General features: G+C 39.2%; 1 protein-coding gene and 2 long non-coding RNA genes across 3 annotated transcripts; 2 read left to right on the top strand and 1 right to left on the bottom strand.

Annotated features, from left to right (window-relative positions):
* The first annotated feature begins 19,440 nt into the window (after positions 1–19,440).
* On the top strand, positions 19,441–23,034 carry PHOX2 (Octicosapeptide/Phox/Bem1p (PB1) domain-containing protein / tetratricopeptide repeat (TPR)-containing protein). The gene has a single exon (XM_006849009.4). It carries the CDS (start codon positions 20,438–20,440, stop codon positions 22,760–22,762), a length of 2,325 nt encoding a protein of 774 aa, XP_006849072.2. The 5' UTR covers positions 19,441–20,437; the 3' UTR covers positions 22,763–23,034.
* Positions 23,035–25,199: 2,165 nt separating this feature from the next.
* LOC148780067 (uncharacterized) lies at positions 25,200–32,861 on the top strand. The gene is made up of 3 exons (XR_016042694.1): positions 25,200–26,958; positions 27,146–27,229; positions 31,868–32,861. It is a non-coding gene; the product is annotated as an uncharacterized LOC148780067 (long non-coding RNA).
* Positions 32,862–37,867: 5,006 nt separating this feature from the next.
* LOC110007672 (uncharacterized) lies at positions 37,868–40,115 on the bottom strand. Its single transcript, XR_002281729.2, has 2 exons — positions 39,132–40,115; positions 37,868–38,908 (listed from the first exon to the last, which is right to left on the bottom strand). It is a non-coding gene; the product is annotated as an uncharacterized LOC110007672 (long non-coding RNA).
* Between the last annotated feature and the right edge of the window lie 31,974 nt (positions 40,116–72,089).

Here is a 72,089-nt window from a genome sequence, read left to right as displayed (position 1 = left end):
CTTCTTGTCATCGCTAGACTTCGGGAGCTTTTTCGGATGCTTACGACAGTAATTCAGGCGATCAATCATCGTAGAATCAATGCTTGATCTATCACATACATTTTGACACCCTTTAATCATCTTGAAACGGATTTTTTCAATAAGAACCAAAAATCTGGCACGGTCCATAAACTTTGATCACCAATCCAGTACAATCCATGACGTTTCGAGTCTTCATTTCAATCACAAATTGAAGATGACATTATCATGATCATTTTGCAATAAATTTTGTCCAATTTGATTTTTGTTTAAGAATATTCCAAATTTGGGAAGTCATCGAAAAATGGGATTTCGACAATTGAAAAATATTACCTCTTTCAACTTCGAAATTTGTGTCATCCGACCTCCAATTGGGCACAAAAACTATACCAAACGGTTGCCCTTCGTGATACGTCGCAACAGACCTCTATTTGCAATAATCTGACACCATGATCTTGAGTTATGACTTCACAAAGTATGAGATATTCTCTTGTATAAAATCTGATTTTTCATGCTTTCGAGCTCATCTTCTCTCAAGAAATTCTCTCGGTTCGGGCCATATCATGATGCATGCTATATGTCAAAAGGACCAGGTCGTCGAGACCTAGCTTGTGTCAAAATTTGAGCTAATTGAACTCAAAACAAGTATTTGAAAATCATCCCAAAATGGGAAAAAACAGTTTCCATAAATCGAAACTGGTTCACCGAGGCTGTACTGCAATAATGTAAAACTTACCCTTTTATGGTAAGTTAGGCCCATAATGGTCCTGAAAGGTACAAGTGAGCCCAAATTTGGTCCCTAAGGGTATTTCAAAGTTCTGGATCTAATGACAGTGGTATGTTATTGTTTTGAGGCATAGAAAATAGGGTTGTAGTTATAGGGTACTTTTTTTGCATGATATGAACTGGATTTGAGAAATAAGTTTCGTTTTGAAAATATCAAAACTTATCAGAATTTAACAAAACTTTGTGAACATCCTTCGATTATCCCAAACAATCATTTTCATACATTTTGAATCCGTTTCAGTACTCCTTCAAAGGTTGACCAGTTTTACTTATTTTTGCAGTATTCTCATGGTCTGACAGTGCATTGGCTATCGGCAGGACCAGATTGCTACTGGCTCTCTTCTTATTCGTACCGGGGATACAATCACATAAAAAATGACATATAACAACTTGCCTCGCCGAATACTGCTCTTCAAGATAAGCGAGAAGTGCAGCATTTGGAACAAAATTTTTCGTCAAAGTTCATCTTTTAAATCCATACTAAGACGCCTTTATTGCCTCTCAACAGTTTCTTATCGATCACCGGCATCAACACAAACCTTGATTAGGAGACCATGCCAAGCCTCTTCCTGGAGGGGTAACCAAAGTGAATTCTAGCGATTAGGGGCCTTGCTTAAGGGCTTCCTTTTCAATGTCACTAAAATCCAGTTTCTTGGAGAGTAGGCTGACCGGGTGCCTTGTGGAAGCGCTTATCATTTCGTCTCAACAACACTTCCTAATGAACCAGCTAGTGGGTGCCCTTGGCTTTCTCCCAGTATTGTTAGTGGGAAAAAGGCTAGTTTGATTTTCACCCAGTACCTTCCTATTTTCTTGGCTCTAAGTGAGTTCCTTGCTTAAGGGCTTTCTCCCACATCAGCAGCTTTATTTGAACCAATTGAGAGTTCTTAGTGAACTTCATCATTGTGTCACTGGAATGTCTTGGCTCAGAGTAAGTGCCTTGCTTAAGGTCTTTCTCCCACATCAACAGCTTTATTTGTAACAATTGAGTGTCCTTGGTGGACTTTATCCCATTGTCACAGGAACTTCATCTTAGCTCTGAGTGAGTGCCTTGCTTAAGGGCTTTCTCCTGTATCAGTAGCTTTATTTGCAATAATTGAGGGTTCTTGGTGAGCTTTATCACAATTTCACTGGAAAATCTTGGCTCTGAGTGAGTGCCTTGTTTAAGGGCTTTCTCCCATATTAGCAGCTTTATTTGCAACAACTGAGGGTCCTTGATGGACTTTATCCCTGTCACAGGAACTTCGTCTTGGCTCTAAGTGAGTGCCTTATTTAAAGGTTTTCTCCCACATCCGCAGCTTTATTTGCAACAAATGAGTATCCTTGGTAGGCTTTTTCCCACTATCGCTGGAACTTCTTTTTGAGAAGGGCTGGTCTGATTTTCACCAAGTACCTTCCAATTTTATGATGTAACTGGTTGAAGTCATCTTCGATCAAAAGCTACATCAACTTGTTTTTTAGTCCAAGCTCCCTTTCGGGTTTTCACCTGAACTTGTTCGAAGTGGTGCCATAAAAAATGGTTTTCACCAACTTATTATTATTATTTTGAGGCTCTTTTACCTGTGACTTCAAGGTCACGTCCACCTTTGATTTCCAATTTTACTCATGGTGCCCTTTCAGGTTTTCATCATGCCCAGTTTTCTTTTTTTCAGGACACTCTTACTCATGGCTTCATGGTCATACTCACTTGTCATTTTTACTCATGGCACCCTTGCGAGTTTTCACCATGCCCAATTTTTTTATTTTTTGAAATTTTCCCCATAGCTTCGTGGCTATGTCCGCCTGAAGCTCTCACTTGTACTCATGACGATCCTTATCGAATGCTTATCATGCTCAGCTTCTTTTCTTTTTAAAGAGGTCATTCTTCCCTGACAGTGTATAGAATAGAGGGATCATATTTGCATAAGGCTCATTGGGGTAACAAACACCATGGGTGAGGCTTTTATTTTGGAAGTAAGCCATCTTGGGGATTTTTAGGTCTTTACAAGATAATGCATTGTTCACATTTGTCGGGGATGGGGCTTTAGATGGTCTAGTAGCTAGCTGACGCATGAAAAACTCCACGAGGATAAAAATGTGTTTGAAAGGTAAGGAAATGGTTACCTTCTTGGGTATAATGGTCTACAGGAAAATGGACCATTAGAATGATGATCTATTGACAATAGAGGTCCACTGGGGAATATGGATCATCAAGGCTGATGGACTGCTAGAAGTAATTGTTCATTGGGGATGTTGGTCTATGAGTGTTGATAGACCATTGGCAGTGGTGACTTCTTGGGATTGCTGGTCCATTGGGGTTGATGGACTAGTGGTGGGCATTAATCTGCTATGAATAATGAACCATTTGGGACTAATGATCCATTGAAAGTTGACAGTTCATTAAAAGTGAAGACCCATTGGGAAAGGTGAACTATCAAGATTTGGTGGTCCATTGGAAGTAGTAACCCATCGGGGGTGATCACTCATCACTGAAGATTTCAAACCTAGGGAGTGACAATACTTCTTGGATGATGAGTCACCAATATCGATGGCCATTTGGGGTGATGGACCATTACTCATGGGATATCATGAGGATTTAATGGGTAGAATATGTTGTTTAAGGTCATTTTACATCATTTGTATCCCCAGTACGAATAAGGAGAGAGCATTTCGTGACCTAGCTCCATAGGTACCAAAATGTATATAGACTACAGATGTCATAGGTCAATAAGCCCTGATCCAGAAGCGAAACTTTTGACGACCTTAGAATGGCCTAAGAAGATTCAAGATCATGTCTAAGGGTCTCCTAAGAACACCTGCCAAGTTTCGTCGCAATCCAACGAGTTTTAGGTAGTGTAGACGACAAAACAGTTTCAGGAAATTTTGCCTTTATCATGCTGAAAATAGATTGTAAACTACAACACCATTATCTGAGCATCAATTGGTCTCCAGACCATCTCCATCAGATTCATAATGTTTGAAAACCCTCGAGTACTAATTTTCGGCGTATTCGGACTCTTCTGGAGCAAGTTATGATCAAATTACCTAAAATAGGTAGGGCGTGCACTATTATTGTGCACCCTAGGTGAACCAATTTCCAATAATGGAAAGTATGGTTCTCAATTTCGGGGGCAGACCTCACATGACTGTATCTTCCTCATCCCGGTTCGGATCGAGCCTAAATTTTGGGAGCATGTTTGTCTCGTCGACCCGGTTGACTTAATATGCGGTACGCACGATGACACAACCCGAGCCTGGAGAAATCAAAGAGAGAAGTTTGCCGAAAAGTTCCAAAAGTAGCAGAAAATTTCCAGCAACATATCCTCTCTATCAAACGCCCACATCATGACGCTCGCGCGTCAGATCGACCTCAAACTAGACCCATTACGAGCATGAAGTTAGAGGCTTCATCCGAACCGAACCTTGCACATGATGGAAAGTCAAATTAGAAGCACGATGAGCATGGAGGTGCTGCAAATTCCTGCCACCGAAAAGCAAACTCTGGCCAAAGTTTCCCAATTTACAAAATGGTCGTCCGGGCACCAAATCTAGCTACTCTTTTTGCAAAATGATCGTGACAACATGCTCGTCACTCTATGATGAAGAAACTAGCAAAAAATAATGAGAAACAGGCTGAATCCTAAATCTAAGGTCGCACGTTTTCTTATGTTTTTGCCGCGTCATGATCATGGCCCAAGAATCCGATCCATGGTGAGAAAAGGGTATCAAAATGATCGTCTTCCATAGCCGATTAAGAAAAGAGTAATCTTTTAGTCGAATGAATACCAGAAGGACCCCGAACGGATCCCCGAAGATCGTGAAGATTGCATGGTCATTATAGGGACTGATTCGGAATTTCATGGATTGTTGGTGCAAGGGCAAAATCATCATGTTATCTTATTTTTCTTAATTTTTTTAATTCATTTAACTGTTAATTTTCTTCAATTAGGATAGAATTTGGGTATCCACCCATTTTTAGGCCTAAGTTCTATATAAGCATGTACTCTCTTCATGTAAAGGACCCTTCGTTCATGAATTAAAAAAATTCCCTTTTGCTTGAGTTTTACGTCACGGCTTGGAGAGAGAGAGAGGAGAGAGAAAATTTGAACAGGTACCCTTAACCCTCTAAGGTAACTTTCTCTCTCCTCTTTTCTTTCTCTCTTCTTTCTCTCTCTTCTTTCTTCTTTCTTTTTATCTCTTCTTCTTTATTTTCTCTCTTATTCTTTCCTTCCTCTCTCTTCTTCTTTCCCTTCTCTCTCTTCTTCTTTCTTTTCTCTCTCTTCTTTCTTTTCTCTCTCTTTTTCTTTCCCTTCTCTCTATTCTTCTTTCCCTTCTCTCTCTTCCTCTTTCCCTTCTCTCTCCTCTTCTTTTCTTTCTTTCCCTCTCTTCTTCTTTCCTCTTCTCTCTCCTCTTTCTTTCTTCTGTCGTGCATGACAGTGAACACTGTCGAGCATGACCTTCTCTCTCTTCTTTTCCTCTTTTGTCATGCATGACAGTGAACATTGTCATGTACGACCTTCTCTCTTCTGTCGTGCATGGCAGTGAACAATGTCGAGATCAACCTTCTCTCTCTTCATTCTCTCTTCTGTCGTGCACGGAAATGAACAATGTCGAGCGCGACCTTCTCTCCCTTTTTTTTTCTCCTGTCGTGTTCGGCAATGAACACTGACGAGCGCAACCCTCTCTCTTCTCTTTTCTCTCTATATCACATGACAATGAACACTGTCGAGCACGACCCTCTCTCTCTCTCTCTTCCCTCTATCTCGTACGGCAGTGAACACTGCCAAGCGTGACCTTTCTTCTCTCCCCTTTTCTGTTCTACACGGCAGAAGACACTTCCGAGCGTGGCACTTATTTCTCTCTCTTTCTTCTCTGTCTTGCACAGCAGTGTGTAATACCAAGCATGACCTCTTTCTCCTTTCTTTGCTCTCTCTCCTTTGCTTGCTTGACTAAAGGGCAGGCTGAGCCTTGTGCTGTCATGCTAGTCTTGTCACCGAGTTGCTTAGACGTCGTGCCGGTCTAGTTACCATACCCGTCTAATTGTAGTGTCAAACCAGCCGCCGCGTCAGACCAGCCACCGTGCCATTCTTGTCGTCGAGCAGTCTAGCCGTTGTGCCAGTCTAAGTAACTGTGCCCGTCAAGCTTTCACGTCAGACCAGCCGCCGTGCCAGTCTTGCCATTATGTCAGTTTAGCCGGCCGATCAAACTTCTTCTCTCTCTTTCACTTTTCTTCACTCTTTTCTTCTCTTCTCTTCTCTCTTTCTTCTCTTCTCCCTTTTGGAAGGTTTAGTGAGAGCCAAGCTAACCTTCACCTTCTCCCATCTCTTTTCTTCTTTCTCCTCTAAAGCAAACATTTTCTTGTCTTCGTCTCTGAAGGATCTAGGTGAAAAACAAACCAGTCTTCGTTCCTCTTTTCTCTCTTCTCAAAAAAAAAAAAAACCAACCTTCATCCCTCCTTTCTCTTTCTTCTAAAAATACTCATCTGTGAAGGATCTGGGTGAAAATCAAACCAGCCTTCGTTTCTCCTTTCTCTTTCTTTGAAGGATCTGGATTAAAGTCAAACCAGACTTCATCTCTCTCTTCTCTTTAAAATACACATTTTCTCTGAAGGACTAGTTGAAAGACATACTAGCCTTGATTCTTTTTCTACTAGCCTTCGTTCTTTTTCTTCCTCTTCTCTTTCTTTTCCAAAATACACATTACCTTTGAAGTACTTGGTGAAAAGCAGACTAGCCTTCAAAATTCTTCTTTTCTCTGAAGTACTGGGTGAAAAGCACACCGGCCTTATGCTTCTTTCTCTTTTCTTTGAAGTACTGGGTGAAAAGAAGACCAGCCTTCAAACTCTTCTTTCTTTCTTCTTTTCTTCTTTTCTCTTTCCCCTTCTCTATCTCACCGTTTTCTTTCTTTCTTTATTGTGAGATATGTACTAAGAGTCCCTCATCTAAGAAACGTCGTAAGGCTGTCGAATGACACGAACTCCATTATGTTAATTCTTCAATTTTTCTTTAAGTAGACATTCACGTGTGCACTCACCCTATGACAAGATGGGGTCCTCAGACCCACTTGTATGTCTTCTAATGTGTGTGTGTGGTCACAAGTAAGAAGAAATAAGCCAAGGGAGACGATTCCAAACCGACCACTGGGCAGGGGAAATTCTACGTGATCTAAAAGGGTGCCCATGCGAGTCAGCCCGAGCGTGTCATAGACCCACGTGAGGTAAGTCCCGCCTCACGACTCAATTCCTCTCTCACCGGTTGGTATTCCTGCCCATGTCTCCCTTTCACGGTTCTCGAGAGAGCAGTCTCAAGTCTCAGGGCCATCTCGAACCCAGAACCACGTCACCAAGTCATCTTAACTCGGAGGGTGAGATCAAGGCATTTAACCAGCTTGACATCTCCACTGGGGACACGCTAACCTATCATTGGATTGTTCTTGTTTGGTCTTTCCTTTCTTCCATTTCGTGCTCACTATACACACACTTGTCTTTGGGGTTGCTCAACCACTTTATTCGAGTCGAGGATTTCATAATCCCCGCACTCATGAGTCTTCATCGGGACAGGTTTCGTAAACCTCTTTCTCGACCTTTCTCCTGAGCATCGACCATGTGTCACGCTTCCAGGTCTTCCTCTGGATAGAGGTGAGGATGGATCTAAAAGTCCCTCACTCCCTACCTCCTTGCATAGGCGGAGGGCCCTCTGACAACGCATCTTGCATTAGTGGCACACACGCCACCACACATAGCATGCACCCTGCTACTAGCAATTCAATTGCTGGTTCCACTGCTCGGGGCAGCTCGAACGTCGGCCCTCCCTCTCCCACGATTGGCAGGTCATCTGTTGTTGCTCATGCGGGTTGCCGCGAGGCTACCCCCCATTCTCTATCACCTCAAGCCCTTGTAGCAAGAGGCTCGACACCATGAGGAGGCGGCTCTAAAACCACTACCTCACACACACCCACCAAAGCTAGTGGACCATCCATTCTAGTTACTCTTCAAGGCAACCCTCAGGTTAACTCGGGACACTGTCAGGGTTTAGGTCTTCTTGAACCTAGCCCTGCACACGTTTTGCATGCACATCGCACCACTCGAGGCAACCCTTAGGTTACCTTGAGACACTATCAGGGTTCGGGTCTTCTTGAACTTAGCCCTGCACATCTTTTGCATGCACACCGCACCACTCGGGGCAACCTTCAGGTTACCTTGGGATGCTCTCAAGGTTCGAGTCTTCTTGAGCTTGGCCCTACACATCCTATGCATTGCAACACTCAGGGCAACCCTCAAGTTACCTCAGAGCATTATCAGGGTTCAGCTCTTCTTGGACTTGGCCCTTCACACTCCTTGTATATGCATTGCATCGCTCGGGGAAGCCTTGTTGCTGCGCCTGCCCGAGCACATGAGGGGGGACCTCCTAGCCTCCCTACACATGCCTGCTCACTCTGTGAGGGATGGTCACACGACCATTCCATCACACACACATGCTCACTACACCGGGCCTCTTAAGGTTGGACATGCTACTCGAGCCCGAGTTGGCCCCCAAGTCGCTTGAAGTCCTTCAAGGGGCGCACAAGTGTCAATCCTACCACCCTCCCTGAGCACACCTTTGCACTGTGCACACATGCACAAATCCAAAACTTCCCTTAGTTCTGAGGGCAAAGAAAATAACACCATTGAAGTCTTCTCTTTCAAAGATGAGAGCCCTTTCTTCCCCCTAACTCCCCTTGATGCGAATGATGCTGGAAAAGCATGGCATAAGGTGAACACCAAAAAGGTTACTCAGTGCAGGATGAAGTCAGTTATCTATGAAGATCTAAGTCCCACTCGGGGAAAAGATGAGCCTACGAATGGGGCAAAGAGCCAATCTAACCCCAAGGACCCCATCAATCTTGAGCCAATTGCGCCATCACCAGATTAGACACTCGAACCCATTTCATGTCGGGGCATCGAGACCAATGGCTTCTTCAAGTAGACTGAGCTAAGCGCAACTCATGGGTCTGAATCAGTTTCCCCTAGACTTCTATTGAGCCGGAAGGCACCGCTGCGGGTCAGTCCCGATGCCTCAAGTGAGATGGAAGCCAAACCGAACGAGGGCTCTGTCCATGACCCCTTTGTGGTGGAGAGTTTGATCTATGAAAATATAAGTCCCCATCCCATAATGCAAGAGAATGATCCACTATCTCCCCCCAAAGTCTACCCCGACATCCCGGCTCCCCAAGATGAATCTGAAAAGAAGATTGGTACTGTTGAGTAGTTTCAAGGTTTTGAGATACTCGTTGTCGAGATTGGCCTTCCAAACAAAAAGGGGACTCTGCCACTATCCACTTTCCTTCCATCTTTGCATGGATTCATCACAGAATCTTCGAGACGTGATGGACAACCATCTGCTCTAATTGGTTATAATGATGCAGCTGCCCTCGCCGGTTTTCGCTCAGACATTCTTATCTCTGATGAGGATTCATCACTCTCATTTGAGGAAGCTTCTCCCCAGTACTTGATGAGATGAGCTGCGCCCTTATTGGCAGCCCTGCTCAAAAGGATCCTCCATGCTCTGAGAACAGCACAACTCCCTGCAAAGCCAACTGCTTGCTCTCCCCATGCCATGAATGCCCCATGTGTGCTTTTGAGGATGACGATGTAGGTTTGCCGTCCTATGAGAAGTTCATGTTCTCACTTAATGGTAAAGAGCCCAATTGTGATGATGCAAACTCTGTCATCCGCTCAATTGCCACTACCTCTGATGAGAACTTGTCACTCTTGTTCGAGGGAAACCATTCCTTGATAGAGGATGGGATGAGCAGCATTCTCGCTGCTGACATGGCAGTTCCAGCTCCCAAAGACACCACGATCCGTTGTGAAGCTGATAAGATTTCTCAGCTTAAAGCCACATTAAGGCAGTTACAGGCCGAGATGAAGCCGAAAGATGAAATGATAGAAACCTTGTGCCAAGTGGTATTAACATCTCGTGAGCTGGAGCGTACCCCCTTGGGGCACCAAGCCCTCTTTACCGTCCCTCAAGCACCGCGTTTGGTCATCGAAACATATGGCCATTAAGAGAAGAGTTACTCCCTCCCTCGCCTCCCTCATTGCCAGTCCCTTCTCCCTCCCTCATTGCCAGTCCCTTCTCTATCTTTTCTTCAGATCGGAAACGGAGGACTAGTAAAAGGCATGGTAGCCAAAGCCTCAAAAAAATGTGATATCTCAGTGACAGAGAAGTTGAATCGCTACCAGAAGCCTCATCCAGCTTATGATCAAACTCTATTGCCACAAAGAGACCAAAGACTTAACGTCCCCAAGTACAATGCCATGCACTCCTCAAGACAAAGCCAACAAAGGTTTATTCCTTTGACATATGCATAATCCCCAAGTTGCTTGAAACTCTCTTATCTAAGGGGATGATCAAGCTACCTAAGGTAAAAGTACCGGAGGAAGTCGGGAGGGATGACGAGCCCATTATTGCCAATATCATAGGATGCTAGGTCAAAACACTGAGGAGTGTCATACCATTGGAGACATCATCCAAAATCCCTTAGACTATGGGAAAATTGAATTAGCATGAGATCCGGTGCCGCACTACTGCCCAAGCTACAAGACCCTAAACTGCACATGTCCTGGTTGCTTGACATTAAACTGCACAATATACGGTCTCGGAGGCATGACCTTAAACATGCCCTCAAGTCCTGGTGTACGACCTTAAAGCACATTATCACTACGGTCTCAGAGGCATGGCCTTAAACATGCCCCGCAGGTCTCGGCGAATGACCTTAAATCACGTCAAATCGACAGTCACAGTGGCATGACCTTAAACACACCTCTGCAAAAAAACAAAACGTAGGGGAACGGACATGATGAAAACCCAAAAGGGCATCATGGGCAAAATGTCAAAAGACGGATATGGTGAAAACCCAAAAGGGTGCCATGGGTAAAAGCATTAAAAGAAAAAGAATAAAAAGTAACAAAACAAAAATGATGGGGCATGGTAGCATCACCAGCTATCGTGGGCAAAAGTCGTCAAATAAAAAGATCGACGCAATGAGAACTCAAACGGACATTGCGAGTAACAAGGAAAAAAATGGCAAACGTGGTGTAGAAACCACAGGCAAAAGTGCCACAAAATGTTTTTTTTAGGGCCTTGCGAAAACCAGAAATGGCACACGTCCCAAGGGCTTAAAGGAAAATCCGAAAGACTGTTTAAGTCAAAAAGACGTGTGAGGGAAAACATGTCTACAAGGAGAGTGCTTAATGGCTCACTGCCTGCTAAAGGGCATTGCTACCTCACCGCCGTATGCGCCTCGATGTTCACTGTCGAGCACGTCTCTCCATGTTCACTACCATGCATGCTCCCACAACTAACCACCGTGCACGAGCGCAGCTCTTCTGCCTCTGTGCCCACACCTTTTGCATGCACCTCCACTCATGCCTTACCTAGCCGGCCCGGTCACGTGCGCATCGCAAGGCTCAACCCTCATTGCCTTTCCATCCCCATTAGAGTTATATTCATGCCCTAATCTTTTATCCCCAAGGAGTCATACCCACTTCCTAATCCCCAGTGAGTCTGCTTCTGCCTACCATCCCTCACAGGACCACCTTTACTGTCTGAACCCACTGCCCATAATGGTCTCGGCTATTTCATCCCCAATGAGTCTAACCACCATTCATAAGCCCATTCCCCATGAAGCCTCATCCACTTCACATTGCTCAGTGAGTCCACCCTTCATTGGCGACTCACATACATGACGACTCATACATGGTCCAGTGGCATGACCCTAAACTGTAGCACATGTCCTGGCCGCATGACGTTAAACTGCTTTGCACCACGGTCCAGTTGCATGACTCTAAATTGTAGCCCATGTCCTGGTCGCATGACGTTAAACTTCTTTTCACAACGGTCCAGTTGCATGACCCAAAACTGCAGCACACGTCCTGGCCACATGACATTAAACTGCTTTGCCCAGGTCGGTGGCATGACCTTAAACATGCCTCCATACACGTGTGCCCCTCCACTGCACATATGCCCTTTGCAAGTCGTTCCACACATGCTTCCCCTAGCTGGGCCGTACGTGCGTGCATAGCACCTTCATTTCCACCCCAGCGAGTCCATCTTCATAACCTTCCAAGAGCTCACAACATTCCCCAGTGAGTCTGGGCCATGCTCTTGAATCTCCGGTAAGCCATTCCATCACCCATACTCACCATCAGCAAGCCACCCATTATCCATTTTCCACACAAAACAATATCCATCATCCATAGACGGTCTGGTGCCATCTCCCCAAAGTGAGTCAAACCACCACCGTACTCATTCCATGGCCTCCACAAATTGTCATCCATCTTCATTATTGTCCAAGTTATATGACTCTAAACTATAGCACACGTCCTGGCCGCATTATGTTAAATTGCTTTGCTTAGGTCCCAGAGGCATGACCTTAAACTCGCCCCCACAAAAAAAAACGGGCATGATGTAAACCCGAAAAGGGGAACGCCATGAGTAAAATTGACGGACGGGCATGGTCACGAAACCATGAGTAAGAGTGTTCCGTAAAATAAAAACCGGGCACGATGAAAACCCGCAAAGGGCATTGTGAGCAAAAATGGAAAAAGGGCAGACATGGCCGCCAGATCATGGGGAAAGAGCCTAATAAAAAGGAGGTTGGTGAAGACCGTCTCTACAGTACTGCTTATCCCTGTCCAAGTGAAAACCCGCCAGGGAACTCGGACCAAAAAGCAAGTTGATGCAACACTCACCTCCACAGGCGACTTCAGCCAGAATTTCAAAAAAATTCCTTAGTAACAGAATACCCTGTTATTAGGACCCAAAAACAAGATCATTCACATGCAAGAAACTGACAATCCATGCCAAGCAAACCTGGTGAGGCTGCAAACAACGTCGCTCGTATGTCCAATAGGATGTAGACTTTAAAATCATCCCACCATACGTCCAACGAAGTGTATACGTTAAAATCATCCCTCAAGATCCATCACAAGCAAGAAACTGTCAAATCAGGTCAATACCTACCCACAGTAACCAAGATAGAGACCTTTCAAGGCCGCCTCACCAAAGCCGGACCATACATTCGGGTCAGCCAACAAAAATCCCCCAACTGGACATGACATGATGGAGCCCTCAAAAGTACCCTGCTTGTCAAGGAAAACTTGTTGTAGCAGCAAACAACATCACAAAAAGTCCGATAAAGGTGAAGACTTTAAAAACATCTTATACGTTCAACAAGGGTGAAGACTCTAAAAGCATCTAATACGTCCAGTAAGGGTGAGGACTCTAAAAACATCCCCCAAAAGTCTCCACGTCTGGGTCCACAACAAGGCCCCCAACCATCATAGCACCTTGGTTATCCCTCTAGGAAGCAGCTTTACATGAGTGTCCCTTTGGCGTTAGTGTGATCTAATAGCCAGGAAGAAAACTAAAGTCAAAGGAACAATTTTGTTTCCTAATGTTGTACTTCTCGCTTCTCTCGAAGCACAACATTCGGTAGGACAAGCTATTTGAGGTCATTTTCTATCACTTCTATCCCCGGTATGAATAAGGAGAGAGAATTTCATGACCTAAGTCCATAGGAACCAAAATGTCTGTGGACTAAGGAAGCCATAGGTCAATAGGCCTTAGTCTAGAAGTGAAATTTTTGATGATCTCAAAATGGCCTAAGAAGGTTCAAGATCGTGCCTAAGGGTTTCTTAAAAACACTTGCCAAGTTTCGTTACAATCCGACGAATTTTAGGCAGGGCAGATGATAAAACAATTTCGAGAAATTTTGCCTCTATCATGCTGAAAAATGGACTCTGAACTACATCACCATTATTGGAGTGTCAAATGGTCTCCAAACCATCACCATCAGATTCAGAATGTTTGAAAACCCTCGGGTACCAATTTTCAGCACATTTGGACACTTCTTAAGCAAGTTATGACGAAATTACCTGAAATGGGTAGGTCGTACACTATTACGGTGAACCCTCGGTGAACCAGTATCAAATAATGGAAACTATAGATCTCAATTTTGGGCTCATCCCGGGTCAGATTGAGCCTAAATTTGGGATCATGGTCGTCTCGTTGACCTTGTCGATTTGATATATGGTACACACAATGGCAGGGCCCAAGCCGAGAGAAATCGAAGAGAAGTTCACCGTAAAACTCCAAAAGTAGCAGGGAATTTCCATAAGCATATCCTCTCGATCAAAAGCCCACATCATGATGCTTGCTTGTCGGATCGACCTCAAACTAGACCCATTACGAACATGAAGTCAGAGGCTTCATCCGAACCAAACCTCGCAAGTGATGGACGGTCATATTTGACGCACGATGAGTACAAAATTGCGGCAAATTCTGGCCATCTAAAACTAAAGTCCAGGCAAAGTTTCCCAATTTGGAAAACGATCGTCTGGGCACCAAATCGGGCCGTTCTTTTTGCAAAACAATCATGGCAACATGCTCGTCACGCTATGATGAAGAAACCAGTGAAAAACAATTAGAAACGCGCTGAATCCTAAATCTAAGGTCACATGTTTTCCCATATTTTTGTCGTGTCATGATCATGGCTCAAGAGTCCGATCCATGATGAGAAAAGGGTATCAAAACGATCAACTTCCCGAGCCGATCAAGAAAAGAATAATATTTTAGCTGGAAGAAGACCAGAAGGACCCCGAACAGATCTTGGAAGATCGTGAAGATTGCATGGCCATTATAGGGATTGATTCAAAATTTCACAGATTATTGGTGCAGCGGCAAAATCATCATTTTGCCCCTATTTTTCTTAATTTTTTTTAATTCATTGAATTGTTAATTTTCATCAATTAAGTTAGAATTTGGGTATCCACCCATGTTTAGACCTAAATTCTATATAAGCACGTACTCTCTTCATGTAAAGGACCCTTCTTTCATGAATTAAAAAATTCCCTTTTGCTTGAGTTTTGGGTCACGGCTTGGAGAGAGAGAGGAGAGAGAAAATCTAGACGGGTGCCTCTAAGCTTCAAAGGTAACTTTCTCTCTCCTCTCTTTTTCCTCTCTCCTTTCTCTCTCTTCTTTCATCTTTCCTTTCTTCTCTCTTCTTTTGTCCGTTCTCTCTCTTTTTCTTTCTTTTCTGTCTCTTCTTTCTTTTCTGTCTCTTCTTCTTTCTTTTTTCTCGCTTCTTCTTTCCTTTCTCTCTCTTCTCTTTTCCTTCTCTCTCTTCTTTTTTCCCTTCTCTCTCTTCATATTTCATATATATCTCTTCTTCTTCCCCTTCTCTCTTCTTCTTTTCTTTTCTATCATCTTCTTTCCTCTTCTTGCTCCTCTTTCTTTCTTCTGTCGTGCATGGTAGTGAACACTGTCGAGCATGATATTCTCTCTCTTCTTTCCCTCTTCTGTCATGCATGGCAGTGAACACTGTCCAGCGTGACCTTCCCTCTTCTTTCTCTCTTCTATCGTGCATGACAGTGAACATTGCCGAGCGCGACCTTCTCTCTCTTTTGCCGTGCACGGCAGTGAACACTACAGGGCACTAACTTCTCTCTCTTCTTTCTCTCTCCTATCGTGTGTGGCAATAAACATTGTCGAGTGTGACCCTCTCTCTCTTCTTTTTTCTCTCTGTCTCGTACGATAATGAATACTGTGGAGCGCGACCCTCTCTCTCTTCTCTCTTCCCTATGTCTTGCATGGCAGTGAGCACTGCCGAGCGTGAACTTTCTTCTCTCCCCCTTTTTCTCCTACACGGCAGCACACACTGTCGGGTGTGGCACTTCTTTCTCTCTCTTTTTTCTCTGTCTTGCGGAGCACAACCTCTTTCTCCTTTCTTCGCTCTCTCTCCTTTGCTTGCTTGGCCAAAGGACAGGCTGAGCCTTATCCTGTTGTGCTAGTCTTATCACCGAGCATCCTAGCCATCATACTGGTATAGTTACTGTGCCCATCTAACTGTCGTGTCAGACCAGCCGCTGCGCCAGACCAGCTCTGTACCAGTCTTATCGTTGAGCAGTCTAGCCATCGTGTCGGTTTAAGTCACCGTGCCCATCTAGTTGCCACGTCAGACTAGCCGCCGTGTCAATCTTGCCAATGTGCCAATCTAACCGCTCGGTCAAACTTCTTCTCTCTCTCTTTCACTTCTCTTCTCTCTTTCTTCTCTTCTCTTTTCTTCTCTCTTTCTTCTCTTCTCTTCTCTTCTCTCTTTCTTCTCTTCTCCCCTTGGGAAGGTTTAGCGAGAGGCAAGCTAACCTTCACCTTCTCCCATCTCTTTTCTTCTTCCTCTCTCTAAAGCAAACACTTTTCTTTCTTTGTCTCTGAAGTATCTAGGTGAAAAACAAACCCGTCTTCGTTTCTCTTTTCTCTCTTCTCAAAAAAAAATATATTTTATCTCTGTAGTGTTGAGTGAAAGTCAAACTAGCCTTCGTATCTCCTTTCTCTTTCTTCTAAAATACTCATCTCTGAAGGATATGAGTGAAAAACAAATCAGCATTCGTTTCTCATTTCTCTTTCTCTGAAGGATCCAGGTGAAAGCCAAACCAGCCTTCGTGTCTCTCTTCTCTTGAAAATATACATTTTCTCTAGAGGACTAGTTGAAAGACATACTAGCCTTTATTCTTTTTCTTTCTCTTCTCTTTGTTTTCCAAAATACACATGACCTTTGAAGTACTATGTGAAAACCAAACCAGCCTTCAAAATTCTCCTTTTCTCTGAAGTACTAGGTGAAAAGCAGACCAGCCTTCAAATTTTTCCTTTTCTCTGATGTACTGGGAAAAGCATATCAGCCTTCAAAATTCTACTTTCTCTAAAGTACAGAGTAAAAAGCAGACCGGTCTTCAATGTATTTCTCTTTTCTTTGAAGTATTGGGTGAAAAGCAGACCAGCCTTCAAACTCTTCTTTCTTTCTTCTTTTCTTCTTTTCTTCTTTTCTCTTTCACCTTCTCTATCTCACCCGTTTTCTTTCTTTCTTTATTGTAAGATATGTATTAAGAGTCCCTCGTCAAGGAAACATCGTAAGGCTGTCGAATTGACATGGACTCCATTATGTTAATTCTTCTATTTTCTTTGGGTACACACGCACGTGTGCGCTCACCCTATGACAAGGTGGGGTCTAGGACGCACTTGTCTGTGTTCTAATGTGTGTGTTATTGTAGGTATGAAGAAATAAGCCAAGGGAGACGTTTCTGAACCAGCCACCGGCCAGGGGGGTATTCTATGTGATCTAATAAGGCACCCATGCGAGTTAGCCTGAGCTTATCACAGACCCACGTGAGGTAAGTCCCGCCTCATGACTCAATTCCTCTCTCACTGGTTGGTATTCCTGTCCGCGTCTGCCTTACACAGTTCCCGAGACAGCGGTCTCAGGTCCCAAGTCTATCTCGAACCCAGAACCATGCCACCAAGTCATCTCGAGAAGGGTGAGATCGAGGCATCTAACCATATACTTCATGGGAATGATGGAGATTTGCAGTGAAGCCCAAGTGAACAAAGGCCTGTGATGGGGTGGTTGAGACTCCCATGGTTTTAGCGAGGCATTTGGAGTTAAGTGTAAGACTCTATTTCCTTAAAAGACAAGAATTGTCTTTAAGATTCCCCAAAGATGATTGGGCTGAACCCAGGGTTATAGTGGATTAGGAAGCTCATAGCTTGTTTAGAAAGGGGGCTAATGAGCTTAGGGTTCTAGGCTTCACTTTGGCCAAAGGTTACCTGCTGAGGGGCTAGTGTGTGTAGGTAGCGCAAAGAGCATAACTCATTTGACTACCATGTGTTATTGTGCACAACTGTGTGCTAAGCTCATAGCTAAGCCAAGGGCTTTGTGTGGGTCCATGAAGAGATTGCGAAGGGTAGCGAAAGAGGCACTCTTGGACATGGGCCCATAAGAGTAGAAACAATAATGGGCCCACACTTAGGTGCAAATTTGGTATACTCAAGAGGGATGGGTTCAGACTTAAGTGCACCTTTAACAAATGAGAGAAGCGAGATGAATTTGATAGGGCCGCGCCTAGGCACGTGCCCAAAAGCTTGTGGCAAAACAGGCGGTAAAGGAATAGTAGACTTTTGTTGGGCCACACTTGGGCACGTGCTCGAGAACTCGTAGCGAGTTGAGAGAGAGAGAGAGACAGAAGGCTTGACGAGGCCGCGTCTCGGCACATGCCCAGGTATTCATGACAAACCGAGATGTAAAGCTATAAAGGGGGTGTGATGGGGCTGCGCCTAGGCGCGTACCCAAGAGGCCACAGCGAAAGTGTGAGAGAAGAGGATAAAAAGAGAGGAATAAAGGGGCCGCACCGATGCACATGCCAAGGAATTCACTGTGTATAAGAGAGAGAGAGAAAGTTTACCCCCAAAGTGAGTTTAGGGTTTTTACTTTTCTTTACCGCTTGCATTTTTCTCTTTGAGAGAGTAATTTTCAATCAACAAGTGATTCTTGAAGCCAAGGCCAGCACTAGCTCCTCCCAACCTCAAGGCACGATCCTTGTTTCATTTCTTTGCTTTCCATGTCGTTTTCCATCATTCTTGGCTGCCCATCTTTCTTTTACTTTTCCATTGCACACCCGGTGTTTGATCGAATGCCCCAATGCTTATTTTTGGTGCAATTGTGGTGCCATTGAGTTTATTGAGCAACTTTTGACACATATTGCCATTTCATGCATCATTTCCACCCTCCCCTGATGCTCTTTTGCTTTCATCACTTCATATTGACCGTGACCATCATGCGCATACGCGTCATGAGCACTTAGTCAAGGCGTTATTCATGCGTGGTGGTAGCACCCCACACTCTAGTCGCCAAGTTGTGGTTTTCATTCCCACCATTAACACCACCCGATTAATACCTTCAAAAAGCTAACTCCTAATCTACTTGAAAGAATTCGGTAGGGGCCTATCTTCCTCCACTGAATTACCCAAAAAAACAAAAAAACAAATGATGCTCAGGAGTGGTCTACTAGGGGCTTTCCTGTCTCCTAAAGACTTTGCAAGGCTACTTGGTTGGTCGCCCATGCACCATTGAACCAAATACGTTTATGTTGGCACGACGTAACCCTTTGCATACAATTAATGAGCATATAAAGATACTGGAGGATTGTAATTGCATCGGTCTTATATAAATTGAAAAATCAAGGGTCAAATATTGTAGTGCCGATGATGACTGTTCACATAAATAATGTGGTCCCGCAAGAGGCTTAATAAATACACTCTTTGCATTCGAGTTATTTCGAGCGCCTTCATTAGCACAAGTGGTTGACATTTTGGTAAAGGAAATTGTTGATATAAGGTGTCAACTTTATACTTTAAGGTAAGATGCACCAAAAAAACTCATTAGAGAAGGTGGTTTTTATATTGGAAAACCCTCAAATCGGTCATCTTAACTTCGAGATTAAAAAAAAAATGGTTTTTAGTCTTAAAAATTGTTAATTTTCTGGCACATTATCTAGACCGTCCATTTTCAAGATTTTCAAGTGTGTATAGATATGCTTCATCATCACTATTTCTGAAATTTTAAATATCATAATTGGGAGCAACAATAGATCTCATATCATCATAAGGCTTTATGGCACCGAAATTGTATTTTTCACATAATATTGAGATGCATCTTAGATTGTATATGGATGACACCTTAAAGAAACCTTAAATGGGTGAGGTTCATATAAGGTGTCAACCTTTTACTATTGAAGTAAGGTGCCTCACAAAATTATGAATACAACTTCGGTACCGTAAAACCTTGCAATAATATGAACATCTATTATTGCCCCAATTATAAATTTTGAAGTTATCTGTAAACGGTTGAAAATTTAAAAATCGACTATCCAAATAATGCGTTTGAGGATGTAATGTTTTTAAGATAAAAAGTCCCCTTTTTTTTTTTTTCGTATCTACGAATCTCGACATCGACATGATCACTTTGAGGTCTTTCACCACATGAACAACCATCAATAGTGACGTCGAAATGATCACTTTGAGGTCTTTCACCGCATGAACAACCATCAATAGTGGGATTGTCAGGCGCACCGTACCCGTGGTTGAGATCTTATATGAACTTTTTCCTTGGTAAAGGGTAATTGCTTTACAATCACGGGATAAACTCCCGAAGGACCGAGGCGAGAAATAGAGTCCCCTCCCTTGCATCGGAGTTTCTAGGGTTTTACGAAATCTATCTGTTTCCTGTACACATGGAGGCATATCGATTTGACCCTCCTCCCCGCTTCGTTGAAAAATGAATGAATCATTCTGACCTCTTTCTTTCTCTCTCTCCTCTCGCTTTGAGGTAAGTCCCTCTTCATCCATCTAATCTCGGGCCGCCTGCACATTCACTCACAGAGTAGGCGAAACAAAGCTAATTGTTTTATATGAATTTGGAGCTTTTGATCTGTTTGTTTGTTTGACTGCTAGAGTTTTAGGTCATTTATTTGGTGGAAGAGATTTTTTTATAGAGAGAGAGAGAGTTCGGTCTGGTCATTTTTTAGGATTGAAACCAGTCTGGTCTTGATTTAGGATTGAAAATTTTTTTTATCTATTTGTTGAAGAGTTTTTCATTGTTAGAGGGAATAAATGCACAGAGAGGGGGTGGCATAGAGCTTTTCCCCTTTCTTTCAATATCGGAGCCCAGGTGGAAGAGAGCTTTGCTTTTTCTTTCAATAACAGAGCGGAGGGAGCTTTGCCTCTTAACTTGTAGATTGGCGCTTCATTGAGGTGATTGAATTGTGGAGGCCAACAAATTGGTAACAATGGGCAAGTCTGGTGGGAAAAAAAAGAAGGCAGCCGCAGCTACATTAGCATCAGCAGTGGGCACTGGCAGTGGCGGAAATGGGGGCGAGACCATTAACAACGGACTGGATACAGAGTCAACAATCTTCTTAAAACGTGCCCATGAGCTCAAGGAAGAGGGGAACCGCCGCTTCCAATCCAAGGACTATATGGGTGCCCTCGAGCAATACGAGCAGGCTCTCAAGCTCACGCCAAAGTCCCACCCCGACCGTGCTGTCTTCCACAGCAATCGTGCCGCATGCCTCATGCAGATGAAACCTGTGCGCTATGATGCTGTAGTGGCGGAGTGCTCCCTTGCTCTTGAGTCGCAGCCGGGCTTCCCAAGGGCACTCCTCCGCCGTGCCCGTGCCCACGAGGCCCTGGGGAGGCTCGATCTTGCCATGCGCGATGTACAGATGCTGCTGCAGGCGGACCCTCGCAATGGTGATGCCATTGAGCTCGCTCGCCGCCTGCGTGTTCCTCTTGTCCATGACCCTGCCCAGCAGGACCTCCAGCAGAGGCCTTTGGTGGCCTCATCTTCGTATGCAGGAACATCGCCAGCTGCCCTTGGTGCGTCTGCAGTTGGGGGTGCCCCGATCGCAGGGCTTGGCCCGTGCTTGCCAGCACGCCCCAAGAAGCTGAGTAAAGCTCCCCCGCCTTCCCCACTTGAAGAACCATTGTCCTCATTGAGGGGTCATCCTGTTTTGAAACAAACACCCAAAATGGTTTCCCCTTCTACTCCGTCCGAGACTGTTCTCACTCCCACAAAGCCTGCAAATTTGAAGCCAGCGGCATACAGGACTGTGAATATGGGCAAAGAAGAGAGGGACTTGAATTTGAAGTTATCTGTGCGTTGGAGGCCACTGAAGTTGGTATATGATCATGACATCAGGCTTGCGCAGATGCCGGCAAGTTGTGGGTACAAGGTTTTGAGGGAGATTGTGAGGAAGAAGTTCCCATGCTCAAAGTCGGTGTTGATGAAGTACAGGGATTCGGAGGGGGATCTTGTTACAATCACAGGAACAGAAGAGTTAAGGTTGGCAGAGCTATGCGCTGACTTGTTGAAGAAGAAGGATGTGGTTGATGGATCTATCGAGGGTGAGGTTTTAGAGGAATCTCTTGGAGTTTTGAGGCTTCATGTTGTGGAGGTTAGTCCCAAGCAGGAGCCTTTAGTGGAAGATGAAGAAGAGGAGGGGCCTCTGGCAATGGTTGGAGAGGAAACTGGTTCCGCAATTGACATTGACTCTGTTGTAAAAGAAAAGAAGCAAAAAGAGGAGGGTGAAGCTGAAAGAAAAGAGAAGGGTGAAGATGAGGTGATGGAGATGGATGATTGGCTCTTTGAGTTTGCTCAATTGTTTCGTTCTCATGTGGGTATCGATCCAGATGCTCATGTGGATCTGCATGAGTTGGGGATGGAGCTTTGTTCGGAGGCATTGGAGGAAACCGTGACTAGTGAAGAGGCACAAGGCTTGTTTGAAATGGCCGCTGCTAAGTTTCAGGAAGTGGCAGCTTTGGCCTTCTTCAATTGGGGCAATGTACACATGTGTGCAGCTAGGAAGCGCATTCCTTTGGATGCCGAGGACCCTTCATCAAAGCAAGAGGAAATCCTTCGAGTTGCCTATGACTGGGTCCAAGACAGGTATTCTCAGGCTGGACAGAAATACGAGGAGGCCCTTAGAATAAAACCTGATTTTTATGAGGGCTTACTTGCGCTGGGGCAACAACATTTTGAGACTGCGAAACTTGGGTGGTCTTATGCCTTAGCATGTAAAATGGATTTATCAAATTGGGATTCAGAAGAAACAATTAGACTTTTTGATAGTGCGGAAGAGAAGATGAGAGCTGCCACAGAGATGTGGGAGAAGTTAGAGGAGCAACAGAAGAATAATAATGATCCTAGGGTTAGTGCCAGCAAGAAAGAAGAAATGCTTAAAAGAAGAAAGAAGGTCATTGCTTCAGGGAATTCTTCCAACTCCACTGAGGGAAATGGAGAGCTCTCTGCAGAGTCAATGGCGGAGCAAGCTCTTGTTATGAGGTCTCAGATTCATCTTTTCTGGGGTAACATGCTCTTTGAGCGTTCGCAAATCGAGTGCAAATTAGGGATGGCTGATAAATGGAAGAACAACTTGGATGCAGCCCTTGAGAGGTTCAAGCTGGCGGGGGCTTCTGAGACAGACATTGCTGTGGTCTTAAAAAATCACTCCTCTAATGTGGGGGTATCATCTGATGAAAAGAAGATCACTGAGGAGGTGAGTGTAGAAGCAGGTTTCCCTGAAAGTAACGGCACAAGTGAAGATAAGCTTTGATGGTGGTCATTAATGGTACTTCTTTTGAAGTATGGTGGGTTGGTGGGTTGACATGATGAACCACCTGCGTTTTTAAGTGGGTTGAGTTTGGTTTGCAGTTTAAGCCTTTAATTGAAGCTATGGTACAAGTTTGGGCAGTTTTCAGCTTGTCCTGTAGACTCTAGCTGCTAAAGTTAAGATTTTGTAAGCTGGACATTCTTTGTTTTATCATTTCTAAGGGAGGTAGCTTGTAGCCACTGTCATTATAATATTATTGACTTGAAAGTGATCCATTCTGTTTTTTCTTGAATATTAAGACAGTCCTTTTTGCATAGTAACTTTAGAATGCTAAACATACTCTCTCTTGTGATCCTAGACTAATGGGACACCATATTTCCATAGAAATTAGAGAAGTTTATTCTGGGGTTCATTTCTATATTTCTGGGAAAAGTATTTGACATTTAACCTTAGGAAACGAGTAGGTGCCTGTAATTCTGTGTTTCCATAGATGGGTTTTGCATCTCAATTAACTCTATATAAAGTGTTCCTCTGCAGAGCAACACTAACTATACATACACTCAATAATTTGCCTACACAATTTGTTATATGATCATCTTTCGTACCAATTATGTTTACATTTGAGTAAAGCTGCTAAATATTTACGATCTTTCATTCTATCCACTAATTACCATGAACCTCATGGCTTGTTTATCTGCTCATTGGAGCTCCATTCTTCTAGAGATGGGCAGTTTCAAAGTGATCCATCCCTTCATTGGGAAGGTAGACACTAGTTCCCTTAATGGCCTTCTCATAAAGGTTACCCCTGGAAGCTGACAGTGCAACTGGAAAGTGTAATTTTGAGCCCCTGGGAGATGATATGACTGGATTTGATGCTCCATTAGTCCTCTTAAACAGATCCCCTATGTTCAAAGGAAACAATACGTGGACCTATTGGTTCACTTTCTTAAATGGGATCAGGAATATGTGTTTTTAGCTTCTCAAGGTTGCAAAACCATGCTATTCTTTCCTGTACTCCATTAGAAGTTCAATGATTGCCGATTGAACTCTCAATTATGCTTGTCAATGACACCTTTGAACTGAAGAAAATGAATGGTTGATTGCGTTTAGATGGTTCCTTGGCATGACTGGGTTTTATTGGGCTGAGAATGTATCTATATGTCATACCTAATAGGAAGAAGAAAAATATTTAAGTTCCATACTATCCTTTTTACACATTATTTGTTGTACATGCACAAAGGGTTTAAATTTTGCAATTGAGAAAAAGCTCCATTTGGGAACATCACTTTTTGATTCTTGAGGAAAAACATTGACTTCATTTATAAAATGAAGGGAAAAAAAAAGAGGAAAAGCATGACCTTTATCAACCTGCAGGCACTTTTTTTTTTTTTGGAGTAAACCTGCTGTTACCTTTACAATTCAAAATCCATATGTATAAGTCAAGAGGTTGTGTCTAAGCAATGCGTGTAGTAGCCAAGTGTAGTAGCTAAGTGAGTGCTTATATACAGATTGTATTGTTCTAGGCCCTTCAAGATGAAACTTCTCTTTGCAGCTTTCATATGCTAAACATTCATGAGATAACTCGACGCTGAGAACCTCTTTCTTTTGTTGTGACTCCTAAATATACGTGGGTAATGTCACTTGGTTCTTTTGGTTCCCTTTATCTCCATCCTCCTTGTTTGAGCTGCCGCTTGATTAGCAAACTATTGATTCAAAGGCTTCTGTTAGCCTGAGAAAACCACATTAGATATGAGGGGACTTTCATCTAGAAGTAGATGCTTCTACACTTCATGCTTCCACATTTAATTGAGGTGCAGCAGTTCAGGTTGCAGAGGTTTGGTTCAGGTCCTTTTATCGAAAAAACAATGCCTTGACTGGCATCCTAATCTCTTTGGTCCGAAGTTTCATTCTGCCAGTACTAAAAGCGTTACCTAAGTGGTACAAGCATAGTTTAGATGCTGATCATCCTCCCAAATGTGTCTGTGTTGCTTTGTGCTGCCTTGATCAGTTTTCAACAACTGGGCCAGAGTCCACATGGAATTGGCCAAGGGACTCAGCCTCGGCTAGCTGCCGAGCCAAGAACCCATGTACCCACTCAGGTACATGGGTTCTTTGTCTCTCACTCACTCACTCTAAAAGTGGGACAGATCCTACCTATTTTTCATCTTTCTCCTAGTTTCTAAAAGGGGCCAGATCCCAATCCCACTTTTCACCCCTCTCTCTCTCTCAAAGGGAGGCGGTTCTATCCCCTTTTTGTCTTTCTCTAAAAAGGGGACAGTTCTGCCCCCCCTTTCATCTCTCTCTCTCAAAGGGAGGCGGTTCTATCCCCCTTTTTGTCTCTCTAGAAAGGGGACAGTTCTGCCCCACTTTCATATCTCTCTCTCGAAAAGGGGGAAAATCCCCCCTTTCAAGTATCTCCCTCCCTCTCTTTGAGAGCGGTGACTATCTGGCCCTAAGAGCGGTGACTACCTGGCCCCCTTATTCGTCTCTCTTTCTCGCTCTCTAGATCCGCCCTCTTATTCATCTCTCTCCCTTGCTCTCTCTATATATGAAAGGGTGGAAGAAATCTGGCCCTGTTTTCCTCTCTCATGTAAGTGGTGCTTTTTATCCCCTTCCTCCTGGATCTAGTGACATAATGTTGGCACCTAACGTTGACAAACTGGTTTAGGAGGAGAGACTTCTGCTACAATTCCCTCGTTGTTGTAATCTGCAAGGCCCTAAGCTAAATTAAGTAGCTATTGACACTGTTACCGAGTTATTTCCTGAAGTCCCTTGCACATGTTCTAAATTAGGTTGTCTTCCTATGTCTGAATCTGGTGAACAATACAATCCAAGATTAAACGTAACTCATTTCTTTTCCTATTCAGTGGGCATCTATTTGCTTTGATGTTCAACATTGCTGATGGTTATAAAGCGGCGAGGGTCTTATGAAGGCAACCCTTGGTTTTGCAATATTCAATTGATTGCTGATGGTTACGAAGTGGTGAGGGTCTTATGAAAATCTTATCCAGTAGTGATTCTGATCACCTGGGCAACTTATAAAATTTTGAGTAGTGCTTCTGCAGTTATATATTACAAAATTGTTTGATATCCAGATCTGCCTATGTCTAGTATTCTCTGCAGCCAGCAATTCTTCCTTGTCTGTGATCAGTGATTCGATGATAAAAAACTTATGGACGAGCTAAACATACCCTATTAACATTTGAGGGCCGACCCAGAGTGTGTGACCTTCCTAAGTAGAACATGCTATGCATCTCCAACCAAAGTAATTGGACACCACGCAAGTGTATCAATTTTTATGGGCATCCATAGGGATGGAGCATTGAATTGGGGGTTAAGTTAGAATTGCTGTCTTAAGAATTATAATTGGAATCACAATTCTAGTTGGGGTTGGGTTTGGGGTTGGGGTTGGTTCTAGATTGAGGATGCCCCAACCAAGACCGTACCGGGTCGAGGTTATGTGCGCATAGATCTGACCCCCTTTCAAAGCACAGACTCAAGTTCCAAAGAACGAATATACATACACATATATAGGAAAAACCTATGGAACGCCAATCATTTGGTGGCCTCCATAGAGTTAGTGGGCTTCCTGCATTCTGTTCAAATTTTTGGAATGGATGGTGGAGATTCGACCATCTGCCTAAGTTTGCAGAGGCTCCTTTTCATTCACTTTCTTCTCTCCTCTCTATCTATCCGTACTCTCCATCCCTCTCAACGCCTCTCTCCTCTCTCTTTCCCCCTCACCTTCAACCCACTCCCACAAGTCTCTTCAAGTTGCAAATCTCCCCAAGAGAATACCACACCACTCTTAGGGCCTTTTCACCTATTATAGCAAGGTACTCTTTCTTTCTCTCTCTCAGCCCAATTTCTCAATTTTGCTCTAACTTTACCTCTCTTTCACATGGTTTCTCTCTCTATTTCCTCAAACTTTTGGGATCCCTCTCTTTCTACACGTAATCGCTCTCTCTCTTTCTCTGCTTCCACTCCTCTCTCGTTTCTTTTCATCAACCCTCTCGCTCTCTCGGCCCCCTAAAACCTCCATGAAACTCAACCTTCTCCTTCTCATGCTACTCTCTTCTCTCCGATTATAGATAACGCTCAGGTCCTAATCCCTAACCCTCTACAATTAAGAGAAAGCAAAGAAGGAAACCCTAATATAAAAGCTGCCCATTGCAGCTGGATCTCTCTCCTTGGCACAGGTAACTCTTTATGTATCTCTCAATATGCCGCTCTATATGATGTAACTCTCTTCCATGGCTATTTTTTTGCAATTTGTTTTTGTTTTTTTATTCCTTTTTTCCTGGTTCAGCCCTCTCCCTCATTCTCTCTCTCTGTCCCCCCAATCTCTCGATCTCCCTCTCACATGGTTTCTCTTTTTATTTTCAGGAGCATGACTTCCTTTGCAGATTAAGAATTGGTTGGCCCATACCTCTAAGCTTCTTCTCATATTTTTTGCATGAACATCAAAAGGCCAGCTCACACTATCCTTTTCTCATCACTCCACCTCTCTGTTTGGCATTTACTTTTTTTTTTTTTTGTTAGGTAACTGTTTGTGTCATTTTCCACTTCTCTGTTACTCCTGTTGTTTAATTTTCCTTTTCTTCTTATGTTTAATGAACTTTTGCTGGGTAATACTATTTCTTCTCTTTATTCAAGTCTCTGTTTTCTTCTATCGTTTCAGTTTCAGTTTCTTTTCTTCTTGTCGTTGAGCTTGAGGAGCCTGAACGTATTCTTGAAATACATTTGAGAGAGAACTTTATTATTGTTCTCATGTTTAATTGTTCAATTTGAACTTTAGCTTAAAGTTGATTATAGCATAGTAACGATGATTTTTTCCTGGAACCTCTTGGCATTGTTTCAGTATTTGTTGTCATGGATGTTGAGGTTATGTGGCTATTTAAAGTTCTTATGAGAGCATGTAAAACTATGACTGTAGTGTTGTGATAGCTCCAGTGGGAACATAGTCCAGATGGATTGTGTGCAATGGTCCAGGGTGGTGAAGCATCACTGATGCCATGATGATGTTGTGACTCACCTGAGTTTTGACGGGTTATGGTTCAAGTTGATGTCTGAAAACATGTAGCCTTGGGAATTTTTTCACAATCAATAAAGGTTTTTGGGTATCCTTTGATGCAGTCAAAGTTGTGCCCACGGTGGTTCGCCAAGGGACTGGGTGTGACCCCTGTGTGCGATAGTTGGCCGGAAAGGACAAAGGCCAAATCTTCATCATTACCATCGTACGGCATGTACACTAGATAGTCGTCTGGGATGCAGCTCTCTAGGTGAGGGTGTATTGTGTAATGTGCTGAATAAATGTCTCCCAGCAATACTAGACTGTGTTAGAAGGACTCATGAGGTATTGTGCTAGAATGGAGCTTGAACTCGTCATATGGAAGGAATATATAATCTATATGGTTAGGATCATGTCTTATTCATTTATAGGTTAACTTTGATAGTCCAAGCATAAATCCCCTGGAAAGGGTTGTAGGTCATGGGAATTGTTGGATCAGTTTGAGAAGATGACAGTGAGATGCGATTTCTAGAAGCGATGGAGTCCTCAATATATATGTGATATTCCTAACTTTTTGGATCCAATTTCCATCAAATCTTCTTAAATATGTTTATTTATGTAATTATGTTTTAATTATATTTTAGATTATTAAAATGATTTTTTAGATCTTTCTGGATATTATATTTTAATAAAAAATTTAACTAATGAAAAATTAATTTTCTGGATTTATTTAATTAAGAGAGTTACTAGTTTTTTAAAATTCTTTTTACTTATCTAAATTTTCTTTACGGTGCGGGGACCCATTAGGACTTTGGGCCCACCTCATTTGAGCCCATTAGGTGGGGGTGTGAGGCCCACATAGCTCACCATGTGTGGGACACCTCACATTCCATTCTTTCTTCTTAGTGTGTGGCTTGTGATGGAAGCCACCTACTTGTTCTGAAAATAAAATGAAGGTTTTATGGAATAAGGTTGATTGATTTAACATAGGAAGGTGTAGAAATTAATAGAAATTAGATTTATAAATACATAGTATTTTCTTTATACAAAATATTTGATGGGAATAGAGTTATGGAAATAGACAGATAATCAGTGTTTCAAAAAGCACTAGGCGGCCTAGTAAAAACATTTTGGGGGTTTTCTCTCTCTAAAATAGGTTCTAATGTGTTTTAAGTTTCAAATGAACCTAATTTTCACCTTTAGTATTAAAAACATGGCTCAAAAATACCCTCAACGAGGGGCATATCCGCCCTTGGGCAGGGCGCAAGCCCTAGGCGGGTTCAGGCGGTGCCTACGCGGGTTCCGAGGCGTCTAAGTGGGTGTTTAGGGATATCCCTTTTTTCGTGGCGCCTAAACCTGGGCAATGCGCCCAGGCCCCAGAACCGCCCAGGCGTTGGGCGGCCCACTTTTTGAAACACTGGGGATAATGGTTCTAGCTCATTTATTAATCATGATGACTGATTTAAGGAATGAAATTCTCAGATCTTTTCATCCCACAAGTCTCCAAGATTTACAGTTAATATTAAATCTCCTAATGATGACAAAACCCTAGACCTCAAAACCCTAGTCTCCTCTCTATAAATATTCTCTTTGAGGATGTATTCTCTACACTTTTGAAATCGGATTGGCCTCTTTCCCTCTCACATTGGAAGGTATGCCCCACTCACTCTCTCTCTCTCTCTCTCTTCTCGTTAGGGTTTTGAGTTACTTTTGAGCTTAGAGTAAACCCTAAGGGGCACGCCCAAGCCATTAGAGGGTGGTATGTCCTAGATTAGATGATACTTGTGTTATTTTCTTGTGCTATGAGATTTGTTCTATCTCATGTCATGCTCTTAAAAGGTTTTGCCTAGGCTTCCCGAATTATGAGACAAGATTAGGACTAAGATCGTGTGTGCCATTGGTGGAGGAGACCCAGTGTGGGGTGTACGAAGTCCCTAGGGATAACGTAAGGCAAGGTATTCGGTAAATCTAATGCCTTAATGTTTCTTGATTCTTCATGCATTGTATTTTGTATAATTATATAGAATATTAATGGTGTACAAGAAAAGATCCTAGAATGTATTAGAGTATACTTTATGAATAAATTTTTAATTTTGAACACCTGTAAGTGTTCTAGTTGTTATGAATAAAAGAAAGAAAAGAAAAAATTTAACTATACATACTTAGCTAAATCACATTGTCCTACTTTCATTGGTGTTAGAACAGATCTCTTGCAGCTATATTATTTTTGTTTTTGCTGTTTTTGTGAGTTTTGAATGATAACTTGGGAGCCAATGGCTTTGTGGGCAAGCAATGCACCTCTAGAAGATTTATTGGCGTTGAACACTGGGAGACACTCTGCAGATTAGGAATTTTTGTGTTTTTGGTGCACTGTTATGGATCAGAGGATGAGGTATTTTTCTTGGGGCCTAATATATTTGTATTTTTTGTTGCTGAGAATAATATCTCCCTTCAAAGTTTCATCAGAAGATCATGTGGGGATTGACAGTTATGGACTCATCATTATGGGGTACTAGTATTGATCCCACATAATCTAGGAACTGTGTATTATGTTCCGTGAATTTGTTTCAGCAACTAAATAGTTTTATTTTTTGGAGAGGAGTTGACCGTTATTCACTCATTTTTAGTATACTTTCAAACAAAATTGTGAAACCCCTTGTGGATTGAGAGATATGGTTATTTTATTGAAAGTTACTAAAATCTATTTTTTTTCTGCAATTAAGGCTGTTTTTGTGACATGAATGACAATTTTATATCCCTTCTTAACAGAATGTTGAGGCCCATACCAAGTTTTTCTATTGCTTTTTTAAGTCTACTTTCTAACAAACAAAAACATAAGAGAGAAACTCCATAGAAATTTGTTACCATTTTGAGTTTACTTTTGAACCAAAAATTTTTGAAAGGGAAAATCCATGTGGGTAGAGAGAAAAGGTATTTTTACTAGAGAGTGCTCATCTTGGAATTCTTTGGGATTCACACCATGATATAAAATTCTTTTGTGATGTGAATGTCACTTATTTATTTCCCTGTTAAAATATATTATTTGGGATTCACACCATGATATAAAATTGTGGTTTTGAGTCTAGTTTTCAACAAAAAAGTTTCAAGGGAAACTCTCTGTGGATTGAGAGAAGATTTTTTTTAGGGACATTCATCCTGACTTTTTGTTGTATGAATTATATTTGTGATGTGAATGTCACCAGTTTATAGACTCACTGAAGATTTTCAATTGTATGAACTGTATTGTGATGGAATATCACCAGTTTATAGACTCACTGAATGATGTGATTTGGGACTTGTACTGAGCATGATTTTGTATTTTTTAGCCTATTTTCATACTCAAAGAAATTTTGTGAGTTAAGAGATATCATATTTTCATCAAGGGATGCTCATCTTCTATTCTGCAGTAAATTGAAAGGTGTGACGTCTTTGTTACATTTTTTTTGTACTACCTTTGATCGGAAGCCTTTTCAGGCTCATTCTAAGTTTTATAGTGTGACATGAGTATAATTTATGACAATAAAACTTCAGAGAGTGGTCATGCAATATTAAGGAGATATGACGAGGGTGCTTAGTCTAAAATCTGCAAAAAGACGAATTAAACACAATATATGTAAAAGGCATCTTGTTTCTCTTCGTTTTGGGCATAGAGAGACCTCGTGGCAGCCTAGATATCCCAAGATCAGTGTCAAAATCAAAGGTGTTACCTTTTTCTCAGTTATGGCATGGAGAAGAATATTTGCACATTATATGAGTTAGGGAGAATCCAAAGGCCGAAGAATTGGAAGCTTCTTTAGATAATGTGCAAATGATGACCAAGTGATTCTCCATTAGTTGTGTGCTCTTTTAGGACCATAAAAGTACATCAGCAATCAAAAGCCATGATCAATAAAAGCCCAATACCACACTATACGGCTCGAAATATGAAATCTATCCCACATTATATGGTTAGGTCATCTATCTCTCTCTCTCAGGTTTTCAATTGGGTTTCCCCATCTCTCTCTTTGCCCCCAATGTTTAGTTGGGTTTTCTCTGCTTTATTTATTTGCAAAGTTTCTATTACCAATTGACAATATATATGTTGTGATTTTCCACAGAGCTATGATGAAGAACCCCTCCCCAATTACAGTCAAATACTATTTGAGGAGCGAAGGTTATCCCAGAATTGGGACACCACAGACGTCGAAGACGACAATGCAAGAGAATTAGAAGAAGAAATAGCTGATGAGACGGATTGATCAGAGATGCTTTATCATCCAGTATATTCATCAGAGAACAACACATTTATTCTCATCAGAGAACAACACATTTTTTCATCTGTGAAACCCTCTACAACTGGTAACAAGTGCAAGCCTGCAACTGTCATGAGTGAGAATGAGATTCCAGTACAATTGAACACAACCCAAGTGAAGAAGGTGAAGTCCATGAAGGTACGGGCCCAGCATCTTGACAGCTCCAAATGATTTTGTGATTGGGTTTATCAAGCAACACTTCAAATTGGGTTCTTTCTATTTCTTTGATGGGTTCAGGTTTGTTTATGGTCCATAGTCTAAATTGGTCCAAAATTATATGTGGCCCAATTGCAGAGTATGTAAAATGCTACCCTTTGATTTATGTATGGTTGGCGTCTGGGAGGTTGGGGTGTCTTGATAACTAGAAGGTTGAGCAAGTTGTTAGGCATTTATTTTAACTTTGGAGGTTAGATGTCAAGAGTGTTGGGATATCCATAAAAATTTTGCCAATGAAGACGTCAATTATGTGTCATTATGCAAAAGGCTTTTGAGGTTTGAGTTCCAATTGCAGAGTATGTAGAGTGGTGCCTCGTGGGTTTTGGGAACATGGGTTGCTAAAACTTCTTCACCAAGTTTGATACAAAATTGTTGGAAACCTTGGGCTATTCTTTAAGAGGAAATTGCTTATGGGAAGTTACATTCTCCAAAGAACTCAGTCTTATAAGGAATCAGCCTAAAGAATTATGAAATATGGATCAGTACAAGCAGTCTATTGCTGGTTTTTCTATGTTAATGAGAAATAGTCCTCTCCTATTTTTTATTGATTAATGATAACTCTAGTTTGTATTCTTCTTGATGATACTTTATTTTGTTAAACATGATAACCATATTGTTCAATGCAAGGTTTAGAAAAAAACGTATCGGTGACTCGAATCGGTCACACCCAAACCCGTGTTGGATCAAAGAGTTGGTGGATCGGATCGTAGAATCGATAATTTTTATCTCAAAAGTTTATCAAAAAATCTCTATAATTCTCTAAAAATAGTGTTATTTTAGTTTCTAAAAGAAAATAGGAGTCGCGCATTATGTATTTTGATTACTTTGTAAAAATAGATGGATACTGAGATGCTATTTTTTTGTCTGGATGTATAATTAATAAATAAAACACAATGTTTAGTTATCAATATATAATTATTAATTATAATAAACATGATTCAAGAATTTCGATATAGCAACTTAACACAATTTAAAATCATATCAATTTTTTATTGCTTTATAAAATAAGTTATTGTAATAATAACAAATTAACAATAAATTATTTGTTAATATTTGTAAAAGTTCAAAATTATTATTTAAAAATACAATCTAGATGAAATATGAAATAATATAATCTATATAACAATAATAATTTGTTAAATAACATAGCACTTTAATATATTAAATTATGTGATGTTTTAATGTATTTATAGTGATAAAAAATTCCAATATAGCAATAACAATTTTAACATACTTATATTAAATTAGTTAACAATTTTTGTATAATTATATTCATTCAACATAATAATATTAAATTAATTTTAAAGTGAGCATATTCATATAACTAAAATTTTATAGTAGATTACTAAAGAAAGACACGCTAAAGTATTTGGTTGGGGGTCTAAAATAAACAAAATTCAGAAATTGTACAAGATATGAAAGATAGGAAAGTAACAAAATAGGCAAGTGAATATCGCGTATAATTATCACTTCACCGATCCGCTTTTTTTAATAAGTTTTACATAATCATATCCATTCAACATAATAATATTAATGTTATTTTAATGTATCCATATTCACATAATTATAGTGACAAGTTTAACATAATTATATTGAGTTATTAGCCTAAATAAAAACAATTTCATATAATTATATTAGTTCTTGTAAATTTTTATGTGTAATTTTTTTTTTTTTTTTATTTATGTGTAAATTAAACTTAGTTATATGTACTTTATTTTAATAAATTATAAAAAATAAAATTAAATATAAACAAATATATTTTGTAAACCATTATTTTTATAGATGATAGTTTCGTTTATAAGAGAGATATTAATGAAATCGTCACCCTTAATTATGTAGCATCTTTTGTCAAAGCAAAAGAGATTTCCCGGAAGAAACAGGCATATAAAAGTTAGTAATGCATAATTCTCTCCTATGTAAGTGACACGCGGGAGGTGGCCATTGCAAAAGGTGGGCAACTAATCGTGGCCCCATGTGTTGGGTTTGTGCCTTCTAAAAAAAGTGGGCTGCCACCCATGTGATTTTTAATAAGTCTTGATGTTTCAAAAAAAAAAAAAATGTACCTCCTCTTATTTAAAGAAAAAAAATTATTAGGCAGTTTGGAAAAAAAAAAAAAAAAGCAAAGAGGTGACGTGTCCGCTTTATGATGTTATCGTATGTGTCATCTTTAAGCGATTTCGTGCAAAAAAAATAAAAACGGCCCGATCCCGTTTTATGGATGGATCTAGAACGATTTGATCGATACTTGATTCCGAATCGGGCCATCGATTCTTTAAACATTAATTCAATGTGATTTGTTATAGTTCATAGCAACGGTTTAAAAAACGGATCGGTGATACGGATCGGGTTTCCAAAAAACCGATCCGGATCGGCAAATCGACCATCCGGATCGAGAATCGGGTGAATCGGTCAGAATAAAGTTTAAAAAAAATCCGAAAAAATTATTAAAATTCATTATAAATATAATTTTTTAGGAATTCAATAAGAAATGAGGGTACTCCATTAAGAATTTTCATGTTTTTGAATGAATATGCGAATATTGATATGTTCTTTCCCTGCATGAACCACCATTCAGCATTTAATTTACATCACACGAAAGGATAGATATAGAATTATCATGGAATAAGTATATCAACATACATGGACTACAATAAAGCCTAAAATTAGTAACATATGATCTAAAAATAAAATGATAGACGACGTTATTGTTCTTCTTGGTCACGTTGGTGCCATTGATTGAATTTGTTTAACAATTCATTGATTCGATCTAAAAACGAATCATTGATATTAGCAGGAGTCTGACTATTCCCAAATCCCTGAGTGTTAGTGTTTTGTTGTGTTCCCAATCAAAAATCCCCGAAGATTGTCCATCCTTCATGCTCACCTGCATTGTTGCTGTTGAGACTCGATATGTGAATAATATGGCTGGGATAGGGTGGCTTCAGAATCATCATCTCTCTCATTTTCTCTTTGAATAATATGGATTAAAAAATAATGATAACAAATTTTCAAAAAAATCGATCATAGATTAAAAAAACAAAATCACAAATTTTCAAAAAATTCTATCAAGGATTACAAAAAAAAATTCGATCATGGATTAAAAAAAAAAAATCACAAAGTTTCAAAAAATTCTATCATGGATTACAAAAAAAAATTCGATCATGGATTAAAAAAAAAAAATCACAAATTTTCAAAAAATTCAATCATGGATTACAAAAAATTCGATTTGGATTACATAAAATTCAATCATGGATTACATAAAATTCGATCATGGATTACAAAAAAAAACAAACAAAAAAAAACAAAAAATTCAATCGTGGATTACAAAAAAAGAAAAAAACAATTCGATCATGGATTACAAAAAATTCAATCATGGATTACAAAAAACTCTATCATGGGTTACAAAAAAAGCAAAAAACAAAAAAATCGATCATGGATTACAAAAAAAAAACAAACATTTCGATCATGGATTACAAAAAAAAAACAAACATTTCGATCATGTATTACAAAACATTCGATCATGGATTACAAAAAATTCTATCATGGGTTATAAAAAAAAAAAAAAAACAAAACATTCGATCATGGATTACAAGAAAAAAAAACAAACATTTCGATCATGGATTACAAAAAATTCGATCATGGATTAACAAAAATTCTATCATGGGTTACAAAAAAAAAAAAAAAACAAAAAATTTGATCATGGATTACAAAAAAAAAAAAAAAACAATTCGATCATGGATTACAAAAAAATTGATCAAGTATTACAAAAAAATCTATCATGGATTAAAATAAAATAAAATAAAATTAAAAAAACCATACGGGACTCGCGGATTCCGTACAGTGAATCGGCGAGTTACTGTACAGAATCGTCCGGTTCTCTCTAGAACCGAACGAATCCCGTTTTTTTCGCCGACTCGATCCGTCCATGGCGATTCCTGAGTCGAACCGGGCGAGTCCGGTTTGACTCGGCGTTTTTTTAAACACTGGTTCATAGACATCCCCATTCAAAGTCAAATGGAGGAGTTTGATGAGATGGCATCCCCTAGCCAAACGGTGGCTTTGATATAGCATCTCCAATTGAGAAAAACAATGATTGTGTGAATCTAGGCCTTCATGAGGTAGTCTTAGCCAAACGGTGGCTTTGATATAGCATCTCCAATTGAGAAAAACGATGATTATGTGAATCTAGGCCTTCATGAGGTAGTCTTTTGTTGTTTGGATTTTCATATTTTATTTGATTTTTTCTTTTCATTAATGCCTTACGACTTGGTGAACAATAATACTCATATACATGACCAAAATTTATAGTCTCTTAGTTGTTTTCTCAACTTGAATAATTTACCAGTGCCATCAAATACAACCCTGTCCCGAATACAAACGATTGGTACCAGTAGAGTTCCTTATGCAAATCAAATATTTTCGAGTGATAAAATAGCTTGTGAGTTTTATTGTAACTTTGCGAGGGATTGTGGTTTTCTAGTTCGAAAAGATAGAAATTATGGAATGGATGGGCAAAGTAGAGGCATTCCAAGAAAGTATTATGTTTGCAATCGTGCTGGTTTTACTAAGCCTAGAAGTGGAATAAATGGTAAAAGGAAGAGAAAAACATTACGAAGTGGGTGTCCAGCACTGATATATATTTGTCAGGAGATGATCTCAGGTATTATGCAATGGAGAGTGGCTTTGTTTAACAATGAGCATAACCATGCATTACTATACCACAATGAACTGCGATACTTACCAGCACATCGTACCATACCAGAAAGCATCAAAGATCGAATTGTAATGGTTTCAAAAGCTGGGGTGTCAGTGAAGAGCATAATGAGATTCTTAGAGTTTGAGTTGTGTTGAACCGGGTCATTTGCCTTTGGACCTAAGAAATTTTCTTGCTTTTATTAGGAATATGGAATGCAAAAATGACGTTTCTGAAGTTCTTATGCTCTGTAAATAATTGAGAAAGAAGGATTTTGATTTTAAATATGAGGTGAAGGTAGACCAATTTGACCATCTTGAGCATATTGCTTGATCAAATGGAACATCGGTTCGATCATACGAACTATATGATGATGTTGTGGTATTTGACACAACCTACCATCTAAATAGCTACAAAATGCCATATGCAATATGCGGTTGGCTTACATAACAATGGAAATACATGTTTCTTTGGAAGTGTTTTATTACGAAATGAAAAGGCACAGTCATTTTCTTGGGCTCTAAAAGTAAGTACTCGAATGATGTTTCTCATAACCTATGCAAAACCATGTCTTATCTCTTGAATTGCTAATATATATGATGCTAACAAAATGTTGCACTTGCATACTTTTTAGTTTCATGAATGGAAAGGCTCCACATCCAATATTGACATATCAGGACATGTCATTAAAAGTCGCAATTGAAAGGGAGTTACCTTGCACCAAACATGCCTTTCGTATTTGCCACATTCATTCCGAGTTACCTAGTTGGTTTAATGGTCCTTTGGGAGATCGATACCAATCTTGGAGACAAGAATTTCATAGACTATGTAATCTCGAGACAATAGATGGTTTTGAAAAGGAATGGTTGCATATGGTCAAAGAATATAACTTGGAATTTGATAACAATATTCAAAATTTGTATTCACATTGCAAGCATTGAGCATTTCCATATTTGAAGAGCTCTTTCTTTGATAGGATGACTACTACTGCTTGTTCAGAGTCAATCAACGCCTTCATTCAAGAATTCGTGAGCGTCCATACACTACTGAAGGGTTTTGTAGAGTAGGTTTACAACATCAATCCATTTCAATTTGGTACTCAATTTCTTACGTCTTTCTATCTCATATTGCCTTAATTTATTTGACTAGAACTTCTTGATTTTCATAATTTTGCAGGTGCCGTTGCTGTTGATTTGAGAGATCAAGTTGGAGAAGAAAAAACAATGGAACACAAGTACTACAACGTGCAACTCCTCCATTACTAGGGTCTAACTCTAGAAGCCTTTTGAGCTACTCTTTGAGCAATCGCAAGGTTACCCTGAATCCTACAAGCATTAAGTAGGCTTCCCAAAACAAAAGCATCCGGTTTCATGGGCATGTTTCTTATCTATTCCTCAGCCTCAACCAAGTGGCCAGCCCTACCCAATATATCAACCATACAGCTGTAGTGCTCAACTTTAGGCTCGATATCATACAGTCATCATCATTGAATCAATATCAAAATATTGGCGACCCTCTTCAACCAAACATCCATGACTACAAGCCGTTAGAACCCCAACAAAAGTAATGGCATCAGCTTTTAGTCCAGTTTTTGCGTCTCTTCAAAGAGCTGTATAGCATTTTGGCCTTGACGACACATCGAGAAACCTCCAATCAAAGAAGTCCAAGTTAAGACATTCTTCTTAGCCATTCCCTTAAAGACCCTCCAAGCACTATCTATCAATCCACATTTTGCATAAAAGTCCACTAATGCTGCACCTAAAAATATATCTACTTCTATCTTTTCCTTTTCGATATGCAAATGAACCCATTTCCCCATCTGTAGAGCCTCCAAATGTGTACAAGCTATTAACAAGCTCATCATTGTCACTTCATATGTTTTCATTTTCAAAACTTGCACATCGCGAAAGAACAAGGCCTCCTTGTAGCCACTATCCCTGATATACCAATTGATCATGGAATTCCATCATTCATCTCATTAAAAATTTTGCAGGCAATAGCTAGAATAAAATTAAGGGAAAATTACTAAAAACACCCCAAATTGTACTTTCTAAACACTTTAACCCCACCTTAATTTTTCCTCACTAAAATTTCTCAAAATTTAGCCAATCTCAAAAAAATTGAAAAAAAAACAAGTTTGCCCTTCCTTTTTTAACCTACCAATTTTACCTCCGGCACGTATGGAATGCACTCTGGAGAATAGTTCACTATTAAATAGGCAGTCCGGCACATGTAAAACGTGCTCCAGCATCTTTAGAATTCCCTCCGACAATTGATGAACTCGCTCCAGCGAATAGTTGACTGTAAAATAGGCACTCCGGCACTTGTAAAACGCACTCCGGCACCATTAGAATGCACTCTGGCATTTAGTGAACTCACTCCAGTGGGTAGTTCACTGTCAAATTACAACTCCGGCACTTGTGAAGAGCGCTCCGGCATGTGAAGAACATTGAACCGGCAGTTTCCTCCCTGGAAATTTTGCGGTCCGGCGATTCACCGCATCACCCCGGCGATATGCTTCCTAGAAACACAAGCACTCCGACGAATACACTGAAGTAGTCCGGCATAGTTGAATATGGCTACGTCAAATAGTTCGGAGTTTTGGAGCTTCAATTCGGCAATTACGTTCCTAGCGGGTCAGTCCGGTCATGTCTCTGAGCGGTCCAGCAATTTGTTTAATGTGCAGACCGGTGATTTGTAGTATAACTCCGGTAATATTACTATTGGAGTTGGTTCAATCCGGTGTTTTAGATATTCGATCCAGCATATTGTTGTCTCATAAGCACTCCAGTAGTTTAGAAACTCAGTCCGGTGAAAGGTTTATTGGGGTCTGTCAGAAGGATTTGGTCGTACGTTCAAGGTATGGGAAGGGTTGTTTTTGTCAAACAAAATATACCTTTTTCAGTTGAGGGGTATTAGTTAGAAAATATGGTTTTTACCAAAAAGAAATGAGAAAAGATTGGGGTGGGGGTAAAGTGTTTAGAAAGTACAATTTGGGCTGTTTTTAGTAATTTTCCCTAAAATTAAGCTCAATACCATTGCTCTCTATGTATTCATGAACTTGTTTACCCAATTCTAAGTCTCCAGACTTTGTGCAAGCCATCAATACATTCACTAATGCAAATTCATTTGGGCTCGCATTGGTAGAACCCATTTGTCCAAAGAGATCCAAAGCCTCCTCACTCATGTCCATTTCCGCATACAAGGCAATCATGGTAGTCTTTATTGATCATTTTATCAAACACTTTGTGTGCGCTTTCCAAACCATCGCAGTTTGCATACATATTGATTGAGTATTTTGCACATATATATCCTCTTGATAACCCAGTTTGAAGACATGGCAATGGAACATTTTTCCCTCTTGATAAACCCAATCACAAAATCATTTGGAGTTGTCAAGATGTTGGGCCCGTACCTTCCTGGACTTCTTCACCTTTTTCAGTTGGGTCGTGTTCAATTGTTCTGGAATTTGATTCTCTCTCATGACAGTCGCAGGATTGCACTTGTTAAATGTTGCAGAAGTTTTGCAGATGAACAAATGTGTTATTCTCTGATGAATACGCCAGATGATAAAGCATTCTGGTCAACGGGCTATGTTTCTTTTTAAAGGTTAACTCTGTCTCATCAGTTGTTTCTTCTTCTAATTCTCTTGCATCTTTTGTGTTCAACGCAGTGGTGTCCCAATTTTGCGATAACATTCGGCCCTCAGATAGTAGTCGACTGTTATTGAGGAGGGGTTCTTCATCATAGCTCAGCGGAAAATCACAGCATATAGACTTATCAATTGGTAATAGAAACTTTGCAAATAAAGTTGAGAAAACCCAAATAAAACATTGGAGGGAGAGAGAGATGGGGAACCCAACTGAAAATCTGGGAGAGAGAGAGATGATGGGTAAGAGAAAACGTCGGAGAGAGAGAGAAAGATGGGTAAGAGAAAGACACAGAGGATAGAAAAACCAAATCAGGCAGGTTGTGTTTTCCGAGAGCTGACACTAAATCCGGCTGGTGCAAGAGTTTCAGGTGTGAAAAGGAGCTGAGGAAGTTTTTGGATACTCAAAATGAGTGGGAGAAGTAAACCCATGCCCCAAAAATAGACTTTTTTAATGCCCCCAAAAGTATTTTTTTAAGGGTGCAATTGACATACGGCCGCCCCCGTAGGTGTAGAGGTAGGGTGCCCTTCAAATTTTATCATGATATATAGTTTTGATGTAAAATGTTATTACGATTATGTCATAATATATTTTTATATCTAATTATAAAATTTTAAATTTAAAAAATGGTTAAAATCAAACAGATCTATAAGCATATGAAAATATTGAAAATTGACGGTGTAGATAATATGTTGTAAAATGCACTATTTCTAAGACTTAAAATCGTTTTATTTTTCATAGTTATACATCACGATGTCGAGATGATCAATCAAAGGGTTTTTTAACATTAAAACTACCTTTTCCAATGGATTTTTGAGTGGCATCCATAGTTCTACATTATAAGGTAGCATCCTTGTATAAACTTTTTCCTTTTTATAATAAACGAGAATGTCCACTACAATTTTCATTGCATCCATTTTGTTGGGAAAATTTATATAAGATTGTAACCTTAAAATGTAGAATTACATATCCACCTCAAAAATCTATCGGAAAGGTTGTTTTAATGATGAAAAACCCTCTATTTGATCATCTCGACATCGAGATGTATGAATATATAAAAATAATGTTCTTGAGTCTTAGAAATGGTGCATCTTGCAACACATTATCTAGACCGTTCATTTTGAAGATTTTCATATGTTTAAAGATCTCCTTGATTTTAACCATTTTTGGAGTTTAAAAATTTCTAATTAGATACGAAAATAGATTTTAAGATAATCATAAGAACTTTTTACAACAAAATTACATATTATGATAAAATTTGGAAGTGCGCCTTAATTGGATTGTTTAAGGTTGCACCCTTATAGAAACCGTACCTATTGCGGTGGTTTTTAAGTCATAATTTGTTGAGTAGCATTCTAAATTGCTCCATCGATATATATATATATATATATATATATATAGCAATGATCTAATGCAACAGTTGTATCATAGTATAATGAAAAGCCCTTCTAGAAAACCATGTTTGTGGTATTTGTATGACCTCAAATTTTGCATACACACTCTCTTCATCTCAATAATCAATCCCCCCCAAAAACAAATTTCAATTTGAACCCTCGATATAGTCAAAATGAGTCCCCTCCAAAAGCGAATCTAGACCATGCAATTTGTGAATTTAAAGATCTTAGCCTTTATAAACTCAAAATCAGTGTTTTCTTTACTAACATTGTTCATCTAATGATAATAAAGTCATCCAAAAGAATTGGAAATGAAAAGATCCTTCTAAGACCTAGATCTAAGCATCTCACCAAAATGAACGACCTATGTTAATTGGGCTAAAAAATACTTTCTAGGTTGTGTTTTTTTATTTATTTTGTGATTGTTCATCAGAATGAAAAGATTGTATATTTAAAATTTTGGATCAAACAAATGGTTATAAGATAGTTTTTTAAAGCTATTGCATCGTATTACTATACAATGGTTGCATGAAATCATTGCACATATATATATATATATATATATATATATATATATATATATATATATATATATATATGGAAAAGTTTATATAGAGCCGAGGTTCTAAACAATCAAATTTGAACCTACCTCATATATCTTCAAATTGATCATTTCGACATCAATATGTATAGACATGAGAAAAAAATGGATTTCAAGTTTTGGAAATAGTGTATTTTGTATTGTATTTTTGGACCGTTAATTTTCAAGATTTTTATGTTTTCATAGATCTATCGATCTACACTCTTTTTTAAGCTTTAAACTTTATAAATGAATATAAAATATAGTTTAAGGCTATCACAAAAATTTCCTATATTGAAACCAAATTTCTAGATACTATTTGAAGGTAAGCTCTAATTTGATTGTTTAGAGCCTAGGCTCTATACAAACCACAACCATATATATATATATATATATATATATATATATGTTTGTTAGGGTGCTCATGCTATAGAGTATTTTATCATACTGAACAAAATTAGACACTTATGTGTCTTTGCTTTATACATGGAGTTTTTTATAATAAGGGTATTTTTGGTCATTACAAGGCCCGTAACATCATCTACATGGAGTATGACATCACCCACATGAAGCATTAAATGCAACTAATTTGCTCCATGAGGGTGATGTGAGACCCCCATGTAGATGACTTCATGCCCTTCCTAATGATAAAAAATACCATTACTAAAAAAAACTTCACGTAAAAACCAAAGGTATATAGGTGTCCAAATTTTTGTTGAGTACAATGGTAAATTACTCCATAGTATGAGCACCCTATATATATATATATATATATATATATATATATGTGTGTGTGTGTGTGTGTATGTGAAAAAAGCTGGGATTAGCCCACTAGCTCCTATGAACATATGAGCCCAATGGCCCAGATTGAATTTAGGCGTCGATCTGATGATCACGGATGTCCGGTAGTTCTTGAATTTATTCTTTTTTTTTTTTACAAATTCAAATCACTTGAAATTTTAGGCGTGTGTTCATCAAAAATAAATGAATATTAGAAAAATATTAAAAAATATCTTACATGAAATAAATTGACCAAAATACCTTCGAAACGTTTTGTGGAGTATTTTGGTCTTTTTTTTCACAAATAAATTGACCGGACATCCGTGACAATCAGATCAGCCCAAATTCAATTTGGGCCGTTGGGCTCATATGTTCATATGAGCTAGTGGGCTAACCCCAGCTTTTTCCTATATATATATATATATATATATATATATGGAAAAATATCATATACGGCCATGTACGTACTGCTATAGTAAACGTCCAACGTCTTAGCTTGAATCTTCAATCTAGGCCAATCTGACGGTCACGACCTCATTTCGTGTTTGAAATTTTAGTTTTTATTTTTACAAATTCAAATCACTTAAAATTTTAGGCTTGTCTTCTTAAAATATAGGCGAATCTAATAAAATTATCAAAAAAAATATTTTACATGAAATAAATTGATCAAAATGCCCTTGAAATGTTTCTGGAGAATTCTGGTCAATTTACTTTTTATGAATTATTTTGTGATGTTTTTATTAAGTACGCATTAATGAGAAGAACACACCATTAAAATTTTAAGTAATTTGGATTTGTAGAAAAAACAATTACAAATCAAATACAAAATGAGATCGTGGTCGTCTCGTGATCGTCAGATCAGGCCATATTTAATCTAGGCTGTTGGGCGTATTCTTACAAGTACATCCGTCGACGTACCGTAGCATCGTCATATATATATGGGAAATAGATGTTGTGAGCCCAAGTGTGTACTGCTACAGTAAACACCTACGGCCCAGATTGAATCTGGGCCAATCTGACGATCACGGATGTTCGATAGTATGTAAATTTTTTTTTTTATCTAAAAATTCAAATCACTTGAAATTTAGGAATGTATTCTTCAAAAATAGGAGAATCTACAAAAAATATCAAAACAGAATTTTACTAGAAATAAATTGACTAAAATACCCCCAAAATGTTTCAGGGGGCATTTTAATCAATTGTTTTTTTGCATATTATTATTTTTATATATTTTTATTTGGTGTACCATGATGATAAGAATACACACTTAAAAATTCAAGTGATTTGGATTTGTAGAAAGAAATTAAAATTCAAGCATTTTAGACATCCGTGAGCATCAAATTGGCCATAGAATGGCCCAGATTCAATCTTGCGTATTCACATATGGGAGTATGGACGTACAACAGTAACTCTCATATATATATATATATATATATGTGGAAAACTCTTCTCAACACCTATAGGAAAAAATGAACAGTAATTTTGCCTACTCTCATCACCATCCAAACTTTATCACACGGTCACAATCGTTTAGTAGTGTTTTAATTTTCAATTTTTTTCTACAAATCCAAATTATTTAAAATTTGGAGAATGTGTACATCTTAGTGAGGTGCACCTAATAAAAATATGAAAAAAATAATTCGTAAAATATAAATTGACCAAAATACCTCCAAACATTTACAGGGGTATTTTGATCAATTTATATTTTACGAATTATTTTTTTCATATTTTATTAGGTACGTCTCACTAAGATGTACACACGTTCCAAATTTCAGATCATTCCGATTAGTAAATAAAAAATAAAGATTGAAACACTACCGAATAACTGTGACTGTGCGATGAAGTTTGGATGGTGATGAGGCTAGAAAAAATCACTGTTCATTTTCGCCTATAGGCGTTTTGTAGTATCTTCATATATAAATATATCACATATATATCACCTATACACAAGACAGTGTGAGTGCAGGCGCAGCAGTGAAGAGAGAGGAAAGGAGGGAGTGCGCGTGGCAATGTGAGTGCACGCGCGGCAGTGAAGAGAGAGGAGAGGAGAGAGCATGCGCGACAGTGTGAGTGCACGCTCGACAGTGTGAGTGCTCGCGCGGCAGTGAAGAGAGAGGAGAGGAGAGAGCGCATGCGGCAGTGTGAGTGCACGTAGCGGTGGAAGGGCACGACAGTGCAAAGCAGTAGATTTGGACTACCACCATGCATGATCTTTACTACCATCTACCAAATGCATGCTGCCACCACATACCACTTGTCCTATTGCATGTGTGGGGTTGTCCCTTGTCAACCTTTGGGCTGCCACCTCTAGCCAGCATGATTCTTAAGTCTCTCTCCCCCACACACGCCATTCACTCTCTCTCTCTCTCTCTAGAGCCCAACACTTAGAGCCCACTGTTACTCCATTAGAGAACCATTGCAAGAATGAGCCTACAGTTTCAGAACTGTAGTGCTAGAATTCATGATTGATTGAGTAATAAAGATAACTCTGCTGCTTGTGAAAAGCATGTAAAAAACCCTCATGTGTGTCTAATTTAAGATGGAATAGGTTTTGTATGAATATCTATCTTGGCTTGAAAGATATTATTCATTCTTTGATACATGTCAAAACTTGAGAATGGAATTTCCAGGAACTATGGATGCTTTTGTATTGAACCTTTCAGAGATTTTAATGATGTCCAAATGGGCTCAAATTAGTTTTGAATGAATGATGTGGTTGTCTACTACAACTTTTCTTTTTACATCATCTTGAAATTCCCCATCGATTAGAATATATGCTTCAAAACGTGTGGGTATATCACTGTTAAAAGGTTACAGAAAATTTCTGGACTGTTACGCTGTTTGTATCAAATTTTGACCTATCAAATAATATCCAAATACTTTCAAATTAAAGCCATTTGAATGATACTTGTGTCCACTATAATGTTCATGTTTAAACCTTTCTTAGATTCTTTATAAATGATGAGTTATGCTTCAAATTGTGCAAACATATCACTGTTGGTAGTTTTCATTAGAACTTATAACTATTGCCTCTATTGCCATGAGTTTTGACTAACTAAATGGAGCCCAATTTCTTGCAAACTACTGTCATTTAAAAGATATGTGTGTGTGCTCAAAGTTGCATGTTGAAATTATCTTGAAATACTCTCTCGATTGAAAGTTATGCCTCTAATAAAAGGGGTACATCACTGTTACTAGCCACAAGAATTTCCAGAACTGTGCTTGCTTTTATAATGAATTGTTTAGTGACCAAAATATGCCCAAATGTGTCCAAATCACTTTTAAATGAAAAATGAGTGAGTTTATTTTAAAACTAATTTTGGAACCATGCCAAAATTCTCCATGGTTTGATAATGGTACCCTCTTTCTATGAAGATACCTATGATGTGAATAGAGAGAATGTTAGAATTGTTACATCCTTTGATTGAGCTATTCACTGATCAAATCAAGTAATGAATGTTGTTAGTGCTATGTGACCATTTTCATGTGATAAGTGTATGTGCCATGTGACCATCTTCATGTGATAAGTGTTACATGTTAAGTGCCATATTGTTATGTGACCCGTGTTATATGATCAGTACTATGTGATAGATGTCATAATGATATGTGACAAGTGTTATATGACTAGTGCCATGTGATACGTGATAAGTGATAAGTGCCAAGTGATATGTGACCTATCAGCATGCTTTAAGCATGACCGTATTGTGCTTCGATAATGATAAAGTGGTATAAGTGACACTATGCACGGGTTATCCGTACTAGTGTGATATGATTTGATACGAAAGTAATTGCCGGCAGTGTTTCTTAACTCTCTATGCTAGGAGGGGAGTTAGGATGAGTGGGTAATGGGAGGGTTGCACCCCCTGAACAATTTATGTGATGTGGAAAGAAAATAGTGGGTCGTGTCTTGCAAGGGAAGTGCCTATCAAAATCCCCAAAGTGCGTTAGGGATTGTGTGCGTGAGCATGAGGACATTACTGAATGGGTCACTCATTACATTTCCCTCTCTCCTGAGTAATAGTAGAAGTCCTAAACAATGGGATTGGCTTGGCCTGATGAATAGGGCTTCTACTTCAGGAGTAGGTGAACTAAGGAGTGAGTGGTTATTGTTAGAATTATGAATGTGAATGATAATATCCATTTTGACTGAATGATAGTTATGATATTTGATATGACACCTATGATAGATGTATTGATAAGATTGCTGATTTAAATGACATCTATAGTGTGATTGCTTATAATTGAAAGAATTATTAATGATACCTGAATAAATGCAATTCTGATGCATAGTATCTAAATCTTCTTATTGGGCTTCATAGCTCATTACATAAATTTCAATCCTTGTAGATTGATAGCAACAGGTCTCGGGCTGGGATTAATTAGGTTCGTGGTCGAGGGTTGAAGCCACGTTTTTGTTGTGAAGTCTCTACCATTGTACATCTGTTTGGCAGCCGGACATAGGTTGTGGTTGTTGTTTTGGGATCTTGTGTATTAATGGGCCGTAGATGCCCCAAACTCTTTTTGTAACATTTTGGAAAGATATTATGTACAATGTAATTAAGTTGTGAATGAAATTTCTCTGTTTTAATGGTTAAATGCGTTTTTGGATGATTGTTTTTATTTCGTCTTTGTGGTGTGCTTTGATTACCAATTTCATAAGGCATTGAGCGCACTCTAACCTTATTGACATTCGCCTCCTTGGGACCCTGGTCTCGTACCCTGGTACCCTCCAGCTAGAACGGTAAGGGTCAGGGGGTGGGGTCGTAACTGTTATATTATCAGAGCAGCCAAGATAGGATTCTTGGCCTAGGAAGTTATAGAAGTGTCCTTAAAATGGTTTCTGGATAGGTTAGTAACTGGGTGTTCCGGTGCTAGGTTGAAGAGAAGATGACAAAGACTCGTGTCAACAACGTGAGCTCCAGTAATGAAATTACTGACACCTTCAGAGAGTTCTTTGGGACACTTGGGGCCATGACCCAGATCATGAAAGATAATATGCCGGCCCCGTCTACTCCTACCCTGAACTGAGCAAACAGTGAACTAATTGAAAGATTTAGGAGGATGGCTCCTCTTACATTTACAAGGCACGAGGGAGTGGAAAAAGCCGAGAGATGGAAAAGACAAATGGATGTGAAATTCAGTGAAGCAATCTTGGAGAGAAACAGGGACTAAGGCTAATTGGGATAACTTCCTGATGGCATTCGATGAGAAATACTTCCCTGACTCTGTCAAGGAAAGGAAAGAAACTGAGTTTATTGAGCTCCAACAAGGGAGATTAGCAGCTGAGCAATACGCAGCCAAGTTTGCGGAGCTTTCTCAATATGCACCTCATATCATCAATATAGAGGCACAAAAGGCAAGTAAATTCAAGAGGGGCCTTCGGCCAGAAATTAAAGGAAGGGTGTTAGCGGCCAATCTTAAGTTGTATGCCCCACTGGTAAACCTCGTTATGAAGATTGAAAGGGATTGCGAGGAGTTTCTCTTGAGAAAGGAAGGTAGGATAAAACCCGCACAATCAGGAAATTCTTGGAGGAAAGCTCGACCGTCCCCGAAGAGAGATTTTAGAGGAAGACCCTACCCGGGTAATCTGAAGACTCAAAAGACTTTTTCAAGTAACAAGGGGGATAACCGATGTTCGGTTTGTTCATACTATGGGATGAGCAATCACTCTGAGGCCAAGTGTTACAAGAAGTTGAATACGTGCCTTAAGTGTGGCAAGCCTAGCCACTGGATTAGAGACTACCCCATGATAAAGTTGGAAAACCAGTCAAAGGCTTAAGGTCGGGTATTTGCATTGAAGGAACAGGAGGCCAAGACATCTACCTCAATAATCAGAGGTATGTTCTTTGTCTGCGGTAGAGAAGCTAAAATCTTGATTGACCCTAGTTCCTCTCACTCTTTTGTTGCAACATATTTCGTATGTCATCTAAATGTTAAATCTGCATGTCTTGACTATACTTTAATAGTGTGCACACTTGTGAGAGATTATATGGAAACTGATAGGGTATTCAGGCAGTGTGAAGCTTTGATAGAAAGATGTGTTTGACCTGCCGACTTAATATCCTTAGATATTCAGGATTTTGATGTTTTTCTGGGTATGGACTGGTTGTCCACCCATCATGCTATTGTTAATTGTCATGATAAAACTATGGCCTTTAGGTGCCCTAACTAGCCTGAATTACACTTTGTGGGTACTCAAGACGCTCCCCTCTACATCTTATTTCTTCCCTTTAGGCTTCCTGCCTTCTGGCTAAAAGATGCGTGGGCTACTTAGTTTATATAGTAGAAAATCGAGATGTCCAATCCAAGTTAGAAAACATTCCAGTGGTAAGAGAATACCCAAAAGTCTTCCTTGGAGAATTGGCCTCCTTACCTCCCATAGCAGAGATAAAGTTTGAAATAAATGTGACCCCTGGTACTGTCCCCATCTCTAAAGCCCTGTATATGATGGCCCCAGCGGAACTGAAAGAGTTGAAGGAGAAATTCAGGAACTATTAGATAAGGGGTTTGTCCGACCCAGTGTATCTCCTTGGGGTGCACCATTTTTGTTTGTGAAAAAGAAAGATGGGTCCTTGAGGCTTTATATTGACTCTAGGCAGTTAAATCAAGTGATCGTGAAAAACAAGTATCCCCTGCCCATGATTGATGACCGATTTGACCAATTGCAAGCGGCCCAACTATTCTCAAAAGTCGATCTTCGATCGGGTTATCACCAACTACGGGTCAAGGAGGAAGATTTTCTCAATACTATGTTTAGAACCCGATACGGCCACTATGAGTTTTTAATAATGCCGTTTGGTTTGACTAATTCCCTTGCTGCTTTCATGGATCTAATGAATAGAGTGTTCCGACCATTTTTAGATAATTTTGTTGTGGTCTTCATTGATGATATTCTAGTATATTCAAGATATCTAGAAGAGCATGAGCAGCACCTGAGAATGGTCCTTCAAATTTTGAAGTCGGAGAAATTGTTTGCCAAGTGAAGTAAGAGTGAGTTCTGGCTTTCCAGTTTGACCTTCCTGGGGCATATTATTTCTAAGGATGGGGTCGCGGTTGACCCTTATAAAATCGAAGCCGTGCTTAAGTGGGAAAGACCGATAAATATGCAGAGATCTGCAGTTTTTTAGGGTTAGCAGGATATTACATGGATTTTTGTGGAAGGATTATCAAATATAGCACTTCCTTTGACTCATCTGACCTAGAAGAATGTTAAAATTTGTGTGGTCGGACAATTGTGAGAAAAGCTTCCAAGAATTGAAGAAGAGATTGACCACAGCCCCGATACTAACTTTACTTGAAGGGAATCAGGACTTTGTAGTCTATACCGACACCTCTCATAAAGGGCTCGAGGGTGTACTTATGCCGAGGGGAAGGTCAATGTTTATGCCTCCAGACAATAAAGCTGTATGAAAAAAATTATCCAACCCATGATTTGGAGCTTGCGGCTATAGTGTTCGCTTTAAAAATCTGGAGACACTACCTCTATGGGGCTCAGTTTAAGATGTTTACAGATTATAAGAGTCTTAAATATCTATTTTCTCATAAAGAATTGAACATGAAACAAAGAAGATGAATGAAGTTGTTGAATGATTATGACTGTACCATCAACTACCACCCAGGTAAGACAAATTTCATAGCAAACGCCCTAAGTAGGAAGCCCGTGGTATCAATGGCTCAAATGATGGTCCGACATATGAAATTATTAGAAGATGCAGTAAAATGGCACCCATCTCTACCCCTTAGTGATGGGGTGGGAACGATTTCGTGTGTAAGAGTGGAGCCCCAGCTCTTTCAACAGATTCGAGTGGCACAAAAAGAAGATCCTCAACTTGTTTCTAAGTGCTTAACATGTAAGCAAGTGAAGGCTGAACATCAAAAACATGTCGAACTATTACAACCCTTACCCGTGCTAGAGTGGAAATGGGAACACATCAATATGGATTTTGTGTCTGGCCTGCCTGGATCAGGTATTGTGCACGATAATGTTTGGGTCATTGTGGACCGATAAACTAAAGCTACTCATTTCTTACTGGTCCGCACAACCTATACCTTGGATAGACTGGCTCAACTATACATCAAAGAGATAGTAAGATTGCAAGGTATACCTGTCAGACAGGGACACTAGGTTTACCTTGAGATTTTGGTTATAGTCTGCAATCAACCTTGGGGATAAAACTCACTTTTAGTACTGCTTTTCACCCTTAGACTAATAGACAATCAAAGAGAACCATTCAAACCTTGGAAGATATGTTAAGGGCTTGTGTAATTTATTTTAAAGGAAGCTAGGTTGATCATCTGCCTCTGGTAGAGTTTGCATATAACAACAGTTTCTAGGACAGTATCTAGATGGCACCGTTTGAGGCCCTGTACGGAAGGAAATGCACATCACCACTATCTTGAGATGAAGTTGGTGATAGGAGACTGTTAGGGATAGAAATTATTTAGTTAACATCATAAAAGATTGCTTTAATGCGAGAACGGCTCAGGACATCCCAAAGTCGGTAGAAAACTTACGTCGATAATCGTCGAAAAGATCTTGAATTCGAAGTGGGTGATTTGGTATTCTTGAAAGTATCACCAACTAAAGGCATTATGAGATTAGGTAATAAGGGAAAGCTGAGCCCGCGATTTATTGGGCCCTTTGAAATTTTAGAGAGAATCAGAGTTGTGGTTTGAAATTTTAGAGAGAATCAGAGTTGTGGCATATTGACTGGCCCTGCCACTTGAGTTGGTTAATGTTCATGATGTTTTTCATGCATCACTGTTGAGAAAATATTAGCCTGACCCGTCCCATGTCTTGAAGTATGAACCAAATCCTGATCGGCAAAGATTTGACTTATGTCGAGCAACCGATTGAAATATTGGACAAAAGGGTGCAGGTATTGCACAATAAAGAAATCCCTCTCGTTCATGTGTTATGGAAGTTTCATTCAAGAGAAAAATTAACATGGGAACAGGAAGTTGAGATCCGGGATAAATACCCCCATCTATTTGACTAACTGACAATTTTGAGGGCAAAATCCTTTTTGAGGGCAAAATCCTTTTTGTAGGAACATGAGTATGATTGTGCAAGAAAGAGACTGCAGTTTCAGAACTGTAGTGCTAGAATTCATGATTGATTGAGTAATAAAGATAACTCTGCTGGTTGTGAAAAGTGTGTAAAAAACCCTCCTGTGAGTCTAATTTAATATGGAATAGGTTTCGTATGAATATCTATCTTGGCTTGAAAGATATTATTCATTATTCAATACATTTCAAAACTTGGGAATGGAATTTCCAAGGAATGTAGATGCTTTTGTATTGAACCTTTTAGCAGCTTAAGAATATCCAAATGGGCTCAAATCAGTTTTTAATGAATGATGTGGTTATGTACTAAAACTTTGCTTTTACATCATCTTGAAAGTCCCCATGAATTAGAATTTATGCTACAAAACATGTGGGTATGTCACTGTTAAAAGGTTGCAGAAAATTTCTGGACTGTTATGCTTTTTGTATCGAACTTTTGACCTATCAAATGGTATCCAAATACTTTCAAATTACCTCCATTTGAAATATATTTGTGTCCAATATAATGTTCATGTTTAAACCTTGCTTATATTCTTTATAAATGATAAGTTATGCTTCAAATTGTCCAAGCATGTCAATTTTGGTAGTTTTCACTGGAATTCGTAAATGTTACCTCTGTTGCCATGAGTTTTGACTAACTAAATGGAGCCAATTTCTTCCAAACCACTGCCATTTGAAATATCTGTGTGTATGCTTAAAGTTGTATGTTGAAATCCGAAATACCCTTTCGATTGAAAGTTATGCCTCTAATAAGAGGGGTATGTCACTATTATCAGCCACAAGAATTTCTAGACCTGTGCTTGTTTTTATAATGAATTGTTTAGTGACCAAACTATTCCCAAATGCGTCCAAATCACTTTTAAATGAACAATGAGTGAGTCTATTTTGAAATTGATTTTGGAATCCTGCCAAAATTCTCCATGGTTTTATTATGGTATCCTCTTTCTATGAAGATACCTAGGATGTGAATATAGAGAATGTTAGAATTGTTATATCCTTTTATTGAGCTAATCACTGATCAAATCAAGTAATGAATGTTGTAAGTGTTATGTGACCATTTTCATGTGATAGGTGTAAGTGCCATGTGACCATCTTCATGTGATAAGTCGTACATGTTAAGTGTCATAATGTTATGTGACCCATGTTATATGATCAGTGTTATGCGATAGATGTCATAATGATATGTGATAAGTGTTATATGACCGGTGCCATGTGATAAGTGATAAGTGCCAAGTGATATGTGACCTATCAACATGCTTTAAGCATGACCGTATTGTGCTTCGATAACGATAAAGTGGTTTAAGTAACACTATGCACGGGTTATTCGTACTAGTGTGATATGATTTGATACGAAAGTACTTGCCGACAGTGTTTCCTAACTCTCTATGCTAGGAGGGGAGTTAGGATGAGTGGGTAATGAGAGGGTTGCACCCCCTGAACAATTTATGTGATGTGGAAAGAAAACAGTGGGTCGTGTCTTGCAAGGAAAGTGCCTTTCCAAAGCCCAAAAGTGCATTAGGGATTGTGTGCGTGAGTATGAGGATATTACTGAATGAGTCACTCATTACATTTCCCTCCCTCCTGAGTAATAGTAGAAATCCTAAACAATGGGGTTGACTTGGCTTGATAAATAGAGCTTCTATTTCAGGAGTAGGTGAACTAAAGAGTGAGTGGTTATTGCTAGAATTATGAATGTGAATGATAGTGACCATGTTGATTGAATGATAGTTATGGTATTTGATATGACACTTGTGAAAGATGTATTGATAAGATTGTTGATTTAAATGACATCTGTAGTATAATGGCTTATAATTGAAAGAATTATTCATGATACCTGGATAAATGCAATTCTGATGCATAGTATCTACATCTTCTTACTGGGCTTCATAGCTCATTCTATAAATTTCAATCCTTATAGATTGATAGCAGGGTTTCGGGCTAAGAGCAGTAAGGTTCGTGGTCGAGGGTTGAAGCCACATTTTTGTTGTGAAGTCTCTACCATTGTACGTTTGTTTGGCAGCCGGGCATAGCTTGTGGTTGTTGTTTTAGGATCTTGTGTATCAATGGGCCGTAGATGCTCCAAACTCTTTTTGTAACATTTTGGAAAGACATTATGTATAGTGTAATTAAGCTGTGAATGGAATTCTTCTGTTTTAATGATTAAGTGTGTTTTTGAATGATTATTTTTATTTCGTCTTTGTGGTATTCTTTAGTTACCAATTTCATAAGGCATTTAGTTACCAATTTCATAAGGCATTGAGCTCACTCCGACTTTAGTGACATTTGTCATCTTAGAATAATGGTCCCGCACTATGATGCCCTCCGACGAGTGCAGCGATGGTAAGGGGGTGGGGTCATGACAGCAGCCCAACCCTACAAAAACCCATTTCTCACGTAGCATCTCATCTCTCTCTCTACGAAACCCCTTCTCAAGGAGCATCACATCTCTCTCTACAAAACTCTCTCTCTCTCCTCACAACCCAACCCTACAAAACCCATTTCTCATATAGCATCCCATCTCTCTCTCGACGAAACCCATTCCCATAGAGCATCCCATCTCTCTCTCTCTACAAAATTGAACATATTTGTGATGAATTCTCTTGTGGATATGTATTGTTCTTGTGGGGTTTTCTCAGAGGCTCTGTATCTTTTCAAATTAATTCCAGCGATTGATGTTTTTTCATGGAGTTCAATTGTTTCAGTGTTTGCAGAGCATGGAGATATCGTGGCGTCCATAAAATATCTCTATGAAATCTATGGTGGGGGAAGATACCTTCAAAGTCTACTTTTCCCAAGCTTCTGAACCAGTGTAGTAGCTTGAAACTCTTTTAGAAAGGGAAGCAAATTCATGGGTTGCTTCTAAAACTAGGGTTAAATGGTTCTGCTTATGTGAGGTCTTCTTTGATAGATATGTATGGGAATAGTACAGACATCGAAAGCTCTTTAAATATGTTTGATGAAATTCATGGTAGAAACTTGGTTTCTTGAAACTCTGTGATCTGTGCCTTTTCAGAGTGTGGGTTTGCTTTGGAAGCCATTAGAGCTTTCGAGATAATGGTGCTTGAAAACATAAGAACAGATGAAATTTCTCTCTCTAAAATTCTCAAAGCTTGTGCTTCCATGGCAAGCTTGAACATGATGAACAGTTCCATACACAAGTCATAGAAAATGGTATCAAATCAAATTTAACAGTCTCCACTTCACTTATTGATTCCTATGCAAAATTTGGCGAGATTGAACTAGCTCGCCTTATTTTTATCAAATTCAGTCACCTACCACTACCTCTTTAACTGCATTTATTTTGGCTTGTGCTCGAAATGGGTTTGAGAAAAAAAGCCTGAAATTGTTTGATCTCATGTTAGAGAAAGGACTGAAACCAGACAGCGTAACATTTCTCTCTCTACTTTATAGGTGTAGCCATGGAGGCCTAATTGAAGAGGGGAAGAGGTTATTCAAAGCAATAGAAAATACTCATGGGATAATTCATGATATTCACCATTATTAAAGCATGGTTGATCTTCTTGGAAGAGGAGGGCTTCTAAATGAAGCAGATGAATTACTAAAAGCTTCACCATTTGGGGTGAATTCATTAGATATTAAAGAGATAATGAAAGAGAAGAAGTTTGAGAGGGAGCCTGGGTATAGCTTATATATAATGTGAGAATGAGATTTTTTAGTTAGCAGTCATGTCTTTTTCTATTGGGAGAGAGGGAATTTTGTGGATTGCTATGGATCTTAAGAGAGATGATAAGGGAGAAGAAGGTCATTGGAGTGCATGTATACATCTTAATTAGCCTTCATTTTCGGTCAAAGTGCTGATGGTCTTAACAACCAGTGAAGGAGTTTAAAGTAGATATTGGAAAGTTGATGAAAGCACATCAGAGAATGCCTCAATATTTGTCAAAGAATGATCTAAAGAGTTCTGAGAGATACTTGAGAGATGATAAGAGAGAATCAAGAGAGTGCAAGTATAGGTGATGGAAGAGAAAAACTAATTTTCCATGAGTTTTGGCTCAGTCCAGATTACCTTTGACAATTAAAAAATGGGGGACTTGAGCAGATATTAAAGATGATGAGGGAAAATAGAACTCAAAAGAGTACAAGGATAACATATTAATTTAGCCTGGACCTTGGGTTTACTCAGGATAATCTTTTGCAATTACTGAAAATGCAGTAAAAGATTAGAAAGAGAAAGGTCAAATTATGGCTGGGTACACAGATTAATTTAGCCTGAATGTTTGCTTGGTGCTAATGACATTCCCAACTGGGGATAGAGTAAATTTTTGTAGATGATAGTGTAATAATTACATAGAGAAAGGTCAAAAAAGTGCAATGATGCAACTTAATTTAGACTTAAATGGTTGGTTCAATGGTGACGATGTCTCTCTTGTCGGAGGGAATTCTCTGTAGGTAGCACAGAATTGACGAGAGAGGAGCATGTCAAGAGAGGACATAGGCACAACTTCTGCGATGGGTACATTTGAGCAAACATTAGAGAGATCAGGAGAGAGAAAACAGATCAAACGAATGCAAAGTTACAACTTTATTTGGTTTGAATGTTAACTCAATGCTAATAGTGCGATCGTGATTTTTCAAAATCTCTCTTTTCATTGCTACAATTTTTTTTGTTCTTATTCTTAGTAACCTTTTATTTTTTATTTAAGAAAAAAATTTGGAAAAGAGAACTTCTGTTAGCTATCATCCTTTATTGAGAAGATGTTCAACGATGAGTGTTGTTTACTTTGCTTTTTTCTTTCATATGATCCTAAGTTACTTGGATTTTGATTTTGCAATGGTTGTTTCCCTACTTTGAAAGTCTCATTACACACACGGTCCATCTCTATAGCACACCATGATATAATCTTGCTTACAAATAAACAGTGATATAATCTCGCAACTTGTTACAAGATGCTGTCGTATATTAAGTCGAACTGCACTTCATCCCTCTCCCTGTTCACGCTGCAAAATATATGATTTGCTTCCTCTATTTTGTGATAACTGGAAATTATTGAAGTTGCGCAAATGGATGTGAGTGCCACATTGACTGAATTTCTTTTTCTTTCTTGCTCTCCATCAGTAAGAGACTAGATGTCCAGACTTCAAACACTATCCTTACATATTTCTGTATTTACTGTTGAATCATTTCCATACAACACAATCACGACATTCACCACACATATGTCTATTACAATACGACATTACCAAAAAATGATTCTTTACTGTCCCCATTTCCATACAACACAATCACTAGATTCACCACACATGTCCATTACAAAACTTCATTTTACCAAAAAAAGAAGACTTTTTATTGCCCCATTTCCATACAACACAATTACCACATTCACCACAACTATGAAGCGTGTAACAAAAAATAGCTCTTGAACTATAGCAAGTAGTGTGTAACAAAAATGGCTCTTGAATCTGTTGCAAAAATTTACTACATCTTGTGTGGAGCATCTTTTCGACCTTCAACAATAAGAATAGTCTTGATCTATTACACACTGAAATAGAGGATAATAGTCTTTATCTTTTACCAAAATGCACAGTAATAAAAGCATGGAATACATGGAGAGAGACCGAGGAGAGACATGCAACATACAACACGCACATGCATTCATATATACAACATGAAAGCATACATGAGTACATAAAATATTCCATACATAGATGCATAATACATAATGCTGCTTACCATCAATGCTCATGTCTCACATTCTTACGGGACCGAATCTTATAGTGGACTTCGGAAATAACCCTGTAGTAAAAAAATAAATTGCAATATTAGCATTTCATCATGCATTCACAATGAGTAATATCATAAGGAAATTCTAATACATCTAGATTGAAAAGCGTATACAATTAAAATTCAAAAGAATCTAAAGGTATGGATTACTACTTTTCGCGAACGAGTGATAGACAATTTCTTCTATCATGCCCTCTGCCCTGGTAAACTGCGCATTTCTTAGACTTTTTCTATTGGCTTCCATCCCTCTAATCAAGCTTTTTTTCTTGCATTTGTTGACTGTCCCTTTGTCTGTGCTCGTGGAGGCTCAAGGACATTTTGGCAGTTGCTACTTCCAGTTGGTGTGTCACTACAACTAGTAGTAATCCTCTCATCATTGACATGGCTCACGGTGTCAACCTATGGATGTCGCTTACAATTGAATTTACCATCAACCTCTATGATATCATTGTGTTTTAAAGATATTACAAATTCATGAACCTCCACACTTTCTGACGCTCACTTAGTGAGGTTTCGAACAGCCTGCAAGATATTGTTATATTGAATAGAGCATGGTAGTGCAGATGTATCTTGAAGTTGTTTGCGATTTTCATCAACGAAAACCCCCCACTTTACGTCCTTTGATCAACGCCTCATTATGTATTGTGGAGGGATTCCAAAAATATTTTTCATCATAAAAATCTTCAACACATGCCTACAAAGAAGGCTCATCCTCTTATATAAGTGACAATTGCAAGAAGCTATCTTCTCATGTGGATTGAAGTCCACCAAGTATAATCTAGATCCAGTTCCCATATCTGCCACCTTAAAAGTGGTAAGCCTTCCATTTTTATTGACTAACTCACTCATAAAACTCATAGAATTGGCAACCTCTTCTACAAATATCTTCAAAATATTTTGAGTATAGATTTTTTATGCTTGTGACTCAAATGATTGGTGTAGTTGTAATGTCTTTTAAGTCGTTTTCCTTTTCTTTTTGTACATTCTTATCTTGCACCTTTGCACATATTTCCAATAATGTACGTAAGCTTGTTTTGGATGTCAACTGCATCTTGAAATGCTTATTCATACCTTCACTTTGTTGGGTAGAAGTCATACCCACTGTGAACTTGCCAGTCAAGTATGCATCCACCCATTGTATACGACAACCATAAAGCCTATTTAACCATGCATTGCTTTCCAACTCATATTTCTCAATAATTAATTTCCACCCTAATTCAAATTCTTCTACTGTTGGGCTAGGTATACAACTCCTGAAGGTATCTGAAAAAGAATGATGCATGCGCAAGACATGACATAGTTTTTCATTAACTTTTGAAATTATATGCCACTTACGGTAATGACGCTCACTTTGGTCAAAAACTTGTCTCACTACGGCTGAAATTGCATGGTCTTGATTAGTGAAAATAACGCCCAGATGTTGTCCACCCATTGCTTCCAACCAATTTTCAAATACCCAAATAAATGATTCCACCTTCTCATTAAATATGAGTGCAAATCCAAAAAATGTTGTATTGAAATGGTGATTTACACCAAGTATGGGTGCAAGGATTTACTAAAACAATTTGTTTTGAATGTAGTATTAAATGTAACCACATCAGAGAAGCATTGATAGGAAACTTTACATGTGGCTTCTACCCATAAGATGTTGAGAATGTGACCGTCTTCATCTAATTTCAATCTATAAAAAAAAAGATGGGTTTGATTCTTTCATTTTATAGAGCCATTGCATAATTAGATTACCATCTTCTCCTCGTAGTTTTCTTTTGGCACTAACAATTTCATTTTGGATGTCCTTTTGTGTACATGTGACATTCTCGATCCCTCCAGCTTGCTCTATAAATATGCCATGAATATGTCTTGGCTTAACCATTGCCGAACTCATTGAATTTATCATCAACTTTGTGGCACTAGACAATGTTCGGTGGTTGCGAATTATATGAGCTTTTCTTGGACTAACTAGATCGTGATTGTGATCATCAAAAAGCCTAGTCACAACCCATTCATTGTCCGCTTTTCTACTCAGTCTCAACTTAGCCTTATACCCACACCTTGATTCAGGGAGTTCCTTTCCACTGACCTGAACTTTTACATTGTGAAATCCTTCCTTAGAGCAATTAATTTCACTATCAATCATTTGACCTTTTTTTATTATGGGTAGTTCCCTTACGGATATCAAAACCTTTGGCCAATGTATAAGCCTTATAGTAGTCAATTGCATCTTCCTCTGAAGAAAACTCCATTCCTACATGGGGTACATTTGTTTCTAGGCCATTGGTTGAGGAGTCAGGTTCTCCATCTTGTATTTCTATGAATTTTCTAGGAGGGGTTGCAAGATAAGGAACCTGCTCCATAGACTCATTGATGTCACCCATGTTGTTTACAATTGCGCAAGTGGGAGATGACACATAGTTTGAAACGGTGTGATCCATCTAAGTTTTGCAACTAAGCCTACATAAGAAGACAAACTATATAATATATGTATTCAAACCTTTATATAAACACAAGAACACTCCTAGTAGAGTAGATATCCCATTTGTTAACTATTCAAATTTTATTGCTTCCTTTATAGGATCAACCATATTCGAAGCAATTGTAGATAACAGGGGTGACACCCTTATTAATGTGAACTTAACTCTCAAAGTAATGTGTACAACATTTAACATATCAAAATGTGCTTACAATAATAGCACATGGATAATAAGGCAACTGACATTGACATATCATAATTTTCTTGCAATAGCATCTGGATAATAAAACATGCAAATATAAAAATTAGAGCGTTAGTAGAAGGATTCGACAAGGCAATATTGATTCCATTTAAAATATCCAACTACCTAGAAAAGCATGAAAGTCATTTTCAAATTTTAAAAGCTATTTAAAATACCCAAGTACTTGAATGGTGAACTTTTGTATAATTTGAATCAACAAAACATAGCATATATGCCACCTTGTCTATGTAGCATAGGTAGGACCTCTATATAATGCTTTCTCAAAAACAAAATGGCTTAAGAAAGTAAGTTCCAGACTACCAGATAAGAAATAGAGGCCATTGATAATTTTCCATAAGAACAATTAATAATTTCATGCATTAACATAAGTTTGACTCATTTCCATAAAGAAGGCATCCAATTTGATATATAAATTGCACTTGATTGTATCTAATAGACACAATTTCATAATGCATTCACAATAAGTAAAGAATTTCATAATACATTCTATTGATGCTTATGCAATTAAAATCCAAAAGGATATAAAGGTATGCATTACTGTCTATACATAACCCATTATGTAAAGGAAGAAGATATCCGCATAAAAGAAAAAACCCAAGAATTAGTACCATTCAATTTTTTAATTGTGTAGAGCAGCGTTTAAAAAATCGCCGAGTTCGAACCGGACTCGCCCGGTTCGACTCGGAAATCACGAAAATGGACCGGATCGTTTCAAGAATCGGGAATCGTCCGGTTCTAGAGAGAACCGGACGATTCCGCACAGTGACTCGCCGATTCACTGTGCGGAATCGGCGAGTCCGTGAAGAACACGGGTTGCACAGTGTTCTTCACGGATTCTTTCAAATTTGTCATTTTTTGATCATTTTTTTTGTTTTTTTTGGCATGTAATCTGATTTTCAGGCTGTAAACAGCTTTATTCAGCTTTTTCAAGAATTAAATGGCGGAAAAATTGGTTGTTTTTGGATCACAAAAATTTCGGGGTTTAGGGTTTCCGCCTTTTCTGAAATTTCATGCTAAATAGGGCATGAATCTTTCAAAATTTGTAGGCATTTTGATCTTAAAGCTGTGAATAAAAACCTTTTGTTACTAATTTGTGATAATCGTTGAGAAAAACTGAGTTTTTTGGAGATTGAAGGCTTCGGTTCACAAAAACAGGTAAGAACTTTGGGTTTTTTTTTTTTTCCGCCATTTGATTTATTTCACGGCATATTTTGAACAAAATGAGTTCAATAATTAGGGCTTTTAATCTTTATTGTATCTAGTATGATTTAAAATTTTCAATTTTACGTAATCTAGTCAATTACAGCAAGAAATTTGATATGAACAGTGAGATGTCTGCGGAACCAAATTCCGCTGTTTTTTTTTTTTTTTCCGCCTTTTGATTTTGTTTTCATGATATATTAGAAATAATGTGTTAGAAATTTAGGTTTTTGATTTCTTATATTGTTGTTTATCAGAAAATATACTCAATTGGATGTAACTTATTCACTTAGAGGTGAATTTTACAGTTAAAATCGCTTATGTAAAACGAACTCTGTGAAGAACAATTTTTTTTTTTTTTTTTTTTTTTATTGTAGCCCATGATAGAATTTTTTGTAATCCATGGTCGAATTTTTTGTAATCCATGATCGAAATGTTTGTTTTTTTTTCTTGTAATCCATGATCGAATTTTATTTTTTATTTTTGTAACCCATGATAGAATTTTTTGTAATCCATGATCGAATGTTTTGTAATCCATGATCGAAATGTTTGTTTTTTTTTGTAATCCATGATCGAATTTTTTGTTTTTTGTTTTTTAGGTAACCCATGATAGAGTTTTTTGTAATCTATGATTGAATTTTTTGTTATCCATGATGTAAATGTTTTTTTCTTTTTTTGTAATCCACGATCGAATTTTTTTTTTTTTTTTTTTTTTGTAATCCATGATCGAATTTTATGTAATCCATGATCGAATTTTTTGTAATCCATGATAGAATTTTCTGTAATCCATGATCGACTTTTTTGTAATCCATGATCGAAATGTTTGTTTTTTTTACTTGTAATCCATGATCGAATTTTTTGTTTTTTTTTTTTTTTTTGTAACCCATGATTGAATTTTTTGTAATTCATGATCGAATTGTTTTTTTCTGTTCTTGTAATCCACGATCGAATTTTTTGTTTTTTTATCTTTTTTTTTTTTTTTGTAATCCATGATCGAATTTTATGTAATCCATGATCGAATTTTTTGTAATCCATGATCGAATTTTTTGTAATCCATGATTGAATTTTTTGTAATCCATGATCGAATTTTTTGTAATCCATGATCGAATTTTTTGTAATCCATGATCGATTTTTTAGAAAATTTATGATTTTTTTTTTTTAATCCATGATCGAACTTTTTGAAAATTTGTTAATTTTTTTTTTTAATCCATGATCGAATTTTTTGAAAATTTGCTGTACTTTTTTTTTTTTATTTCTTTTTATCCATGATCGAATTTTTTGAAAACTGATGATTTTTTGAAAAGATGTGAAAATCGTGATAAAGTTTTGATTATCATGATGTATTAAACATTTAAACCCAATTTTTAATTTTTATTGTTTGAGTTTGCTGTAAATTTTTTTTTTTTTTTTCCATGAACGAATTTTTTGAAAAATGATGATTTTCCGAAAAGATGTGAAAATCGTGACAAGGTTTTAATTATCATGAGGTATTAAACCATATTTTAAATTTTTATTGTTAATGGTTTTGTTGAAAAAATTGTATGTTGATGGATTATTTATGCAAAAAAATGCATGTTATTATATTTTCAATACAAAACTGTATTTTTTTTATCTGTTGTTCATGGATTTTTTAGTTGGAATGACTGATGTTAGCCGGCTCTTTGAAGAATTGTTTTTATTATTAATTTTTTAATGCAAAAAATGTATGTTCTTGATAATTGAGTTGTGGCCATGTTTGGAGCTTGCATTTTGTATTATTCTAAATATTTGTAATTGATATGTACGAAAATATTATTGTCCTTTTGCAATAACAAATAACAACGAATATGACTACATGAACTACCGCAACATATTATCACTACATATGGTGATTATTTTTCTTTTTGAACTGTCAGGTTAATTTAAACTTTTTACATCTTAATTTAGATCGTATGTTACTAATTTTATGCTTTATTGTAGTCCATGTATGTTGATATACTTATTCCATGATAATTCTATGTTTATCCTTTTGTGTGATGTAAATTAAATGTTGAATGGCGGTTCATGCAGGGGAAGAACATATCAATATTCGCATATTCATTCAAAAACATGAAAATTCTTAATGGAGTACCCTCATTTTTTATTGAATTCCTAAAAAAAAATATTTATAATGAATTTTAATAATTTTTTCGGATTTTTTTGAAGCTTTATTCTGACCGATTCACCCGATTCCGATCCGGATCGCCGATTCGTCGATCCGGATCGCCGATTCGTCAATTCGGATCGATTTTTGAAAAGCCCGATCCGGGTCACCGTTCCGGTTTTTAAACCATTGGTGTAGAGCGAGAACACAAAAGAACCAACAACAGTCCCGCAATACAAGAACCCAATAACACCTAAAATATAAAACTTATACATAATCCTAATAAACACACTATTGAGATCAAAATCATAATAAAAACTAAAAAATCGAAAGAGAGCACATCAAATAGAACATCTGACTAAAAAACAAAAACAATAAAGAACCCTAACAAAAACTAGAGCTTCTCATACCTATTTCTGTGATTTTGGGTGTTTATACTGTGTGAGAGGGCTTTGTTGTTGCTTCTTCGTGTGTGATTTTTTGTGAGAAATGGCTGCCACGATTAGAGAGGTTAGGCTGCGAGGAGAGAGAGAGAGGGTTTCTCTGTGAGAAATGGCCACCACGATTATAGGGATTGGGCTGCGAGGAAAGAGAGTATGGTTTTCAACCATAGCTCGTGTAGGGATGCTATGTGAGAAATGACTACTACGATTAGAGGGGTTGGGCTACGAAGAGAGAGAGAGAGTGTTTCGTAGAAAGAGATGGAATGCTCTATGAGAAATGGGTTTCATAGAGAGAAAGAGAGGGTTTCGTAGAGAGAGATGGGATGGCTATGTGAGAAATGGGTTTCGTAGAGAGAGATGGGATGGCTATGTGAGAAATGGGTTTCGTAGAGAGAGATTAGGTGCACCATGATGATAAAAACACAAGCTTAAAATTTTAAGTAATTTAGATTTGTAAAAAATATTAAAATTCAAACAATATCGGATATCTGTGAGCATCAGATAATCTGGGCCGTGGGCATTTATTAGTACGCACCGAGGCACACAACATCTTTTCCCTATATATATATATATATATATATATATATATATATATATATATAGGAAAACACTACGCAACACAAATGCACAGTAATTTCGCCTATCCCACCACCGTCCAAAGTTTTTCGTGCGGTCGCGATTGTCCAGTCGTGTTTCAGTTTTCATTTTTTTTTTAAAATCAGAATAACCTGAAATTTGGAGCGTGCATTCATCAAAAATAAGGGAATCTTTGAAAATTATAAAAACAATATTCTACATGAAAACAATTGACCAAAATACCTCCAAAAAGTTTTGGGTGTATTTTGATCAATTTATTTTTCATGGATAATTTTTTTTTATATTTTTATTAGATACGCCTTAGTAATATGTACATACTCTCTAAATTTCAGGTCATTCTAATATGTAGTAAAAAAATGAAAAATAAAACACTACTGGACAATCGTGACTGCACGATGAAATTTGGACGGTGATGAGGGTAGGAGAAATCACTATTCATTTTCGCCTATAGGTGTTGGAAAGACTTTTCGATATATATATATATATATATATATATATATATATATATATATATATATATATATATGGATTTTCTATACTTAACAACCCTCAAAATGACATAGGTTAACATTAAAACCACTTGTGAATGTTAGTTTTACCTTTAATACCCTTGCATAATAGATGTGAATCTTATAAAAAATTGATTCATCACCTGCATCTCTCTCATTCACCATTTTTGTCTCCTTCTCTCTCATCCACCTAGCAAAGAGGAAGGGTTACAGAGTGAGGGAGAGGGTTTGCTTTTCTTATGATGCAGGTATTGGTTCCACCCTTGTGTTTTACTAGGAGTGAAAAAATTTTAACCAATAGGTAAGCCATTAAAACCATTATTTTCCTTGTGATTTTGGTTATTTGGAACTTAGAATCAATGGGTTTTGAGTGGAGATTGGGAGAGAAAAATTGGCTTTGGAGTGGAGTTAATTTGGAACTTTGTATCAATGAGTTTTGAGTAAGAGAGATTGGGAGAGAAAAGCTGGTTTTGGAATGGAGTTAAAGGTTGTCAATTTAGGCATTGAGATTCTTGGTTACGGGGTGCAATCATTGTTATTGTTTGGATCAAATGGTTTTTTTAGAAGCAGAGAGCTTAATATTAGAAGAAAACTCTGGTTTTGGGTGACGTTAAAACCTGTAAATCTAGGATCTTTTTGGACCAAGTGCGAGAGCTCTGGTTAAATAAATCGACATTGTTATTGCAGGGTATGGGTGAAGATTAGGTAGTTGTAGAGCTCTCCATCTTCCTTTCTCTCTCTTTCACTCCAATGCAAAGCTACCATCCTTTTCCATAGGTTACAGGGAGAATAGCAAGAGAGAGGTCTTGACTGTAGGGAGAGATGAATGGTAGAGAGAGGTTAGAGAGAGAGGGAACATAGACAGGTCAAAGTAAAAAAAAGGAGGGATTAAGAGAGGTAATCAGGACTTCATGCCTTGATTTTTTTACCTTGGGAGTTAAATGAGGTGGATGAAAGGGAAGGAAAAGGCTTTTTTATAGTTTGCGAGGAAAATGACATGGCAAAGAAAGAAAAACCTTTATTTTTTCTCTTACGTGTCTAAAGACTATATTTCCCTTTATTTTAATTTTAATGATAGTTATACAAGTGTATAAATGGTAAAACTAACATTCACAACTAGTTTTAATACTAACCTATGGTATTCTGGGGCTTGTTAAGTGTAGAATATATATATATATATATATATATATATATATATATATATATATATATATATATATATATATATATATATATATATATATATATATGTTTGAAGACATATTTCAGCACTATGGGTCCCCGATGCAAAATAAAAAAGAGAAGCCGGTCAATAAAACCGAACAAATAGTGGAAATTTTGATAGTCTCATAATGACCCCAGAACTGGTCAAGATCTTCATAAAGACTCCAAAAAGTCTCTTGCCAAGTTTCGTTACATTCCGACATGTCTACAGTAGTGTAGACTGAGAAACATGTTTGGCAGAATCAACCTCCAACACCCTGAAACGGACCCCTATAACTAGAATCCTACTTTCGGTACGTCAAAACATTATGGGACCACCACCATTGGATTCGACATAGTTGAAAACCCCTATAGATCAAATTTCAACTTAAACGGACATTCCAAGAAGAAGTTAGGGGTAAAAGATCAAAACAGGAGGAGCCGCACACTATTCCCGTGCAGCCACCCTGGAAGTAATCACCATTAAAGGAGGAATAGTGAGTTGCGACGCTCATATCTCACTCGTTCGAGGTCAAATCATGTCCAAATTTTGTGAACGTATTCATCTCATCAAGACGAGCGTTTCGATATGTGGCACGCCCCGTGACGACGCCTGAGCGCGAAGAAAATCTAGAGAGAAGTTGCCGATTTGTGAAGAAAGTTGCAGAAAGATCAACATCGTCACACCTCGCTCAAGTGGCCAAGTCACGATGCTCAAGAGCCCGATCAATGTGAAATCAGTTGCATCGTGTGCGTAAGGTCCATGGCTATCATTGGTCCGAACCCCAAGCATGATAAACGATCCGATTTCGCACACAAAGTTGATGAAGTGGCTACAAATTCCAACGTTGAAATTTTAGATTCCGGCCAAAACTCAAAAGTTACGAAATCTTTGTCTGGGCATGTAATCGAGCTGCGTTTATTGTCACGCGACCGTGATGGCATGCTCAGTATGATCCAACGAACAAATCACGGAAAAACATCAAGGAACGAGCACACTATCGATCCGAAGTTTGCAAGATTCATACAAATTCTAAGTCGTATGATCGTGGCTTCAAAATACGATCTACGGCTTGAAGTTGGTATCAAATCGATCGTCATGCCGAGTCCTACAAAAAAACAATCATCTTTCAGACAAATGAACAACAGAGCAACCCCGGATCATCCATGAAAGATCACGCATGTTCTAGGGTAGCAGCAAGGACTGTTCCGGAATTCCACAATTGTTAAGTAGGGGCAAATCAGCCATTTTCACCTTATTTTTCGATTTATTTAATTCACTTAAATCTTAATTTTCAGCAATTAGGTTTAATTTTGATCAATCCACCCATATTTGGGAAAAACTCTATATATATCACCTACTCCTATTGTACAAAGACTGAACTTTGCTTAATAAAATCTCCATCTTTTCTCATTGTTGGGTCACGGCTTGAGAGAGAGGAGGGAGAGATAAAACTTAGGGACGGTACCCCTTGACTTAAGGTAAATCTTTTCTCTCTCTTCTCTTATGTCCTCTCTTCTTCTCTTTCTTCTTCTTCGTCAGAGTTTTTCTCATAGGCTATGCACGGCAGTGGCAGTGCCGCGCATTCCTCTTTCTTTCCCCCACATGTGGTTACACAGGTCGTGCATGGCGATGGCAGTGTCATGCCGAGCTTCTTTCTCCCTCTTTTCGTTCGTCTCTATCTCTCAGCGAGGAGTGTAGACGGCGATGCCTATTGCCGCTAGGAGGGGTCTCACCCTGTTGCGCGCCTATCATGGATGGCGATGCCTATTGCAGCCCACGAAGGGTCGCGACAATACCTATCGCTGTCCTGAGGTTTTTCTCGCGCCCACTGCCTTTCGCAGATGGCGATGCCTATGGCCGCCCGTAAAGTGTCTCGACGATGCCTATCGCCGTCCACAAGTTTCTTTTGTGCGCTCGGGGTCTATTGCAGTTCGCGAGCTTCCTTCGTGCGCTCGGTGCCGATCGCTGTCTGTGAGCTTCCTTTCGTGTGCTCTGTGCCTGTCGCTATTCGCGGGTTTCTCTTGCACCCCACCCCCTCCGACGTTTGCTTCATAAGTAACTTTCGTCGCGTGCTTCGCATGAGGCTATCATCGCAAGCTCCACAAGAAGCCATCGCCGCCCACAAAGGGATGTGCTGCCTTCTCGTGTTGCCAACGGCGATGCCTAGCGCCGTCTGTAGCTCATTGCTCACCCTGTAGCTGTGAGTAGTAGCGTCCAACGCCGTCCAAGGGCTACGACACTGTTACTCCACGACTGTGGGTGGCGATGTCTAACGCTATCGGGACCCATTCTCTTCACTGTCTCGTGCCTTCTCTTCATTCACTTATCTTCTCACTTGACTGAGGGTAATCTTAGTCTAGTACTGCCACAGCGGTCTGGTTGTCGAGCAGTATTGCCATCATGCTGGTCTTGAGTACCATGCCCATCTTGTTGTCATACTAGATTAGGACAGTCATATTGGCCTTGGTTTCAAGTAGTATTGCCGTCGTGCTGGTCCTGAGTACCATGCCCGTCTTGCTACCAGTCCGAGTCAATCACTGTATAGTTATCATGCTAGTCTCATCCCTTCATCAACTTTTCTTCTCTTTTCTACCTTTATTTGGACCTTCCATTTCATCACCCTAACTTCACCATACAAATCTGCATTGCCCTAAGACAAGGGTGGGTCCTTCAACCCACTTATCTTGCAAGTAAACCATGATAGTATTGTGCAGAAAACAAGGAGATTATAGGTTAAGGGAGGCGACTCCAAACCAGTTGAAGCAGTTGGGGGGCTTTCCATCATGATTTAAAAGGGCCCTCGAGCGAGTCAGCTCGAGTAAGTCACGGACTCAGATGAGGTGGATCCCCACCTCACATATCAAATTCCCCTCTCACTACTTGGGCACCTGCCCTTGTTCTGCGAACACGGTTCCCTAGAGAGCGATCTCAGTCCCAGGTCTTCTGAACCCGTGATACGTGTCACCCAGTCGCCTAGATCCGGGTAGGCGATTCATTGGAGACTTATCATTGGGGACTTATTACTCCATTGGGGACTTATTACCCCTTTGTCGATTCACTCTTGCTTGATTGGCATCACATTTTACTTTCTGCACTATATTTCATGACAACTTGATTTTTCAACCCGTTCATCTGAGTTGAGGATTTTCTCATCCCCGCACTCGTGACCATCCCAGGGAAGCGAGCTTCTCAAGCCTCATTCCCTATACTCCTCTTGAGCCAGGACTCATAGTCCAGCTCTCGGGTTCTCTCCTGGATTGGTGTGAGAAAGGACTTGAAGGTCTCTAACTCCCACTTCCTAGCCCTGGTGAACCCTCCACCAAGGCCCTTCATATTGGTGGCACACATGCCACCACACACAACACGCACCCTGCTACTGGCAAGTCCTTGCCAGTCATATTGCTGAGATACGTCGAAAAGCTGCCCTGTCTGCTTTTACGAAAGGCAAGCAGGTTGCAATCGCTCCTGAGAGTTGCTGCAAGGGCACTCCCCATACTCCTTCACCACCCCGAACCTCTATCCCTAGAGGCTCGACACACAAAGGCGGAGATCTTGCGGCCTCCAACTCTCACACACACCTGATGGATTGTGGTCTATCCACACCTTGGGCAACTTTCATGTTGCCTTGAGCTCGCATCCAAGGCTAGGCCTTCTCTGGCCAAACCCTGTGCATGTCATGCATTTGCATCCCACAACTCGGGGCAACGCTAGTGCTGCTCCAGCTCGAGCACACGAGGGTCGGCCACTTCATCCTTCCTCTAAGCGCACACAGCTCCACTCTATGAGAGATGAGTTTCCACCCGATCCCTCACTGACACAAGCTCGTGGGTCTTGGCCACCTAAGGTCGAGTTGGCTGACTGGGCCTTGGTTGACCCCCAAGTCACCGAACGACTAACTCTAAAGGTGCACACACACCGACTTTGCAGGTTCCTCCCTGCTCCCGACTCAAGCGGACTCACGAGCTAGATCCTTCTTCTTCCACCTTCAAGCAAGCACCTCGAGACTTGGTACTCAAAGGTTTTCCCTAAGAGTACCATTTTGAGTCAGCCACCTCAAGTCAGTCATGCACCCGAACCTCACAAATGAATTCGGAGCAAAGGCCTGATGGCAGATAGAAGTCTTAAGTCTTCAGGACAGCAACCTAGATTGCCTTCTATCCTTGGGCTTCATTCTCTGCCCTAGCTGATGGACACAGCCCTCGCATGCTCAAGAAAGATGGGGCAGTCCAAGTCGCAGGCTCGATTCTGGACTAAAATCTATTGCAGTCTCAGGATCAAGCAGAAGAGAGGTCTCCAGCTCATGACTAGAGAGGATCCTAAAGCAGTTGAGGTTACCATTCTTGATAACCTCCTGCCTCACAGTCCCTTCTTCCCTCTTCGGATTCCAAAACCTGAGCGAGAAGTCCAAGATTTCTCAGTGATCACCGTCACAGCAAAAGATCGAGCTGCCAAGAAATCACGGTCCCAATACTATCAAGAACCGGTCCTCACATGATCGATGTACAAGGCTCGAGTCCAGTCGGGGCATGCTGAGCCCCTACAAACTGACTTGCCGCGTACGGTTCGCCAACCCCAGAAGTCCACTACTCCACCTGGCTTTGACCCTCCAAAAGAAACGGTCAGCTTCATGGTGATCAACGAGCCTAGTGACACCCAAGAAGAGCGGATGAACAGGTTAGAGGTGATGATGCAGTCCATCCTCAAAAATATAGATCATCTGGATGCCTTCAGACCCCCTGCTTCTTCTTCTCACCATGAGGCCAACTCCCAGTCTGGAGAGGACACAACTCCCAGGAAAACTCCCCCACCGGTCTCCCAAGACAGCTCTGCTCTCCGCATGGTTTTGCAAACTAGCACAGATGCCATGGTGACCCACAGTCTCAAGAATAAGGTCCCAGGCATGCAAGAGGCATCGCTCTACCAAAAGTCATATCCCTCGTACATCGACCAGGTGTCGTTTCCCTCAAACTATCAAAACGAAAAGCTCCCCTTTTTCAATGGTACTACGTCCTTGCACTAGCATACCGCTCACTTCCAAGCTACTAATTGAGAGATGGCAACTGACGGGTGACTGCTCCTTTGTCAGTTTGTCGAA

This window comes from Amborella trichopoda, chromosome 10 (assembly GCF_054954075.1).
Source record: "Amborella trichopoda isolate Santa Cruz 75 chromosome 10, AtrichopodaSantaCruz75HAP2 v2.0, whole genome shotgun sequence".
Taxonomy (NCBI): Eukaryota; Viridiplantae; Streptophyta; class Magnoliopsida; order Amborellales; family Amborellaceae; genus Amborella; species Amborella trichopoda.
Note: the sequence above shows the minus strand (reverse complement) of the source record. Positions and strands in the feature narration are given on the sequence as shown.

Bases quoted from the DNA above. Each gene is read 5' to 3' on its own strand.
- PHOX2 (XM_006849009.4), top strand. From the start codon at position 20,438: ATGGGCAAGTCTGGTGGGAAAAAAAAGAAGGCAGCCGCAGCTACATTA.